This window comes from Apteryx mantelli, chromosome 4, assembly GCF_036417845.1.
Source record: "Apteryx mantelli isolate bAptMan1 chromosome 4, bAptMan1.hap1, whole genome shotgun sequence".
In the NCBI taxonomy this organism is placed as follows: domain Eukaryota; kingdom Metazoa; phylum Chordata; class Aves; order Apterygiformes; family Apterygidae; genus Apteryx; species Apteryx mantelli.
In genome coordinates, this window is record NC_089981.1 from 44374417 (window position 1) to 44446505 (window position 72089).

Here is a 72089-nt window from a genome sequence, read left to right on the forward strand (position 1 = left end):
GGGGAAATACAGACCTCACCAAGCACTGATCTATTGTATGTTCCAAAATAAGATAATACAGTCATAGCCTTCTGTGCTGTCTGTGACATAAAGGAAAAAGACACCTCCATCTGAAATCCCACCAATACAGTACTCTGGAAAGCTATCCAGTCACAAGGGCATCCCAGGTGGCATCAGCTGAACACTGAATGCTTGAGGAAAGATTTGTCAAGAAATAGAGAAAGTGCATGGCAGCAGAAATGTGAGGCTAATCCAGGTATATGAAGCAGCATGAATGACAATATGAAGACAAGAGATGCTATAGATCACAGCGACAACCACAGCACAGCACTGGGAGATGCCCAGAGGCTAAAGTGACTGTTCAGGCTACAAAAAAAAGTTTGCTTCCTGCTTGGATTCCCATTGGCTGGTCAAGTTTTTCAGCCCTAGTAGAGCAGGCTCTGCTGGTATATTTAGCGACAGTGCTCCTGGACTAGCAGAGACAACGACAAGCACTGATCCTCTGTCAGAACTAGAGAATGGATCTGAAGACATTCCTAGTCTTCACTGCAGTTCTGCTACACACTACCCTGGGCTTCCCTATTCAGGTGAGAGAAGTTTCATGTAACCATGCTCTTTCCTCTAGCTGATCTGTCCTTCCTGGAGTGTAACTGTGGGGTTCCATTTTAATTTGAATTTCCTACAAGACAAATATTTGCAATATAATGCCATATATCATAATACCAGTCTAATAATTTAGTGCCTCCCTTTGGCCTGATTTTGCTGATATTGCTTCTGCATTTAAGAGCTATGGAAAATAATACCTTATACCTATTGATTTTGCAGGAGAACTATGGGAATAGCACAACAAGTAAGTAGCATTAATACTGTATTTTAAAAACAACTAGCAATTGCTGACTGTGTATCAAATTAATTATGTAGCAGGAATCTTGGAGCCTGGTGATTATCTGAGGCAAGTACTGTAACTCCAGTGATGTTTTCAACAATACAATTCTTACCAGCTGAAAGTGCAACTATAGATAATTCATTGCCAGGAATAAATATGCCATGAAATTGCACATATTGGGGGCTTAGTGAAATTATGGCTTTCTGCTTGCATTTCTAACACACCAGCTACTTACTGAGACATTTATTTTCTAGAGTTTTATTCTTATTAAGTGCCCAATTTCCAAAAGTCTGTACTGAACAAATATATCATCTGAAGGAAGGAAAAATTAAGAGGTGTTTGAAGCACTGCTTCAGTTTTCAGCTGAGGACAGAAAAACTTTAGGTTGCCGGGATTGATCCTAGCAGGGGTGCCCAGAAGGAAGGAAGGGACTGTCTGAGGGAATACACTGCGAATAGCAGCAGCAGAATAAAAGATGTTAAGAAAGAAACTCTCTGTTACTCATACTTAGTAAGGAGCAGAGAAATAGAGGTGATGTTATCTACTGTGGAGGGATTCCCATGTTCTGTAAAGAGTGCAGTGTGGTAGCTCCTGAAATGAATGAAGAGCTGGTGAGTGGCGTGGCATTGCATTCAACATGTGGTCACACACAATTGTACTGCTGTGAGCTGTATAACTGATACATGGGGCTGGGAAAGAGACTGCAGGAAAGAGGACTGAAAGCAGACTGCAGCAGTTAAAGCAGCTGCATGTAATCAGTGGTATATGCTTTGTGATAGACAAAATTTTTGACAGGCCAATTTAAGTGATGGTAGAGATAGATGAGAGATCTGAGTCAAAGAAGACTAAGAGCTGTGTATTTAAGGATGCATCCTTCTGTAACGCTGGGATGTAGAATGTTGAAAAGAAGCTTTGACTTCACTCTGTCACGATAGGTAGAAAAATGGAAAAATTGTCAGAAGGCGATGAAAGATATACAGAATTGAATTTCATCAGTGGATGGTAAATATAGACCACGATGCCAATGTGTGAGTGACTTGGCTTTAGAGCATGTGAAGGCACTGACTCTCAGGCTTTTTGAAGGAGGCCATGTTTCCTGACTGTTATTGGACTGAGTGTAGATGTGCTTCATACCTTTTGGCCATGGTTTGTCAGATTTAGATGTGCTTGCACAGACTTAAAAATCAAATTTTATTATGACATTTTGACTTCCACTAAACTGTGGATGTTACCAAAGGACTTTGCTACTCGTTTGCTCCCTTGTTCCACCTTGATACAGCCATAACTGAAAGGGATGTCTGGTATCAGAGAAAGCTTTGCGATGTGCTGAGATAGAAAACTAATAGTACAGGCAGAAACAGTAACAGAACAATTTTTTCAAATCACAAAACAGAAGGAGGTGTCATTGGAGATCTCTAGAGAAGGTCAATGGAAATAAATCTGTAGGTAGACCTTAACTACAGCAAGAAACTGTCAGGTCAGGGGTAAGGTATTGTGAAAGGAAAAGGCATTAGAAGGTTTGGTTGACATTTTCAGAACAAGCAAGGGGCTAATGAAAACTGACCAGTTCTTCTTTTGTGCTGTCTTTTATGACAAGGAAGCAAAGGGAGGCTGTGAAATTACTGCTCAGTACATTTAGAGCCAGCAGAGAGACATGCTTTCTTGAGTTCAGAGTTGTGGTTGCTGGAACTCAAATTTGCAGGATTACTGAGACAAACACATATAATGAATTTTAATTTACCTTTTTTTACCATTTTTCATGCCTTTTAAGACATCTTTCAGTATTTACAGTGCAAGGAAAACTTGATCTGTGTTTTGAAAAATGCCAGATGCTCACATAATTAGGCACATGGCTGATGCTTTCTGTGATGTCTCACGAGCTTTAAAAAGGTGTCGGGGGCTCTGTGTTTCTAGAAATCTGGAGCCTAATTTTCACTGACTTGACCAATCAATAATCTAGTGCCTCTTGTGTGCATGGATTCTGAATTCAGACAAGCCATTTCAAAAATGTGCTTCCCTGCAGAATTTTTTAGATGACATGGACCTCTCTGATGCAGCTGCTGGGAATAGACTTAACTTTTCTATAATAAACTGTCATTACAATGGAGTTTCATTACCATGTAACTGAAGTAATAGTCTGGAAAGGCAGATCTGAAGCCTCTTTGGCTCAGTAAAAGCAATTTTATTGCAGGTTCTTGATAATTTCTGAATATGAGTAAGTCCCATCAGTATGTTTAGGCAATAACCACTCGGGTCAATGGAAGCTGTAAAAAGGGAAAGGTGCTACAAGCTGTGACAACGCTTGGCAGCCTCCACATCTATTGAAAACACATGAACAAAAAGACGAGGAACATGGATAGCCTTAGAAATATCAGAACTATTTTGCATAAGTGTTCTCTGTGTTAGATAGAAAAAGTAATAAAGGGTTTAAATTTTAACACGGAAGATTGCACTTATTGACAAACTGGAACAGACTGCCAGAAAGGCTTGCGGCATCTCCATCATACTTAAGAACAGGTTAAACACACTGTGATCAGGAATAACATAGATAAAACTGTTTCTGCCTTAGGGAAAGGAGACAAACTGGATGACCGCCTGAGGTCCTTTCCAAGCCTATACTTTTATGATGCTATAACAGTGAAGTTAGGAACCAAAACATGAAAATATTCACAAAATCTTTAAGTCTACACCGATGTGTCATGTGAACAAATGCCTTCTTCCTCCAAATGTTCTGATACCTTTCACAAAACATTCAGTTCATTAAAAAATGGAATTTTTATGTTATTAGATTTCTGCTTGGAAATGTATATATAAGATTAGATTTTCACTTCTATGTTAGTAACACAGAACAGACATTTGCCAGAAACCAGAAGATGCCACACTAGCAAGACATTCTTATGATTCAGAATTGTTCAAAGCTACTGAGAGGTACTGAGTGAATTTGAGATTTTTTGTCTCATGCTAAATTACAGCCTTCATCCCATTTTTAACTTTACTCTTTGGCACTGTGAAACCAGAGAGGATTGTTGAGCTGGTTAGCCTGCATGTGTGCCAGTGAAATCTAGGAACGAGGCATATTTTTGTCCCTAGCTTCCTTTGACGCTTTCCACACTGAACCTGATAAAATGCTTTGCTGATTCTTAGAGAGTAAACAACCAGGATTCTGTCCCTGAACACAAACTACTAGAAATTCTGATAGCTGTTTGTCTAAGTATGAATTCGATTTCTGTACCTAGTTAGTATGCCCTGCTCCCTCTCCAAGCAAGGGGACCTACCAAAGGCATCCCCATGGCTGAGAAGGCCTGAGTTGTTGAACACTGTGAAGCTGCATTTCAGAATCTAATTTGCCCCTTTTGCTTGTCTTTTTCTTCCTTGCTTTTTGCAGCAACAGAACCTACTCAGGTAAGGACAGCTCAAGTCAGCTCTTTTGTTCACTTGGGGTCCAGCATTGTGAAAAGTGAGGTCGGGGCCCATCTACTCCACCCTTATCTCCATCTCTGGAGGAAAGTCTTCTAAGACCAAAGGTGTAACAGAGTGTGTGGTTTCCATTCTTATTTCATTTATTGCCCCACGTTGTGCAGTCAATGCCCTGGGAAGATTTTGCCTTCTTTGGAGTCACACAGAAAATTTTAAACTGCTTTTGCTTGATGAAAGGCAAGAGCAGCATGGCAATCTGTTTTGTTACAGGCATGACCCCCACAAATGGGTATCCCCCTAACCCCCAGTTCCCTATATGGTGGTACATGCCACAGACCTTCACAGTTGTATCGTGAGGTGATACTGGGAGGATTTCATTAGCTATTTCAGCAACCTTGCATTCATACTAGCAGGGACATAAATACAGCTGGAAGATTGAAACCTAGAGCATGCTTCAAATTGCATTTCCTGAGTCTTCTATACTGACTGCCTTTAGAATATCCCTATTTGCCAACAGTTTTCAAAGAAAAGTATCCACCACACCACAATACTTCCACATGGTACAGTAAACAAGAGCTCAGGACTGCAATGATTAAAGATACTTACCATGGTAGCCTGGACACTTATGATCCTATGATACACTCTTTGCATGTTATCTTATTTGATATTTATATTATAACACAAATTACTATAATAATGCATCCTCCTTACAGGTTACTATACAAGAGGATATCTATGGTATGTATTATTCCAAGTAAATTTAAGTATTTGATAAGATATACCAACTTTTATCTGCCCACTTGCTCCAGAAAATAACACATGCTAAATATAAATTAATCTCAGGGAAGAAATTTTAAATAAATACAACTGCTCTAACATTTCATGAAAAGCGGTTGTCTCTTTTGGTCTTGGCCAAGTGCTTGGCCTTGCTAAAAATCTCAGCTGCTTTTTTTGCTAACAACAGCTCCACTTAGATAATGCCCTTATTTAAGTCACCTCTGAAGGTTACAGTAAGTGCAAAGGCCAAGTGCACATGCATTTTTTGATGTCAGGACTCATGGCATGATGCTCAGATTCAGCTGAGTTCTACTTAGTGTAAGGCCTCAGAGACCCTGATGCTAGGATTAGCTGGGGACCAGTCTGGCTCATGGAATAGGACTGCAGCTCTGATTTCATTGGTTTCAAGGGTTTTCAAGAGGTCAGGGTGTCCAGCAGTAAGCACCAGGACAACTCTCCATCTGTTTTTGCTCCAGGTGTCTTATGTTGGGGGTTCAAGTGTGAAGTGTGCATGGAGAAGGGAATCTATGTTGTCCGAGGGCACAGGGGGAGCCCTGTAGACAAGAGGAACTGCCAGCTGGCTGCTTGAGCCAGACAAACCAGACCTATAAGAGCCAAAGGTCCAGTCCTTAAAATGCAATGATAAAAAAAGAGAGAGGGTGAGGAAGAGAAAGGCTCTTGGAGCTGAATGCCAAAATGATCATAGCTGTTGGGAGGTTCACAAGACTGTCCCTGAGCAAACGTATACATGACTTAATGCCATGCCAACCCATAAATATGCTCTGCAAGTTTCATATGCACCACCGTAATCAAGACCAGATTTAAGGGGGCCCCTGGAAGCTCATATGGGTTAAAAAATCAGGATTTCTATTTTCTTTGGAATGAGAAAGTGACACTCTTGCATCTCTGTGCAGAATCTCATCCGCCTACAGAGACAGACTACGAGGAGGAAGTTATTTTTAACAGAATTCTGAAAGTTAACAAAGGTAACATCACCAAAGCCCTGCTTATACTGGCCCTATCTATTGTGCCTTCTTGGGGGGATGACCAATGTCTTACCACAGTCTATGAAAATATTCTTCCTATCTGTTATTCATCTACATATAAGACCCACTCAGAGACAGGCCACAGGAACTACTTCGTCTAGGTTGTTTACTGAAGCCCCAGGCCATCTCAGATCTATTGTGTTAATACTGAAGATGATCCTGGATGTGGAGGCAACTGAACTATGCAGGCAGCTTCTTCAGCTTTAATTTCAGGGGTCTTTGTCCTTCTTTGGATACAAAAAGAGACCCTGTGATGTTTGAATATTTTATTAGTTAATTGCCTTTTTCTTGAATGCAAGTAACACTGGAGCAGTCATATGGCTTTGTAATATGGACTCCTAAATAAGCTATGGTTAGTACCACGCTTCCCATTTCAGACCTCTCCTTGATTCTTCCAAATATTTTGGCCCCTTTCTGTCAACTTGTCTTTGTCACCACTTCCCTTCAGCAGTCACAGAAGAAGCTTTACTCCTGTCTGTAGAAACAGACACCGAACATTCCTACAGTTTCCTATAGGCAGTGCTCAACCTCCTTTTAATTCTGTCCCTCTGCACTCTTGCCTCCTGATTTGCCTTACTGGCATCTCCCACTTTTGCTCAACACCCTTCCTGAGCAGATATTCAATGGCATTCACTCAGTGTTGCACGACGAGTGAAGCAGCTCAACTAATACACTGCAACTGCTTTCAGCTCTTCCCCGTCTTGCCTAAACACTACCCAACAGAGGTGGAGCTTCCTACCTCTTCTCTGAGCTAAGGACGCAGCAGCGAAGAAGGTAGGGGAGCAGACAATGTCCATTTAACCCAATAGACTGTTTCTGACTGGCCAGCAGCAGATGCTTAGGGAAAAATATAAAAGCAGAACAAGTAGAGGGTGACAGTTTTCCAAGTGTGCCTAGCAGCCTCCAGCAATCCATGGCTCAGATATTTCTGCCCTTTCTTTCTCACATAGACAGCTCTCAGCTCTTGCAGGAAGGTGACATAGTTCCCCAAAGGAGCCGCAGTGCCATCAACTGTCGAAATCGCCATTGCAATTGGCCCCAGTCCAGTGACGGGATTGTCCGTGTTCCCTATGTTTTGGATCCTACTTATGGTAGGTATATATTTTGATAATTCTTTTTTTTTTGTAAAGGATTTTTCCAATAACCTTCAGGTGGAAACCTACTTCCAGTAGCTGCACAAACAGTTGATGAAATCTGTTCTAAGGATTTATTTGTATTGTGCAAGCACAGATGAATTGTAAATTACAAAGGTCTGAATAGAAAAAAAAAAGATCAAATTTCCTTGAGGTTTGCATCCATAATATTTTGGGTCTGGTTTCTTGGAGACAACAACGATCATTCCCTCTAATGGTATCTGCTAGAATATCTGCCTTTATGAGGTTCATGCCTATTGCATGTGGTTTGAATGGACTATTTTTCATAAGCAAAAGAGCTTCCCATAGCTGTCACCAAGTGGACAATCTGCAGATACATCAACAACCACTGCTATAATTTAAGACAAGTAGTTCAGAAAACAGAATCCCATCTGAATCTGTCCTGGACAAAGTCTTGGATAAAGAGAGCCTTGTGCCAGGCTATTTATATTGCAAATGAAATTCACTACTGAGCAAAGAGCCATAAAAAGACTAGGCTAATGTTTCTGTTCCTCCTTTACACTGTTTTTGAGCATACATGAGATTTTAATGGCACAAGTCATTGTTCTTGTGTGACCCCCAAATTATCCCCCTTCCTTCTCCAGAGGAAAACCACATAAAAGTGATTCAAGATGCTATGGCAGAATTTGAAACATTGACTTGTATTAATTTTGTGAAGCGCAGGACAGAACGCGACTATCTCAGCATTAAATCTGCCGATGGGTGAGTTGAATAAGTGAATATGTTATTTCTATATTGCTTTTCATGCCTTCACTACTCTCATCTTGTGTGATCCTAGAGAGGACTGGATTTAGAGAAGTAACTTCATGCTTTATCAGGGTGCAAAGTATCCTGCTAAAGATCCAGCATTTACATCAGGGACTCACCAAAGACACTGAAGTGACTCACAGATCATGGGAAACCAGCAGTAAGGCAGAAAGAATATCCTTAGCTCATGTTTGCTGTGTGATGCAATTCACACTTAGCACAACATGTAACAGGCTGTTGTGGTTTTAATTTGCACAGGAGGCATCAATTTCAACTTAGGAAAGAGCAGTTCTCTGAATCAAACACAGCATTGGCTGTCAAGGTCAGAATTAGAGCCTTTGATAGAATTGTTCAGTATCCCTTAGCTTAAAAGTGCCATTCAGGTTAGCTCTATCTCTGATACAGGATTCAGTCATTTGAGAAAAATGGTTAATTCTAAGGAGTTAACATCACTGTGTACAGAAAGCTAGCATGCAGGAACCTCCATGCTATTGAAGGGCTTCTAGGAGGCTTTAGTGATGCACATATTGTTTGCTGACTTTCTGCACCATGGTCAGTTTTGTCTTTCTGTTGGCTCTGATCACAACAGACTGTAAGGAATCTCTTCCATTCCCACAACAGACATGTACAGTAAGGTTCTCCATACTGTCCCCATACCTGTCTGACAACACAAATCCATGTGTCTTCTCTTGTTGATGTTCCGTGTCTTTCCCAGCTGCTGGTCCAACTATGGAAAAGTAGGAGGTGGCCAGACTGTCTCTGTGATGAAAGGAGGCTGCATGTGGAAAGGAATAATTCAACACGAACTGGACCATGCCCTGGGGTTTTTGCATGAACATTCTCGAAGTGACAGGGATAAATATGTAAAGATCATGTGGGAGTACATCAGTCTGGGTAAGTACCTTTTAACTCCTCAATGTAGACAGTACAGTAGGTATGTCCTACTGTTCCCAGCTCTTCCTTCTTCTCTGAGAGGAAGTGGTAAGAAACATGCTTTAAATATGATATCATATATTACAGCTGACAGAGCAGACTTCAGGAAATTTGAAAATTCCAATAACCTGGGTCTTCCATATGACTATTCCTCAGTAATGCACTATGGCCCGTAAGTAACAGCATGGCACTGCCTCTGTGGAATTGAAATCTTGCATTAGAATTAGCTTCCATAGTAACTCTCTTCTAACTATCATCTTCCCCATTTCCCTCTCTGAGAAAAACACTGAGAGTCAGTTCAAACAAGGCATTCCCCAAGATTACTTTATTATTCTTAGCTTTCCATTAAGGAGTCATTCCCAGCTGAGCTGGGATGGGGGAAGGAGCATGTCTACTGGACATCTTGATCAAACCTAATTAAACAGCACTGTTAAGTTATGCCAACAACCAAAATCCCAAGGAAGCAGCTTCAAAGTAGAGCTCCTCCCAAGGAACTCCCAAGTCAAGAAGATTTTCAACCATAGATAGTTGTGTGAGGGCAAGCTGCTTTTTTTCTTCTGTTTCTCTGTCACCTAATATAATGGGACCCTGGGCTAGAACTAGTTTTCCAAAGTAGAATTACACTACAAAATAACTACAGCATGATAATTAGTGTTATGCATGTACTCTTGTCAGTCTAAGATCACAGACAGGTGAATCCATGCACAAAAAGAAATAAATTGATATACAGGTGATCAAAGGCTTTTCTATTAGAAGTGTTCTACAAAATGGACTCACCCCTTCAGTAATTTCTGCAGCCCTTTCCAGGGCTTAATCATCACCTTAAACATCTCCATAACTGCTGTGACAACAAGGCTATTACTCCCCAACCACCTTCGAGCATGAGAAGGGCTTGGAGGGTTGCTTGGCTTTTCTTTAAGGTTGAGTTTTGGTTCTGTCTTTAATAAATTCTCAAGAAGAACAGCAAACGACTGAAGAACCATATCATAAACTTAGCACTCCAAACAGCATGGTTTGGAGGCATTCTTGTATCATGGGGCAGCAAGCAGACAGTTTGCTTTGAAGCTTCTATTCCTCTTGCACAAGAGACTTTGCATTCTCATCTGCTGGAATATGCATTAAGAACTGGCCAGAAGAACAACCCAGCTGTCAGACAAAATTTAAACAACTTACGTGCAATTGCTCTGCTCTCTGTAAAGCATGTAGATTATGCCATTAAGACTTGGAAAAAGTCATTTTCCTTAAAGGACTACAAATTTTCCGTGTTTTTGCAGACACACATTCACTAACACCACTGGGAAAGCAACTATTGTACCAATTCCTGATGAATCAGTACATATTGGACAGAGGCAGGGATTGAGTAACTTGGATGTGGCCAAAATCAACAAGCTCTACAATTGCAGTAAGTGCTTCAAAGCCATCCCTTCATCTTCTATTCAGATCTTCCATGAAGGTGTTTAGGCAGCTCTGCAGAGGCAGAGGTTTCTCACAGATTGTGAGTCTACTCTTCTAAATCCGTGGTACCCATTAGGGTCACTTCGGGAGGTAACGCAAAGGTGAAGCTGGAGGCACACTGTGATTAGTAAGAAAATGCTTTCTGCGTCCAGATTAAAACAAATATATTCACTGTTGGTGTAAGTGGGTGCAATTCCACTGGCCTGACTGGTTACTGTGTTGTACGCTTCACTGGAGTTGTTGGGCTTCTTAAAGCTTAAGAGGCAACTATAAAACCCACAAAGAGTCAGACATCTCGGTCCCTCATTGCAGTTTATATTTAAGGACTGAGCCAAACCAAAATAGCTATAGGTTCCTCTGAACTGGAACAGTTTCAAGATGCCTTGTCCAGTTCTAGCCTAATAGTTTTCAAATGTTTAAGCTATTATTCTAAATGTGTATAAATTTTCCACTCCTTAAACTTCTGCTAGAAGAAATTCTCCCATATAAACAAAGAAATTTGTTCAGTCAAAGGGAAAAAACATGGTAAATTATTTTCCCTTGCACAGAGGAGAGACCAAGTCCTCTTCCTAAACTCAGAATTTAACTATTGCAGAGAGATATTTTTGCTTGACTCTTCTAGCATAACTTGATTTCCCTATCCCAGTGGAAAATTGTATGTCTACTGACCAGTGGCAGCAAAGTAAAACTTCTCACACTCTTTTTAGATTGAAAAGGTAGAGTAGAAAGAGTACTTCATCCTGAAATCCCTTGCTGTACTGTGGAATTATCAATAAAAGCTAATGCTTTTTCCATGTGCTACTTTACTTTCCATTTTGATGCAGATGCTTACAATTATGTGAAAATTAGGACATGCTTCTTCATTTTAACCAAGATGTACAAGTACCCTGAAATGAATGCTGGAAGATCAGAAAATCAAGACCATTACGTTCTGAAGAGAGTGTAGTTGTAGATGAGTAGAAGTAGTTGTAGATGAGTAGAAGTATCTTTTAAGTTTGGTGCTGAGGCAAACATTGTTTTTCTCTCAGGTCGCTGCAGCACTATTCTCGATACAGCATCTGGGTCACTGAAATCTGCCAATCATCCAAGAAATTACTCAGATAACACCAACTGTGTCTGGCTCATCCGAACCCGATCCAGAAAGGTAATCACAGGTTAATAATGGTCTTGGACTATGGCTGAACTGATGTCTTTCTGTGTTAAGTGATTTGCACTGTATCTGCACACCAGTTACCAGATCTTTTTCATGAGAGAAATTTTAGACTAGCATCTATTTCTTCTTCATGTCCTTAAGCCAGGTATGGGCAAAGACAACTGCACAGTTGCAATTTTGAAAAATCTCCATACATTGAGCTTCAGGTTTGCAAAATCAAGACAAAGCAGTCTGAGCATGGGAGCATTCAGTCACAGGCCCATTATATCTGAACCCTGCAAATTCAGGGGATGAGAGGCAAGGCTGGGTAAGCAGTTCCAATTCTGACTTAGTTACAGCTTGGATTCTGTCTGTTTTAAAGGACACTCCATGAAAGAAGTCATTTATGTGTATATTGAAGGCTTGTTTCCTCTTCCCTTACAGATTTCCCTGCACTTTCAGGCCTTTGACCTGCAGACAACCAGAGGCTGTCAGGGTGATTACGTTAAAGTTTATGATGGAGCCAGCAAATCTTCTGCAGTTCTAATGGACAAAACCTGTGGATCAAAGATACCCAATGACATAGTTGCTTCCAGCAATCTTATGCTCATAGAGTTTGTCACGGATGGTGTTGATACAGCTTCTGGTTTCCAAGCCACCTTTACTTCCGGTAGGTCTGAGAAAAAGGAGAACGTCAGAGAAAGAAAAACAATCTATATCAAATCAACATGTGTTCTACCTTCCTCTTTGCATGTGATTTAGGAAAAACATTGTTTGAGGAGGTGACCTTTGATATAACGGGTCAGTCTTGCATTGATACCATTTATTCCTTCCAGAAGATGAGGCCATGCTCATCCCAAATAGTGTCAGCAGGTGATTCCCAGATTCCACAGTTTGCCTTGCCTCTCAGATGTATGCCATTCCAAAACATGTGCAATCAAGGGTGTGATCAATTTAATGTTATTGCTAGTGTTAGTAGCGCAGTAAATTAGACATTCTTGTATTATGAAAGAGAATAAATCATAATGTAACATTTAAATATACTATTCCTCTGTAAAAGATGCATTTTTAAAATCAGACAGTTCAGAGGGCAAGAGAGATTTATAGTGAAGCAGGTCACCTAGCCACATGACAAGAAGAGAGGCAGTATGTCCATTGTCAGAATCCTTGGAATTTATCCACCTAAAACACATTTTCCTCAATTCCATTCATTAATAACTAAGGCTACAACCACACAGTTAAGTTACTGCAGGCTGCCAAGATAGCATGTATCAGCTGAACTACAAAAATGTCTGTGTGTAAATCTGAAGTCTAAAGGAAGTGTGCAGTTATTCAGCTTGGCTTAGTTGGTATGAAAGAAAGCTCAGCTAAGTCACATTACCTTCTATTTGCCATGGGCTAAGAACACGCACGTGGGGAATTTGTGCAGATCCATTGAAATGCAGTAACTTAATGGTATATCCAAACCATAACAGCGATATTGCATTGTGTCAATGTAATACCTATTTCTGTAAATAGTAGCTATAAAGGAAAGAAAAATAAGAAAACTCCCCATGCCACTGATTTGTCATCTACTGCAAAATGATCCTAGTTGTCAGCTAAAGTGTGATTTAGTGTTTACATACTTCAGAGATGACACTGTTTGTTCAGAGAGCACTGCAAGCTAAATATTCTCTTATTTTTCTTACAGTAAGGGCCCAAAGAAAACCTAGTACCCACAACTGACTTAATGGAGAAGAGCCTATTCTGTGAATATTGAAATTATGCTTTTCCTACTTTGCTCCTTTCCTGGCTTGGATTGGTATGAAATTCAAATCTATTTTGAATCAAAGTCTTCAACTTACAGAGAAAGTTTACTCCCCAAGCCATATAAATGTATGAATTCTGTACATCCTGTGTGCCCCCCTTTCATCTGCACAGTTAAGTTATTACCTCTTTCTATTTAACAATTTAATAAAAGCTTCATATAAAAAAAGTGTTTCCATTTCTCTTTTCCAATAGTCCCTTCCAGCCACACACATTATGTCATCTTACTTTTTAGCCCCCTTCATTCAGTCATAAGAGTATCTCTTAAGCATATCACATATCTTTGTCATAGGTTTAGTTATTTGGCTGAAGAGACCAGCTCCAAACCTCACAAATTCATTTTACATTCTTCACAGTCCTGAGCATGAAAAGGAGGTCTTAGATACTGCCTCCCTTCCCAGCCTAACTTTTAAGCTTCCAGAACTGACATCTCCCTTAATGATCCTATTATATCCATAAATCACAAGAAAGATGGACATGACAAAAGTATTGCCATAAAGGACTGGTACTTCCTACTGTACTACATGGTACTTTCCATGTACTAGGTAGGGGCCAGCTAAGGGTGCTTTTTTATCCATAAGACATTTTTTAGTCCACAGGTATGGTTAAATCTTTCACATGACAAGAGGTGGACTAGAGACTGCTGCAAGAGTTCATGTTCATCTTCAGCTCTTCAGGGAAGAAACTTTTTGCCAGGCCAGAAGCTAAACACTCCTCTTCTGATCTCATAAGGAGGACAAAGTTGGGAGAGTGGCTGAGGTCCCAGGAAGTTCATTTCATAGCTTTCGCATGCAATTACGCTTTTAAAATAGCACCCTTTTGGTCACAAGCCTATTATTTCTAATAGATTTGAGAGCAAAATAGGCTGATATTTTATTTTTGTTAGCATAAATCAACAGTTAACCATACTATGATTAGCACTACTAACTCTAGTATTTAATGCTTGTACGCTGAGATCTGAAAAATGCAAATGCTTTCCCTGGTTTTGCTCTGTAATACTCGGAACCTTGGAACCTTTCTCACAGAAATACATTTCTAGAAGAGAGCTGTGGGAAATGAATTTAAACCTCAGAGTAAAATTGATATAGTAAACAACAAATTATTAGTCACCTTCCTTTTGTTAAAAGAGACACCAAAAAGTAAGGCTAAACTTGCAAGCATTTGCTCAAAGCTGTCTCTATATCTAAGTACACTACCGGGGTAAACTATTACCATTACATACCTAGAGTACACCATACCAACAGAGTCATATGCTTATTTCTAATCACATCTTCCAGATGAGATTTTTTTTAAACAAATAAACACTTAAAATTGCCTTTTCCCAAGTATGAAGAATCAGTCACTTACTTGCAGATAGAGAAACTTTAATTCCATTGTAGATTGCTTCTTCATCGCACAGTGATAAATGGCTGTACAAATGCCTCTGAAGAAAGCAATTTTGAGTCTACTTTATAACTGACATTTCTTCAGTTCTTCAGATACTGCAGGTAACACTCAGGTGTTGCTATCCACACATCATATGAAGCGTTGTCCTTCTGAAACTGTTAAAAATGTAGTTCTAGAGAAACAGCTGAAATTCCTGAACCCCTCCAGAACAGAATGCAGGAGAGAATACTGCAAACCCCCAATATACTGGTGGGTTGGGAAGGGCTAATTTCTTATTAATTTTGATCTAACTAATGAGGACTGCCCCCCTGAAGAGCTTAGAAAACTCCTTATGGAAATACAAAATGGAAAAAAATATTGATCTTTATGAAGCTCTTAAGATACGCAATTTTTATTTCACATTTATTTCAGTTAGGAGGTTAGCATTTTAAAACAGTTTAAAAATGTAAGTCTTTTATTTCTCTATCAAAATGTTTTTCAGATTTGATTTAGGTACCTTTTTGGTTCTGAGTTTCTCTCCAGGGGTTTTTACATAGGCTTCCATAATGCTTTTTTCACAGTGATATCCCCCAGATACCTTTACAAATGGCTTTACAGAAATCCTTTGTGGCTTGAACAGGGTCTGGCACCAAACTCCTGAGAAATGGATGCCAGAAAAAAACAGCTGCTGCTTAAATAAACCCTATATATATATGAAGAAATTTGGAGAGCTTCCAAAGAAACATGCTTGTTTATTGGCTCATCAGCTTTTGTGCAAGCTTCATGGAGCAAAGATTTCTCTCTCCTGTCAGAAATGACCTCAGACTTTACCTAGCATGGGCATCTGTGACTTGAAAGCAGGTAGTATGTTACTTACCCCTCAAGATTTCAGAGTGGTAGAGATGAAATGGCATGTAAAGAGATCTCGCTTGCTAGCAGAGGTGTTCACAAGGAGGCAAAGATAGGTTCATATGGCCTACACTGAAGCTCCAGAGCACAAGAAAATGCTCCCCAAATCTCGTTCGACAAATTAAAATCTTTCCAAGTTGACATTTGTTGAAGAGGTTCACAAGTAAATAACTGCTTGTTGTTTGCCTTCCCACTGGAACCAAGTGGTAGTATAATGTCTACGTTAAGAATTCAGAGCTATAGTAGGCAACCACATTTCTTTGAAAATCTGGCCAAAAGCCTATTTGCCTCTCTTCAGGAGCCTAAAATCAACAGTTTGATTTTTATGATTAAAATTCAGGGTTTCTTTCCTTAACTTGGGTTCACATTTGTGCACGTGCACCACTGCAATAGTAGGTATCAGTGTCTTCAGGTTCCAAGTTGTTTATTTGCAAATACAATGTATTTATTGCATTGTCCCCAGAGATGGAGAAATAGTTTTGTACTGAGCTAGAAGAATACTTGGTGCTATCAAGAAGCTCATGCTGGATACCCAATACAATCTTCTGCTTGGAGACACTCGATGTCAGCTCATCCAGTAGTCACTGAACTTGAAACCAGCGCATTTCACAGGTGAGGCTAAGTGACACATCAGGCTTTTTCACATCTCCTCCAGACTCCAAAAATTCAGCCTTTGACTGGACACCTGGAATAAGCAATAAGCCTGTAAGGAATCATAATAAATATAACCTACCATACCCTTGGGTATGTGTAGCAATGTGGTGTGAAACGCAGTTACCAGCCAGGGTCTTTATAAAGAAATTAATATCTCACCACAGTATCATAGCCACATTGATGGAGGAAGTTCACAATGCACAGCTCCAAGATCTGAATGGGGGTTGTTCTTGGCTTTAAAAAGGAAATCAGCATGCATTTCCCCTTCTTAGTGTAGCAGTACACTAATCACTAGAAGCACAGATGCTTCAAACTATTCTCAGAAAAATCACTTGCATATAAACCTGCTAGAAATGGCTTTTCTCAAAACAGCATAGGAATTCAGTTCGTTCTGCTGAATTGTACAGCCTGAAGGGTTGGTGGTTTACCTAGCCTATATTAATGGATTTGTGAAGAGCCCTTAAAGCACATTGTATTTCACCGGGCTACACCTGGTGGAATTCCTATATTCAATCCTGTCCTCAGAGAATGTGATATCAAATTCTCATAAAATTAGAGAAGGGGTGCCCCAGGAGATCAGCTCAACAGTTTTGCCTTCATAAAAGTGATAATTAAGCTACACAGTGTTTGCAATTTTCTGAAGGCTAGCAACAACCATCTCCCCCCCTTCCCTGCCTTAAAAGGCAGCAACTAGCTGTTGTTTGAACTTGCCATACATGAGATGCTGTGTGGAGCAATGCAGTAACATGACCATTGTGTTCAGGTGGTCCATTTGCAAACAGTGTCTTATGGGAATTGTTTCTGGGAATGGTAAATTGTCCTCTGGCAAAGGTGGTGCACTCTTCAGTATCTCCCACCCAATAGCTAATAGTCACAACCCATTCCAGCCCATTCTTGGGAGTCTATCACAGCCATCTTAATCAATGGTTTCCTAAGATAAATACAGATACTTTTCAAGAAGTGTGGTGTTAATCTCCAAATTAAAAAAGAAAAAAACCACCCTTTGCCTTGAGCTGAATGCCTGGTGAAGAAAGAAGGAAAATAATTTGTGTAACTCTGAGCTTATGACCTAAGTCTCCAAAATAGTAGCTGAATTGCCCCTAAAAGCTGCCACAAGGAGAATGATTCTCTGAGAGGACATCCCAGTTCTTGCTTTCGAGAGGAATTTCTGGTGAGAAGGTATTAAATGCAGCAAACCCAGGAGCTGCAGCTTCTCCCTGTGAATAGTGCAGAGATATGGCTGGTTTTAAACATGACATTGAAGCTTCCTGTTTTCCTTGCTCATACAGGATACATCTACACTGTTTACACAGTTGTAAACTTGGGCTGCCCACTGTGAGCTGGCCGAATGCAAGCTGTCAATCAACAACTACCTGGCTCCACTTGGGACTCAAACTCCATTTGCTTGGGACAACCACAGAGCACTAATCACATAACTGCTTGGCTTCAAGTGTGGGAAGAACCTGTTTGCTCCTGTGTGCTGAAGATGACTTAGATGTGTCCATGGGGTGATGAAATGACAGCTCCAGGTGATTTAGGTTAACATTTGAAGCAAGGAGACACAGTGATTTCATAAAACCATTTTGGGGAAAAAAAAAATCTCTGAAATCCTATTGGCAGTGACTGAGAATTTATTGAAGCTGCAAGTGTCTTTAAATTGATAAAACAATAAAATTAAGGGGGTTGGTTTTGAGGGAAATTAGTGATCGGTGTTAAGGGAAGCAAAAGCCAGTGGACTTTAAGACCCTGGGGTTCCCCCTTCTCATTTCACAGAATGAGAGGCCACTTCCCTGTCAAGGGGCAGCCAGCAGAGTCCAGGTCCGTGTGGGGCTGGTCTGACTCCTGTTGCATAGGGCAGAGCCAAAGCTGTTCCCAAAGACTGAGTCAAGATTCAACCCGAATATGCGGCCACTCGCTTCCCACAGGGCGACTCTCTGCAAATCCCAACAGCACAGCTGCTTGGGATGTTGTGAGCAAGCCCAGGACAGCCACTGATTCCAGCTGGCATGGGTTCCCAGCCATAGGTTGGTGGGTAAAGGGAGAGCACAACTAGGCAGCTTGTCTGTCTGCCTGGGAACACCTTCTAGCCTAGGGAGTTTCACATCCCCCTGCTCTGACCATGCTCTTCCCCCATGCCAATTCCAGCCTGAGGGCAGAAGCTACCCTGTTCAGAAGGACTCTGATTTTATCTACATCTAATGCCATATAGTACAACCATAACCGTTCTCTTATGCAGATGGGGATTTCTCTCCAGCTCCTGGAACACATGCTAGGCTGAACACAAGGCAGCAGCACTCTAGGTGAGTGTCTTGGCCTAGGAATGACTTCTGCTATTATTCATGAGGCTCTCACCAAGTAGGTCCAGCTGCAGCTCCAAACACTCATCTCCAGACTCCTCTCGTGGTGTCCTCGGTGTGTCTGTGTCCTATTCCTCATCCTTGATCAACTCCAGAAGAAACATCAGACAATACAGCAACATCATCTTCAGAGAGACCATCTTTCTGGAGAGAAGTCCCTGCTGGGCAAGGAAGTACTTCAGCAGGGAGAGCAGCCTCACAAGTCACAACTGGGATTTTCCAAGACCCACATCCAAGTGTGTGCACTCTACCGTGGGACAGCCGCAAGGTGTCTCTCTTGAGCAGCCCCAGCCTAGAGGCCATCTCAACAGGACAGAGCACCAGACAGGCTGTGGGGCTCCCCTGGAGGTTTCTATTTCAGAGGTGCTGCCTCGCAGGATGAAACTGGTGCTTCTGCTTCCGGTACTGACCCTGGATCAAAGCTACTTTGGGCATACAGAAACCTTCACATACACAAAGCGCCCCAGGGATGGGGCAGGGCATCTCCTTTAGGATACCAGCTCTCTTCCCCAAACTACATCCACAGCAATCCAGCCTCGCCAGTCCTTGTGGAGAGATTCTTAACAGAAATACAGAGATTGGTAGGAATGCAGCAGGAATGGATATGTGTGCATGTGAGAGACCTGGAAGAAGCAGTAGAACAAGAACAGCCTGTACTGATAACAAAGGACACCATTCCCATGACACGGCTCCCATGAGGAACATGGAAGACTGCATTGTTTATGGTTTATGGCATGACCACAGGGCCTGCACTCTGCTCAGGCCACAGCACAGATGACTCGTCAGTGGGAGATTCTGCACCCTCATTCCAGCAAGTTCACCGCATACCACGTGCGCTACCCCAACAGGGAAGCAGACACATCCCTCCAAGCAATGACAGACAGACCTTTCTGAACATGAGGGACTCTTCTATGGGGAGGCACAGGACTGTACTTCCCATGCTTGTTTCAATGGTGTTTTCCCATGCTGGTCTGAATTCTTCTTCACTAGGCACTGTGCAAACATGGGATAATTATACTGTCACCCTGAACCCTAGACCCTCCCTTTGGGGTCTTTGTGTTCAGCATGCTGGGACATACGCACACTGTGTTGGCTATATAGCATCCTGTCACGCTGCCCCTGCCAGCAGTGATCAGTCAGGGAGCGTGGGATCCCATATCTATGTCCTCTGATCCTTTCTGTCCAGCAGCTCTTTGCCCACCCCATCACCTGTCCTCACTCTGCCCCCCTGCCCCAGACCTCTGTGCCCCTGCTAAGCTCACAGTGGGGTCTCCATAGAGTGGGGGGGGATGCAACCAGATAGGTCGTGACTCCCTTGGGCTATGTGCAGGAAGCACAGCCACCATGCACAGTCAGGCAGGGGAGCTAGTGCCCCAAGGGAGCAGAAAGACATAGGTGGAGCTGGTCAAGATCAGGCTGGCAAGGATGACAGGCCTGATAGGAATAGCAAAGGCTTGCTTGAGCTCAGCTGGCCAAAGGGTCCAGAGCTGCATTCAGATCAGGCCTTGATCACAGGCAGGACTCCCCAAAGCAGATAGGCACCAGCTTCAACCAGATGCCCCCCTGCAAAAGGCAGAGCTGAGCCCTCTCTAAAATGGCAGCCAGAGTACATCAGCACAAATATTATTTGCAACTTTTCTTTCAATTTAGTTCTGTAAGTCGATGTCTTCACCAAACGAACATTTTTTTTTCAGACAACTAGTTTCTGTGGAAAGAGTTATTTTAGTGAAAACCAATCTTTCTTAACCAGCTGCCATTTAGGTTGACACTATGCTTGAAAGGGGAGACTGAGAAAAATTAATATTGCTTTGTGCAAATGAAGTGCACACAATGCTCTATACTTCAACATCAATATGCTATGCAATCAGTATCTATGCAAACAGACTACTTTATGGGGAAAAAAAATCAAGTTTTGTATTGTAGATCAAACTTTAACATTTCAATAAACCTTTTAAACTTAAGTGAACTAGAAAAGAACAAACAGCAACTATCCAACTTACATAACTCTGTGTTCCCTTGGTCAACAACTCTGGCAGGGAGTGCTAAACAAAAACAGAATTTGAACAATTTGGATTTCATAGCAAAAATGAAAACTAATTCTAAATACATAGATTATATATTCTTTTGAGGTTATACTCCACTTTCTCTGTGATCTTTTCCTTGATTATTTACTGTTGATACATACTGATGCATGTGTTGGTGATTTTTTTTTTGTTGGTGATTTTGTTTTTTTTTTTTAACTTGAAAATCTGGCTCTCTGGATATTAGAATACCAGTGGATAAAATGTGATTTTTTCTTCTGTTTTTTAGAGGGGTATGAAGAGATGACAATAGATAGAATATGGAGTAATGCATACATTAAAGATGTCATCTTAAAAATATAAAATTATATAAAGTGTCACTTATATACATACTTGCTTAAAAAGATCCAAATAAAAACTAATCAGCTATAGACATACAAATCAATAACTGAGTGAGATTTCTAGACTGTTGGACACTTTTGCATGTAAAAATGAAGAAGAAAACAGAACCCACTCAGCTAGGTTTTAGGATAGACCTAAAGATAGTCATCATCATTATTATTTTTTTCATTTACACCAGACTGATGATACATTGGATCCCACTCATCCCCCACAGATTTCTGCTCTCTACAAGTGATATACTTTCCTTCGTAGCAGTCTGATTTTTCAGATTGACACCCTTCCACCTAGGTAGAAAACAGCTCCTTCTTCCCTCCACATGTAACAGTTACAAGTTAAAATCTAACTTGAGATCAACGTAATTTCAATTCTGACTGAGCGTTTCATTCATATTTGTTATAATGTCAACGGTAAGAGCAAACACTTTTAACCCCTTATCTGAATAAGTCATTTCAGAAGTTACATAACTTTACAAAAATATCAGTGATAAATTGATATGCTGTAAGCAGATTTAAATTCTTTTTTTCCCGAAGGATAATTCCACCTCATAAGGCTGCTGACAACTCTTGCATCACAGCCCCGCGTCGCTCTCCGGCCGCTGAGGGAGCTTCGGGTCTCAGTGAACCCACCTTCACTCGCTGCCCTCATATCACTCTTCCCCCATCAACCCTAAACCAAAAATCTTCCAGTCCCTTTCACGCTCTCGTTTACACTCTCCTTTTTCCTTCTCTCCTTGTATCCCTCACTCTAACCGCGCCGGACTTCTTCATACCAGCCCTCCTTCCCACAGGTGCCCGCCAGTTAAAGCGAAGAGGGGAGGAAGGGACCCACTCAGCTGCGTTTTAGGACAGACCTGCAGCCGTTGTCCCGCCGCCGTCTCCTCCCGCACCGGCACGCTGCGAGGCGGCCAGTCCCTCATACGCACAGCCGCTGGCTGCTGCCCGCCCGCTGCCGCCTCAGACAGCGCCGCCTGGCCCGCTCAAACACCCAAACCGCCGAGGCCAAGCCACGGTAGGCAGCAGCTGGCGCAAACGGCGTTTGCTGCCGCCCTCCGCGGTTTGGGAACTGCCTGACGCCAAGCGCGGCCGCCCCCAACCACCCCCTCACCCCGCCCCCCGGCGACCGTTAACCACGAGGACCGGCCGCCCCCAACCCCACCCCCCGCGCCGGCGACCGTTACCCGCGAGGACCTCACCGCACGCCGTCGGTGGTCGCTGGCTGTTAAATTCTCCACCTCTGCCGGCGCCAAGTTGTCAGGAGGGGCAAACGGCAAGCTCCTGGGAGCAGGAGGGAGGGCGGGAGCAGCTCTTCCAAGTTCGGGGAGCGAAAGTATCAAGGTAAAACGAACTAAGAATTTCAGCGAGAGCTTCCGTTTTACAGCCAGGTTCCTGTCTGGTCGTTAAACCTTCCTTAGGTCGATTTCCTAGTGTGTACTCTAGGTCTTCAAGTGAAGGGGCCACACTTCAGAGAAACCTCATCTTCAAATTGCTACTCCCACTTCTTAATAATTTTTACCACCATTTACAGGATTCAGACTTTGAAATACAAATGTGTGTTGCCTTGATAGCTGTAACTGGAGCCAGCTGCTTTGGCTGATTCATCTCTCCAATATGTCAGCACTGCACATGGCAGAGTTTTCATGCTCAAATAGTTAGAAAAAGCAGTATCAAGTGAGAACTTTTAAAGCTACTAACTCTCCTAGCTAAAAATATATATCCTGGTTAGTGCCCTAGAAACAATGTTCCTCTGCCTTGGAGAAAATGTTCAACTCCTCTATTGGAAAATTCTCTTGTGGCGCTTTGTCTTACCGAAGGTTATATGCTGTGAAGATAGCACAAGGAGGAACATATACTGGTAAGCTTTAACTCTAGACTTTCATATTTAACTACTAAATGCATTTACTTGAGGCTATAGATTCTGAGATGCTGCTTAAGGCTCATTTTTCCTCCACTTGTTTTTGTTACTAACTATAATTTGTAGATTACTTAAGGTCCTGACGCTCCGTCTATGCAGAGAAGTGTTTACACTGGATCAGCTATCCGAGCTGGCTGCAGAGGCAGCAGGGGGCAGTGCTATGCTGCTGAAAGGGAGAGATGGGTGTCAGGGAGCAGCAAGGACTGCCTGCTCCCTAAAGGACAGGGAGACAGCAGTGATAACAAAGCTGGTAGGGCAGTGGCCTCACCACCCAGGCCCCAGCCCCACAGTACCTGAGCAAGGCAAACAGAGCAGACCTGGGGATAGTCAGGCTCAACAGAGAGCCTGATCATCAGAGATCATCAGGCATGATGATCATCATGATGATGAGGGAGGTCCACGGTCAAGCCAGGGATGCAAATCAGAAAACCAAGACAGGTACAGTGGCCATAACCAGGGTCAAACCCAGTCCAGCAATCACCAGGCAAGTCCACAATAATGAAGCAGGTCCCAGGTCAAGCTGGGAAGTCAACCCACAGGTCAGGATAAACAGGGTTGTAGCAAAGCACAGGCATAGCTATGATAGCACTAGAAACAAGTATATCTACCATGTAGCTTAAACGGAGAGTGAAGGCCCACTTAGAGCTTAAATAGGGCTTCTGGGCCTATCAGCAGAGAGCTTGGGTGTGGGCCCCAAGTGATGCTGGTCAGGGTAACTAAAGCCTCAGGGCCCTGAGAACAGGGAACAAATGGTCCTGGGGATGTTGCTGCCCCTTGGGCAGTAAGGTGGCTTAGGATGGCTCTGCAGCTGGGTCACAAGGTAACCAGGCAACAAGCAATGCAGTTACTAGCGGGGAACTGCAAAATCATCTGCAAATGACTTCAGAGAGTCCTATTACAATTTAGGAGAGTGCTTAGGTAACAGTAGGAATAACTGTAATTCCATTTCTCTTGAACCTCAGTGTGAAGCACAGGCCAGCACTTTTACATTTGCTTTAGGCAGAAAAGGAGATAGTTAATTTTTAAGACTGCTAAACCATGTACCCTGTCTTGAGACTTAACATGTGAGCTCCACCAGGCTCTGCCTGCTTCAGTCCCCTAAAGCACTGGGAATGCAGGAGTAACTCCTGAGGCAGGGAATGGCAGCCCTATACTGCCCTCCAAATACCTGTGAAGAAAAACAGTCTTGCTAGCAGCAAATGGTGGTTGTGGAGTCACCAGCTAGCTACATGTATCTCAGCAGCCTGTGATGAAGGGATTATGTTTAGCTCAATAAATAGTTAGTAGTCTGTCAAAGGGAACACAAACTACGAGGAGCAGTCCTCAGAGCAAAGGCATTTTAGTCTTTTGTCATACAGTGGCTGCACTCCACCTGTTCACAGCCATTCTTCTCAGCAGCAAATACAGTGCATGGTTTGCTTTAAAGGTAGCCTCTTGTATAGAAGCAGAGGTGGCCACTGAGCATGCTCACAACAGTTTCCCCACCCTTCCCCATAGATTTTTCTGATTGTTATTTTTACGTGTATTTTTCTACAACCCATTCTGTTTCTTCCTCATTGTTTCTTCCTCTTTCTTTCTCTCCTGGAAACAAAACACAACTAAAAACCTTAAATTAAAAGTTAATTATTGTCGTTGCAGATTTAACATTTGTATTATATTGGACTGATGTTCTGTGTGGTCGCGGATGCAAGGAAATTGCTATCTAAGCACACACAAAATGTAAGGGTGTCTGATAGCAGGGAGGGTTATGCTGCAAGTAGTTGTTCCTGCTTGTAATTACTCTCATATTCCTTTCCATACTATAAATCCTCTTTTCCTGTCTTGGAATTATAGTCATTAACCAGAAAACTCTTTTAGCAACATCTCTTGATTTTCTCATGACTCTTTTTCTTTCCTTTCTTTTCATCTTACTGTATTCCCTCAATGTGAGGGCAGTATAACTAGGCTCTTTCTCGCTCCAGTAATAGGTGTGTGTATGTCAGTTTACACCTTCTGACTTTGCTGAAGACCCAATGGCCTTGGAGGGGCAGTGTAGCATGAGTAACCATTCAGTAATGTTCCCTCTTCCTAAAACCAAATAGGTGCTTTATTAAATTATTTGCAAGGATGATGCAGCTGCATTTGACCCATCTTCACACATGCTTTGTGGCTTCTGTTCCAGACCCTTTCTTCTTGTGACTCATGCTTCCCACTCTACATTTAATGTAAACTGACATCATTCTGTATTTTTTTGTGTCCTTTCTTCAAATCTTTGGTGTGCTGGATTCAGGAGTTACTAATACATATATCACTCTTGAAGCAGTTCTTTAGATAGGCTGATATTTTGGAACCAATTTCCCATTTGTATAGTTGCTGTTAATCGGGATTTGCTTCCGTGGTTTTGCTGCCTTCTTGTCCTGCTAGCGTTTTGTGCTATCAGCCTTATTTCTTTTGACTCTCCTATGTCAAGCCAGTTGATGGCAGAAGCTTTTGCTTTTCTTTCTATTCCTTTGCCTTGATCTGTCTGTGCATGCTGTATCCTTCTATTATACAGCTGTCTTCCAGAGTTTAGTCTATCCTACTGTTCTTAATCTGTAGCTATTTCATATGACCTGTATTCCATTGCAGCCTGGATTATTGTTCTATACCCTAGTGTTATGGGTTTTTAATGATTGAATCTGAACATATTCACCTGTGCACAGTCTTTTAGGTTGCAATCAGGGAGAGAAAATGTGTACAGGGAGATTCATGTTTGTAATTATTTTCTGTTGACTTTTAAGTTTCCATTTGCAATATATTTAATTGTTCTTGTATACAGCAGTTTTGCAGAGGCTTATATCATGGATTTAGCCAAAAGGAGTTATGAATCTTATGCATTTTAGGAAGATGCATTAACATTTTATTATGGAAATTCAGAAATAATTTTCTAGTAGAAAATAGTGCAAAATGCTTCAAACCCCTCAGCTTCTAAATTTCACAAAACTGGTTCTTCATTGCCTTATATAATACTTGACTACCTTGGATAGATCCACTAGTGAAATGTATGTATGAATGTTGGTAATTAGATTTCCTGACATATTTAGGTGTACTTTTAGCATGGCTGCGAATTACGACTTAAGATAAAAAGTAATGAGGACATAGGCCAATGGAGTGAAAGTATTAAACTGGGGATAACTGGCGGGCTTGATCTGTAGAAACCCAAATTCAACACTGCATTTTGACAGGAAACTCAGGATTGTATTATGTAATAGGAATAAAAGGAGAAAGCTGTTTACATGAATGAGCAAAGCTGTATGGGACCCCCAGACTTGAATAAGGTAAGGTTTTGAAAGTTAGGATTGAGATATATTATTAGATTATGTAATATGACTAAAATAACCATTCTGCAATAAATAGGGATAGAAGAAACAGAGGAGCATTGGCAAGCAAGAAAGGAGAGATCAGAACTTTGCTAGCAGAAAGGCAGCAGTTGAGGTCTGAAGCACTGTGGCAGATATACACAAGGAAGAGTACTGGAGTAGCACAGTTGCAAGGGGCTTCAGGAGCTTAGGATAGAAAGAGCGGAGGTTACTTCAGGTTTGTTTTAAGATTCATTAACAGAAAGGATAATGTCAAATGTCCCAAAGTGAGAAAGAATGGATGCTACAGTTTACATTTAAGCCTTTAAATATAATCTTTTTAAACACTCACAACTAAAAAAACTGCTGGTTAGAATGCAGAAGTACAATGGAGCTTAAAATATTCCTTTCTGTATGATACCCAGTTTCAGTTTTCACCAGCAGTAAAATTATCGATATATTTTATTTTAAAACCAAAATAAGTAGCTCATTAAGTTCAATCTGTTTTTAATCCTCCCTCTTTTCACAGTAAAGCAATGGGCAAGATAATTTGACAGATGTGACACTAATCACATTTGAAATAGTAAGATTCAGGCTGCTCTTTGACTTGATTCCAGAAGAAGACATGTGGAAGCAGCTTTTCTTCAGTATTACTATTTTTAGCCAAAACATTTGCAATCTTTAACACAAATCTGGAATTCTTTTTTTCCCCTAAGCAACACACAAATCTTAGGTGATAGGCAACACTCCAGTCCAAAGTGTTCCAGAGATTGTAACTTCTAGTAACATTTCTTTCCTGTGTCTATGTGTGTTGGATGTGTGCATGATACACTAAATATACTTGGGAAATGAGTATACATCATTCTGTTTGTTTTTTGTGAGATGTGTTTGTAAAATGTAATGTAAATGAAAAAAGAGTAATAATAAGCCTGTCGAAACGCACCAATATTGCCCCATAATCTTTTATTTTATACTCTTAATATTAAAATATAATTACCAGTAAGTACCTTTACAAAACCAAAAGTACTCTTAGTTTGCTTAGATATGAAGTCTGTACCTGATTCTGTTGCTAACAGTCTCTTTTAGGCTGTCCTACACCTAGATTTCACCCAATAAAGAATTTTACCTCGACCATATTGTGAGAAAATCTGTTTTAATTGTCATAATAGTGTCCAAGTACTTTTCAAAACAGAAGAAAACAGTACCTCCCTCACAGGATATGCAGTTCTTCTGTCCCTAGAATAGTATTTTTGTCTGTGCTGTCCCAATATAGTAGTAGTGGGTGCTAGTCAAGTGTATAAAATGAGATAGACTTACATTTTATAGCAATTTTTAGTTCAGCTAAAGTTTCCGTTTAAATCAGCCATACAAGTGAGCTGTTGATACTTAATTCCATGATGCTTTTTGTGAGAATTTGGTTGTTACTCTTGCTAATCTAGTTAGTAATCACAAAATGTGAGGCTATTTCTGATGGCTAACGTATTCAGTACCTTCTTTTCTTTCTTCTGTTCGCAAGTGCTGAGAAAATTGTCACATTGATTTATTGTACGAAGTTCTTAATTTATTTGGAAAATGTTTTCACCCTATGAATCTCTTGTGAACAATTTGCTGTGGATATTCATTATTCAAACTTTAATATTAATTCAGTGTTGGTTAGGCACTTATGTGGTACAGTTTCTGTATCCTAATTGAATGACTTGTGCAGCTTACCAACACATTTCCCATTTAGAATATTAAGTGTGAATAATCAAGTTCAAATATATATTTTGGGAACTATTTAAGCTTTCATATTTGAATTCATTTTTGCAAGTGAAAGTCAAGCTTGATTGTTTTTGAATTCAAATGAGTATTAGTGGAATTTTTTACATTGCTCACTCAGCTCTAGTAATCGCATTTTGCTGACCTAGATTCTCCCTGCAGTTTCAACAGTTTCAGTTGAGTACAGCCTGTTTCTTCACTTCATTTTTCTAGACTATTGTGAAAAATTCCTGTGGGCTAGGAAGCAATTGTCACAATAGACCACAGAGATGTCTTCATTCCAGTGAAGTCTATTTATTCAGTGAAGCCATTTGGGATCCTTTGATGGAAAGATGCCCTTGAGATGTAAGATTGTTTTTGTATTCTTTCTAATGATAACAATCAACCACTATTAAACCTAAGAATGTATTGTGTTAAGTTGGGCATTTATGTATGTATTTATATGGTTTCTAATAATAGTTTCGTTTTTTAGTAGCTTCATTTTTTAGAACTGTAGATCATCTTCTGGTTCCAAAGTCGGTGACAGATAAATAAATACTTAACACTTACTAAAATAAATATATATTCAAATTGCAATATATTGCTAAGATACCATGGTTGCAACACAAAAAAGTAATACAACTCAAATTTCCTTGTTAATAACTTGTGCAGTGTGCATAGTAATGATGGCATGTAGAAAAAGCAATGGACATACTACATGTACAGCAAGTTTGGTCACATGGTGGAGCAGAGCGGGGCCACAGGCACGAGCTCGGAGGCCCATCTTGGTGGAAAAATTGGTCATCAGTGATGTAGGTTAATAAAGAGCTGCTGTATGTTCATTTTGTTTTTGCTGTGGATGTGGCTGATGGAATTGGCTTGAGTTTTGCTGAAAAAAATACAGGTTTTATCAGACACCAGTATCTGAATGTTAGCGTCTGTGTACTGGAAACTATCCCAAGTTCATTTATCTAGCCCTATGACATAACCGTTTAAATTTACTGAAAAGCGTGCTTGTTTTTGTTGACTGGAAAGTGGTAAATGATTTCAGAGCTGGAACCGCTTTTCAGCTGCAGACATTGTTATTTGCATTTGAAAGTAATGTTGTAAATAACCAATACATGATACTATTTTACCAGTTGAAGAGCTGGGAAATCTACCTAACATGATGAAGCAACTATTCCTGCTTGAAATAGATTGTTCTTTCCAGCTCCGGAGACTGGAGAGAGTTTTATTTTTCCCTGGACAGCTTGTACAAAACTACATGGATAGTAAAAATATGACTGTTAGATTTTTAAAAGAAAATGATCACTAAATAGTCTGAAGTCTTGAAAAATAGAACTAAGGTTCCCCAAACGTGTGGATTCTCTGACCTGACTTGTATTGTGTTCCTGTTGATTCTGGTAAAAACTTTAATGCCAAGCATAGAACAATTGTCTTTAGTTAAACAAAACACTTAACACTTTGAGATTCTCCTGACTGCTGACTTGTAAAATGGATGGTGCTTTAATTGTATTACAGATATTAAATAACACAATGAAAGGCTTGAGCAGATTCTGCAGATGAAGAATGAGATACCTAACCCTGAACTTTATATTCGCAAACTTGTCTAATAGAAGGTGTGTAAAGGGTTGAACAAAGAGCTCTTGTTAATTTATATAGGAAGTAGAAAATATGGAGTCAAGTGGAGGGCAGTGGTGCAGCAGACAGAGCATAGAAGAATGAGGGGTCTGGGAAACAGGACATGGGTAGAGGAGCAAATTGAGTATCCTTGGACTAGACGTGCAGTCAGTTGTTAATTGTCTATGGATGATTTATCTGGGTTGCAATTAACCACGCTGTGGATGCAGAGACACCAGAACAGACTCCATGAAGAGCCAGCTTAGGCCTACAGGGTTTATTAGCCTAGATACAGTGCCATGCAAACACAGCTATGGCCACCTCAGCAGTGCAGGCACTTTTAGGCTAAGCTGAAAAGCCCAGATACAGCTCAGCTAGCAATAGAACTCAGCTAGCTCTGTGTAAATCCACTCAGGTAGCCTTACAACATGTTCATTAGTATATCCTGTAGTACCTAGAATACCCAGGGCGTCCTAAATATTTGCTACTGTGGCTAGTGAAGATCTGATTGTGTACTCATTCAATTAATTTTGTTATTTGTAAGTCACTATCTTGGAGCAAAAATGTCTCCCAAGCATAAAGAAGTTAACCATCCCTGTTTTAAGTAACTGGTGAGTACTGCTTGGTAACTTTTTGGCAAGAACTGGGTTTAAATCCATTTCTCCGGAGTAATGTTTAACTATCCAGATCTTTAAGACTATCTTTTCCTTCAACCTCCTATTTCCATCACTGTCTGCTTTCCATTTTCTCTAACAAGTGAGGTACGCTGTTCCACATATAGTTATCCTCCACTGCATAACCCTGTATCATCTCAAGAGCAGAAGGACCTGTGGAGAAAAAGAATATGAGCATAAATTTATTTCATATGTCTTTTATAATGTCACAATTATAATGCAATTTATAAAGTCTGTAAACTATGTATATTTTATATATAGTTAAACTGAACTTTTTAACGTGGACTTAGTGTAACTTTCTATAGTTTAGTTCTTGGAAGAGGCTGATCTTGATTGGCTGAAATTTGGAATCAGGATCTATGTTTACAGTGTTTGTATTTTAAGCCTGGCCTCAAAAATACCTAAAAAATGGCATATGTTCTAGACATTGTCAATGGTGGTAAACTGCTGAAAATATTCCTCTGCCACAATATCAGCTGAAGCAATGAGACCTTTCAGTTCCTTCCAACTCCTTTTAACAGTATGTTTAGGAACAACTCATTAAGCAGCAAGTAACTATGTGGGGCTATGACAAGGAATAAAAGAAAACTTATCATGAGATAGTGGTGGATAAGCCTGCTGCATTCCAGCTGGCAGTTGTTTTTCCAAGCTTGTGGGGAAGTCAGTGACAACTGCAGTAGCAGCAGCAGTTTAAATCAGCAGATAGGCAGAAATAGAGCCTGATTTCAATATAAATCTGCTCTAGCAATATTATTGGCAAGTCTGTTTTGTGAACTTCCCAAGAGAAAGAATATTATAGAAATCAGTTATATTTTTATATGGTTGTCTATAAATTCAGGTGGTTCTATACTGTACATTCATGAATCTCTATTGAGTCTGTAGAAAAGGCCAGCCCAAGTAACAGAGAAAGGTTGTTGCTGATGTTAATTGCCACAGAACCCAATACAGAGAGGTCTCTCCCTCTTCACAGGTTCCTGATGACTGTTATAACCCAATGGAAACACTGAGTTTCTTTGAATTTCCCAGTTGTCGTAGTTCAGATGTATTCAGGGCTCTGGACACCAACAGATGCAACAGCAGTACTCCTGGACATCTCACTTTTGATTGGCTTCCCCAGACTCTTTAATCCCAGGATTCGCAGGCTTTGCTGCTGCTTCATCTCCATGTGGTTGTACTGGACCACATACTGGAGGGCTGTGGTGTCTGATAGCCATTCCAGATGATCTGCTGTGTATGCCAGTCATCTCTTGTCCAGGCTGAATGAAAGAGCAATTAAATGGCACTTCAGTTACGATGATGAAAACTCTGCAAAACCTTATTTGTTTTAAAGTACGGCCTAGAAAAGCTTGCTTGTATTTACTGCTTTTTCCTTACAGTTATATTAAGGGAAGCAAAGCTTTTTGTATGTTCTTATTAATATCCTGTATTGCTTCAAAAAAAAAAAAACACCTGGGAAGGCCCTGAATTTGACTAATTATTCATATCAAGTAGCAAGAACACTTTGATTCCTAAAGCCCTATTAAAATATCTAATAATTTTCCAAGGTTCACAGTAGGTGATGTGTACTGCAAAAAAAAGAAGTTGGCAAAACTCACAGAAAAAGCAGAAGTTAGGATATAGAACCAGGCACGGTTAGGAACAATGGGCTCTCATGCTACTCAGAAAGTGGCAGGGAATTTGAGGAGTCAAAAGCCATGTATGAGCATGATACAGAGAGGACCAAGATTTCTCTCTTTCTTTGCTTCTAGCGTTCTGCTCCAGTCATTGTTTCCTAGTGGACACAGTGATTTCTTAGAGATTTCCAATGATTGAATAAGAGTATGATCCCAAGGTCGCAATAGCATGAAAAAAGTCTTTGCTAACATAGAGTTCTGGCTCTGTATGTCAGAATGTATTAGTTAGCTAAGAACAAAAGTCTTGCAGGTCAGTCTAGGTTATAAAACCAAACTAAACTGCAGAGTTGCTCTGGAGAGGGTAAAAATAGAATCTTTAGAGACAATCTTACCACCAAGAGAGGAATGGCAGCTACTCAAACCAAGGTATATGTGGCAAACTGCAAACAGCAACATTCTCTCACAGCTCTTTCCTGGTCTCTGTTTTTTTCTAACTTCTCCATCCCATTATCTATATTTAAACAGCACAGATGTTGATGTCATGGAAACGTATAAGGTAAGGTAGTCAATAGAGGACTAGCAAGTGGAACTAGTCCCTGACTTTCACAGCTCTTCTTATTCCAAGATCTCCAGAGCAACAAAAAGTTTTTTCTCCTTCTGTAGTAGTACTAGCATAAGTAAGTACTTAAGTTTTGAATAAACCTCTGAGTATTGCTTTAGATGCTCTGATAAGGACCATTTATACCCTCAAATAAAGACAAAATCAATGTACAGCTTTTGTGTAGAGGGCACTATCTGCTGGAAGTAGGAGACCATACATCTAGATGAGATGTAAAACTGTGGTATGAATTCTTGGCCAAGAATTACTAATGATTTCCTTTTGTTTTATATAACCAGTAAGGCAGTTTCTGTGATTTGTCTCTCCATTTTCCAGAAATGTCATTTGACTGAAGAATGATTCTTTGTCATTTGTACCAGTATGTACCATTTCTCAACATTCCCATGTTCCATCTGAGAAATGGAAGTTGTATTTCAGCTGTATTTTAGTGGTGGTTTTTATTCTCACTTGGGAATTAACTTCACCTGTCTTTATGCAGTGGGGGCTGAGTATATAAGCTGACTGCAGGATCAACACAAATACTCTCGCTCTATATATACATGTGTATGTGTATACACCCTTTTTTTCAGATACTTCTTCTGGTGTTCTGAGTACAATTTCAGCATATCCACTTTTGCCTGCAAATTCAGGAAGTAGGTGTCTGAACAAACACAGCTGTAAGCAGAAAAATGTTTTCACCAATGCTGTGCTCACTTTTAACTAGTAGAGAAAAACTGGCCCACCAGTACTACTTTGGACACAAGTAACAGTTTATGGAGAACTTGTGCATTCTTAGGGATGAGGGCACAATGACACTGTTAGACTTAATTCAGTCATTTGGGAGCCCTACTGCCCATATTCCCAGTAAAGTGAGAAGGATTCTGAAGTTTGTTATGATTCAAATTTTTGTTCAGCGGGTTAAAGGCTGCTGTGTCTAATGATTTTATCACAAAAAATAAAGCTGGAAGTTATATTTCAACACTGGTTGCTAATGCTTTTTAGCTTCAAATACTTTTATAGCTAAAGTTTGTCACAATTGCAAGCTGCTGTTAATAAAATTAAGCTTTCTGAGAAGCAAAACACAGTTACCAAATAAATCAAATCCGAAGGTTAGAATTGCTTCCTAACCATACCTTCAGTTCATACAAAGAAAAATCATTTTCTGCCTATTAAATATATAAATATTTAATTATCTCATTTGTGAAAGTGATCTTGCACTGAAGGTAGGATAGAGAAAGAACCCTGTCAGAAATATTGCTAAGAGACAGAAATTGACCTGAAACTGAACTCTTCCAGTCAGAAGCAAATCAATCTGTTAGATGCCAAAGATAAGTCAGAACCTAGGTGGAGTCAGTAGTTTATCTATTTTTCTTCAGTGCTGTTGTTCAAGCTAGGAAAAATGGGACCTCAGCATCCAGTACTTTCACATGAAAAGAAGGCTAGAAGTTTTCTTAGTCTCTGCAAAAGCAGGACTGTATTTGTTCCATCTCTTTTATTTCACCTTTAGAACTCAGGCATAGTGGGATTATATCTGAAACTCATATCAGTCCTGATATTTGATCTCACTATTTTTCATTCAATAATAAATCCCTGGAACATCTCTGAAACAAATTGTACAGAGCTTTGTAATCCCAGAGCATGAAGGACTTTATGACTCTTCATCTAGTGTCTTTAGCTCACAATGTTACATTTTATATTCCTGAATTGTGGCTACTGAGTTTGATCAGGTCAAATTGCCTCTGTTTGTGTCAGAAAAACAGTTTTTCATCTAATATCCTAAGGGTTTACATCTAACCCCATGATTAATTTATACATAATTCCAGCACCAAATATTCCACTCCCCTTTTTTCCCCCATCAACTGCCCTGCCGCTCAGTCCCATACGTCATTCTAGCTTTATCCATTTCTGTCCAGTTCCTCACCTTTACCTTTGTCTTCACATGATCACAGCCCTAACTCCTCAGCCAACATACCCCATTGCTTTTGGTGCAAACAGTCTAGGTTGCACCTAGTTCCTTACACCACCAGTAACAGCTGAGCCCACGTTAGCTCCTTTAGCCTACGTATCTCCACCAAATACTAAGTTGTCTATTCCAGGTAATTTTTGTCTCTTCCCTAACCTGGATTCTTCCTTTATTCATTATTACCTAATGTACTTTCTTTAAAATATACGAGTGGGATACAAGTTCATGAGCACATAGAGGACTAGCATCAAGCTGGGGACAGGATTGTTCCTTGTTAAGAGGCACTCACACCTCTCCTTATGGAGAAGAAGTTCAAATAAATTCATTTTTTGATCAGATTTACAAAGCTTTCACAATGGGCTAATAGCAGTCTATTTTGTAGTACTAGAAATAAGCTCACAGAAAGGACATAAACTAAAAAATGGCATTTGTAATGAAATTGCCAAGTATACACACAGTATCCCCTTGACTTGTTTGAAGTTTCACCTTGGATGCATTTGGCCTTTTTGGGTCCAAGTCAGGGTGACGTGAACAGTAGAGCAATCGTGATGGAATCTGACATAACTGGTCACAGGGTGCTGCTGGATGGGCAAGTTTCCAGAGATTATTTAGTTTGCCACAAGCTCACCAATAAAGTGTGAAAATGCCATCAAAATAAACCCCTGCAGATGGCAGTAGTGCTTTAAATTTCAGCACCACAGCACACTACTTGGTGTAAACTAAGCCAGAATCCCATACTGAAGATACTGTTTTTCTTTCAAAGAAATAAACTATTTATTTATTTATAGTATTTGTATAATAATACAATATATTATACAATAATATATTATTTATAATACAATATTGTAATACAATCATAATACAATAGTTATAATTATAATACAATAATATACAGATAATATATTTATTATATTTATTTATTGTATTTATTTATTTCAAAGACTTTTACAGTGGTGTGTTTTGTTAGTAGTCAGCATGTTACTGATGAGGATTTTTTTCAGTTTTAAGAGGGAAGTTTTAATACTTGTCCTGTAGCAGAAGGATGTTTTGCAGCCTTGTGGAATCCCTCCCAGGTCCCAGTGTAGCCAGCTGCTACCCAGTCTGTTCCCAATACTGCAGGTGGGGGTTTTTTTCAAAACATTTTACATCCTTCAGGCTTGCAGCAGGGATTTGACCTAGGTAGCTTCGAGTAACATAGCACAGTAATACTTCCTTAGTAGCTAGTTCAGCTGTAGCAAAATTTAAGTGACTTAAAAAAAATCCTTCTGACAGCAGATACCTAGTTCTAAAGACACCACATCAGAGACGGAATAATTAAATGGGACCAAATATCAGACAGGATATCCCTGCTTATCTATTTTGATATGAAATACTATTTTCCTTCCTTTACTAGCTCTGTGGACATAACATGATTTCTTGAGCCTGTCATGTCATGTTGCCTGGGCTCTTTCTTCCTTGTTCTTAAGCCTTTCTCTCCTTTTTCTCTTTTTAATTTCACTAATGCTAATTCATTTGTAGTTTGTATTTCCCATCTTTACCTCTTCACCATCTCTCTGCAGTTGCCAACACTCAATTTTACTAAGATACAAACAATCCAGAAGAATAATGATCAAATAGAACCTTATGCAGGTAAACCTATCTTTGTAGTTACCTTCTTTTGTGGTAGTTCCTTTACATTTAAGGCAGAGTTTAGTACCCAATTATGTCCATGCTGTACTTAAAGATTTTGGCTGTAAACTTTGTTACTCTTCTATCTTTAAGTATCAAACTACTGTTTTACTAGCATTGCTTTATCTATATGCTTATAATTTATTTAGGGCAGATACTGCCTTCTTACTTTATGTACAAAGTTTCTGCATATAATGCTTGATGAAATGACTGATCATTAGTGAATCGTTGTCTATTTCAACACAGTTTCCTAACTGGAATCATCAAGAAGACACGAGAAAAAACAAACACAATAGGAGATAGTTTACTGGCAGCCGAAGTAAAACATGAATTATGAAGCTTGAACCTGCTTTTGATTCCAAAGCGTAGATGTCTCTAGGGCAACTTTGAAGCACAGGGATAGGACAGTCCTGTTGGGCTGTTCAGAAGATTTGTTTCTCCAAGGCTGTAAATTTTTGCCCACTGCTAAAATCTGCTCAAAATATAAATAAATACCTTCTAGCTTAGTTTGGACATGGCACTTTTTTAGTGTTCCATTCCTGTCCTGTACTAATATATAATGTTACTGGATGCTTTTAAAGATTATTGTGCTCAACAGTAGGTGAAATGATTTCTGTAAAGCATTTGAGATCCAACAAGATGAAAGGTGCTGTGTAAATGATTACCAGTTTTACTATTTAATACACTGTGAACTGATGAAGGAGAGCAAGGGAATGGCAATTACCTCCCAACATAATATAAAGTTTGCTTTTGGTGGGAACATTGTGTTTACTGAACCCTTCATTCACTCCCAGTGGAAAATCAGTGATGACATTTGCTGTTTTCATAACAACCCAAAGAGGATGCTGTGTCTTTGACAGGCTGGCTACCCCCTAACTGCTAAATAGCAAAGGAGAAGTAATGTGGGAAAAAACTCTACTGGAAATAACTCCAGCCATCATCACTGAAGTGCACGGATTCATTCCTGCTACAGGTCTGTTTCACCTTCAGCAAATCCCTTTGATTCACCTCCCACAGTGGTAGATTGCTGCTCTCTCTTCAGTATTTCACATTTTACTTTTTGTACTGTGTAAAAAACAGAAGAGTACAGGAGAAAGAGGGAGGGAAGAGCTGTCCAAAGCAACCTGCCATTATGGGATTGAACTACTGACTAAATGGGTTATTAATTGAAAAAAATGGAGCCAAGATGCCTAAAATACTGGACTGCAGGGATTCAGAGATTCAGAAAATTATTTCCAGTTTGGTGAGAGACAGAAAGAAACAGAGGGGAAGAGAGAGGGAGAGAAAGGGAGAGAAAAAAAAGACCACTTGTGTGAATATTCTACCACTTAAAAATGTTCAACACATATCCCAGGAGTTGACAGTATCCCATCTGTTCTGATTTCATGTGAGAGACTTCTGATTGGAAGTAACTGGAAGGTTTTGTGAATTTTTTTTTCAGGACTGTACCCCATTTACCTCACTCCACAAGAGAATTTTCCATTTAATTATCAGTCTTGGGTTTTGTCATGTTTCTACTAGATTTCCTAAAGAGCATAGCAGGCTGCAGTAATAGCTGTTGGAGAAACAGCGGAAGAGGTACACTATGTTATTCTTTGCCCAGGAGCTAGTTCAAAGCATATCACTGAAACACATACAGTCCTGTTACAGTATTGTTTCAGATCTTATTATTCTAGGAGCTGTAGAGAGAACAGATCACAAAAGAGAAAGAACAAGCTGGGGAAGGAGCCTGATCTTCCCTACCTTACATTCAAAGAGAAAGAGGAGCACTGTAAAACAGGCCATTCTGTACCATAGGAAACCTTACTGAGGAGCCACGCAAGATACAGGGGCAGCCAGAAGAAAAGAGAGAAAATCTCTAGAACTAGTGTCCTCCAGAACATGAAGAATGAAAATCTCTGTCCATTCTCTAGGTGATATCCTCAGATAGATCTTTGTGGAGCTCTTCTGTCCCTAGGGTTTCTTTTCAGTAAAAACTACAGTCTTTACCTTACAAACCAGGGAAAAGAGAGACCTATTTAATTGTCTAGTTCTGCCCCTCTCCACCCCCTGTCCCCCACCCCACCCTGTTAGTGAAGGATTATTCCCTACCATCATTTTCACCATTTTTGTCTAGCTATACATTCCAAATGGTTCCAAAAGTCCTCTCTCTCTGTCAGGGAATGTTCCATTTTGATTAATTAAACTATGAAGACATTTCTCCAACAAATTTGCCTGCTATTAATTTTATCTCAATACCTTTCAGTATTCAGAAACAGACAAAATCTAGAACATAAGACCCTCTAATAATTGCAGAATTCAGTGCTAAATTTTGTAGACTCACATGTTTCTGAAGACAGTTCAAGTAAATTTAAGGGCAGAACTGTATACTCAAACAATTGAGTGAACAATCCAATAAATTCAGTATTCCTTAAATTAGCATGGATAACAAATGCAATACATCTTGAGTGTTTCTCATTTTTTACATTGTGCTGCAAAATCTCCAGTCCACAACACAAATTAGCCCTATAGAAATCGTAAGTTTAATGCTGGAATATTCACTGTTGAGCAGGAAACATTTCCCACTGCCAGATAAGCGATGGGCTGAAGTATAAGTAACCTACCTATTGCTCAGGCTTTGGCATGGGGAGAGCCTTTGGCTTTTTTTTTTGCCATTGGCATACAAAAGGGCGGAAATAATATTTCTGTGGCAGCATAAAATCTTGAGCTGTTCATTAATGTCTGATCTGTACACAACTGCTGAGCTATGTGGCAGTATAAATTTGACCATGATTAGGCCAGAGAACACAACAGTGCTTGTGCCAACTCTATACCTTATGATGGCTTTATGTTGTTAGAGTGCTACATCACCTGATCTGGCATATACCTACTGGAATAAAGTAATCCCCATAAATGATATGACCAAATCTAAATCAGCAGAGTGAGATGCAGGCTTAACTGCAATGAACCAAGGCTGGAGTCAAGGCTACTTCAGCCTGCTGCTGCTTGCAGCTCCCTTTCCCCATGCTGCAGGAGACTACCGTCCCTTCAGATTTGCCACCAAAGCCACACGTGTATTTTCTCCTTAATCTAGTTCAACTGTAGGGATTCATGTTAAACATGTTTATGCTAGCCTGGATCATCTTGACAGAAGTAGGTCAGGGAAGTGGTAATACAGGCAGATCTCAAAGGATGATAGACTAAACAAGAATATATGTAAAACAGTGCAATATTTATTTTTAACTGAGACCTAATTAGATGTCATGCAAAAAAGTGAGTGTTGCAAAAGAGTAAGAAGGAATAGGAATTGAAGAAATCACTGTGTAATTTTGCAGTGCCTCAGTAAATTGTGCTGTGCAGTATTAGAGTGAGACTTACTTAGACTATTTAACTGCAATCTACTTCATTTTTAAAGTTGATAAATTCTTTGCATCTTAGCTATGGAGTTCCTAGGATAAAACAGAAATATAAATTCACTACTATAAGAAGGTTACAGATGACAGAAAAAGATTGTGACATACTGAGTTATAGGGGCAGGAGAATTGTACAGTTGTCTGGATCTGCTGCTATAGAGCTCCTCTTGAACTCAAGAGTTTAATATAGCAGAACAGGAGACTAACTATGGGAGCCAAGAATGCAGAATATACTACTAGAACAAGGAGCACTATTTTGGAAAGTGGTGACTGACAGGATTCAGAGTTATACAACATAACCCACATGAGGCAAAAATTCATTGTGGAAAGTGTAAACAGTGGAATATACAACGTAAGTGTTGTTACTATCACAGAGTGACAAAAGAGAGTGAATGCATTATAGGTGACTTGCCTGGGCTGTATAAATATGATATCTTAGGATAAGAGGGCTCTTCAATCTACCAGGCAAAGCTATAACTGTGGCAGAAATTAGACTCAGAATATTAGTAGAGAGGTTTGTTAACTGTTGGAACAACATCTTTATGAATATGGTGAATTCATCTTGCTTTGAAGTCTTTAAATCGAGACAAAAATCTCATCATAGGAGATATACCCTCACTCTACTAGAAACTATAGGTTTTACAGAGGAATCACTTGATGAAATTCAGTGGTCCATGCTAGGCGAAGTCTGATAAGATTACTACAAGAGTCTTCTGGCCTGAAAAAACTACATCAGTTCTTGGAGGATTTTAAATGCAGAGCCACTGGACATCCATATTTGTGTGAAGAATTCTGATTGACAGCTATGGGGATTTGGTTTACTATGATGCCTGCACATGAGACAGACCAATTACTGACACTTGTCTCTGAAACAGAACTAAATGTGCTGATTGAATTGGTGTTTACACTATGCCTACTTTAAAGTAGTAAGTCAGTCAAGAAAATACCTGCCTTCATTGCAGTGTGACCTCCAATGCACATTACTCAGGTGAGTTATGTGAGGTAGTATTAAAAGTATTTTAGCACTGGAGGATGTTATCTCAAGATTTGTACATGAAGGCTTTTTTCTTAAACTTAGTTCAGCAATATGTTGGATATAGCTATCACATTATGACAGTAAATTAAGCTTATGCAGAAAGTAATTCTTAATGTGGCCTCATCATTCAGTTTTGGCAGAAGATTCAGGTATTTGCTTCTATATGCATGTGCATTTTACTACAGCAGAAACAACTTGTATCTCAAAGGTGAAAAACAAAGATTAAACTTCTGATAAAGTAAATTTGAAACAAATAGAACTCCTCTTTTTGCTATTTAACTTCAAGGCAATGAAGATAGTAATGAAAAATAATGGAACACAATTCATATGTAAACAGAGAAAGGCTGTTTAAATAAAATGTAGCAGCATTTGACAAAAATCTGTTGCGTACTATATTGTATTCAGTAGTGTAAAAGTGAACTGTTAGGAGTGAAAATACCATGTCCGTTTTCATGTTTCATATTAGAAAAACAGCAAAACAGCTCCTGAAATTTGGATTTGTACATTCATTTGAACACGTCATGATCCTTTCTACTCTTGAATTACCCAAGCATTGTTAGAAAATGCTTACAATATCAGTGGAGGAATAAGGAGGAGGATACAGAATCCTTAGAATCTACTCCTTCAACCACTGCTAATAAGTAGGTTTAATAGGAAATTGTTTTCTTTGGTATTTATTCATACAAACAGATACCCTCATAATCAAAAAAGCAACTAAATGGCTCGAAGAACTAAAAATTTTGTAGGCTTTTATCTCTAGGTCAGTGATTTCAACCTATCAGATGAACAGCAACATAAATCTTTACATATTACATTGACTTCTTGGTGGTTTACAACAAAAAGACTTTTTTGTAACATGAGTGATTACATTGTTAGGTGTGTAATTATGCAAGTGATTGACATGCATTCTACATTCTTTGTATAGACAAGTAAAACAGAACACATGGGGCTTGCACATGAAGCAATGGTAAGCAGGTACTCCTTGCCTTCTACAGGCACACATGTGAACAAGCTCCTTTTCCCAATTCATTTTGGATAGAAAATGCTAAGTCATTGTGTTCTCTGCTATGCAACTTCCCTTCTTTCCCTTCTCTTGAAAGATCCTCTAGGCTTAATTATCCATTTTTACTCTTTGTAAAGTGTTAAAACTATCCATTCACAATCAGATATTAGCATGAGACAGGCCTTCTTCAAGCAAAGCAACCAAGAACCAAATGGGCACAAAGCTAACATTTCTTCCTATCACAGCTGCAGCCTAAGTCTATTTTGGTGCAAGACAGCCTGTCAGGGAGCAGAAGGAGCAGGCTGCTACACAAGTGAAGGCAAACTAAGAGTGACAGCAGAGCAGTGCTCTCACCAACAAGAGTACAGGCCCACCATACCCAAGCAAGAAGAGCACAGCCCAGTAATGCTAACCAGGGTCAGCTAACAGCCCAGTACTCTCCACACAAGGCCATAGACACAAGGGAGGCCCACATTCACAGCTAGGATAGCAGACACAACATAGCTCAAACACCAAGGCTAAGGCCTGACTTAATGACAGCTGATGTTGACTGTTAGAAAGTGGATTGGCCTTTGACAGCCTCTCTTCGTCTGAGCATATGATGACTTGGATTGCAGCAAGGCAAAGGCTGGTTTCTAACTGACAATTCAGAATGCTTGCTGAGAAGCCTGAAATGCCTCTGTGTAAGCAATGAAAGAAGCAGTTCCTTGGCTCTGTCTTTGAAGGGAGTTATATACAGGACACAGAATCTTGAAATGCTGTTTTTCGCATTTAATAGGCAGGCAAGCATTCACGGCAAGAATTTTCCCAATGAACTGAGCACAATGCGAGGAAGGATGTAGGAAAGGCTTGCACAGACAGTAGGTTCTTGTTTGTTTTAAAACATTTATATAGCAATAGCTCAAAGACACCTCAGTTAAGAATAGAATGCCATCCTTATAGATATTCATGCTTGCTCCCAAAATGTATGGTCTAAATTAGAGATTTCAAATGCTTAGATTCATAGGTTGAACTGTTTAAATAGCCCACATGGTATATTCAGAAAGTGTTTGTTCACTAAGAGGGAAATGTTTAGCCCTGGTCATTGAAAGGGTAACATTTTAGGTGTAAACACATTGGGAAGTGACACAGTATTCTCCTCCCAAAGCTGCAAACTGTATCAAAGAGTGACTGAAAACTGAATCTCTTGCTCATTATTTTGATGACTGGGTCATATCTATGTATATGCATATATGCATGTCCATCCAACTATATGACTCTTAAGTATTAATTAAAAACAAAACATGTTAAAATAACCTTATGGTTTCAAAGTCAAGCCCTCAAATGTTAGGAAACTTTACAGTTCAAGTTAAATATGAAAGCTTGATTTAGCAAGAATGCATATACATTATGATATAGATTTCATAATATATGCTGTCAAGCATAGATTTCAGTAAGATAATCTTGTGATTCCCTCTCCCTCCCTCCCCCCCCCCCCCCCAGGCTCTTGTCTCCTTTAAGTGATGGAAAGTAGGGGAAATACAAGTAGAAAATAACTGAGAGCTAGATAAGAGGACTGAGGTGTGATGGTAGAAGAAGAAGCAACAGAGAAAGGAATATGTGGATGGAAAAGAAATAGAAAATAGTGTTGATCCTAAAGGTAACTTGTTTTTATACTGAATAATGCTGAGTAACAATATATTTACTATTGAAAAGTTTTATTGGTATAGGAAAGCTAGGATCATTCTTGCTTCTTCTTGATTTTCAGTGAGATGGGAGAACACAGCAATTTGTTACTGCAAATTGCAACATCCCTAATTAATATCAGGTAAAACAAACATTATGTTCTGGACTAAATCTGTGCCCTGAGAAAGAGAGAAATTCAGAAGAGATCCTTATCAAGAACCCATTAACTAAGTACCTCTGATCAGCTTTAGTTAACAGATTAGAGGTGTAACGGCCTATTTTCCCATCTGTAAGGAGACAGAATAGGCTCCCTCGGCCAGCATTAATATTAATCTCATATTAAATGAGGTTATAAATATGCTGACTAGCTGCCCCAATTTTACTTCTGTGTGTTATATCATATGACGTTCTTTGTTTGCAAAATTGTAACTCCTATTGATGTCAGCAATAGTAATATTTATATTTAAGCGCAAAAAGCTATCTTCTCTACTACTGTGGCAAGGGTGCACTACAGTATAATATGCTTATTGATAAAATAATAATAGATCTTCCAACAGATTAAGCCAAGCAAATGCCCCTTGACAAAAAGAATAGAAGGCTGTAGCAAGAAAAGGGAATAAACACTTTGGATGTAGGAGAAATGATCAGTCAAATACAATTTGATCAGACAGTTCTGTACATCTACATGGGAAACACAACTCCTAACCCATGCTCAAAGGAAATTGGGAGGGGAGGTCAGAGAGCAGAAGTTTTAAATTTACCAGGTAAAGCTGATGCCTACGCCTATCTGCTTCAGCCCTACTGTTATGGCCTCTGGCAATCCAAAGACATTTATGATAGTTAAGGAAAATCAACATTGCATTCACGCCCTAGTGTCTTTTGTGTGTGTGTGCGTGTGTGTGTGTGTGTGTGTGTGTGTGAGATTCATCAGTTTTACTTATTTCTGCTTATTCCATGCTTGATTTTTATTCAGTCTCCTCCATTTCTTCATCTTATTTGTTCCATGAGCATTTCCCCTACTCCTTATCCATTTGCTTCTCAGCCCTTGCTTCTTTTTCTAAGTGAAAAATAAATGCAATATAGCTTAATTTGATGGTCATCTTTAATTTCTACCCTTCATTTTATTTGTTTAGACCCAGGAATTATTGGAAAATTATCTGCCTATAGAAGGATGCCACTTAATTAATAAAGAAGTATAAAAAATTCCAAGTGTAATAGGAAAAGACAAGGAAAGGTGATAAAAGTGAAAAATAAAATAATCAGACACTACCAGGTGTTTCGCAAATCATGAAATGCCCTCTTGTGGTCGTATTACAATGACAGTAATAGTTTATTCTAATCAAATAGTACAGTGAGAGGCCACTGTACAATTAAAACTTAAATATTTTGTTTTGTAAGATTGGCTGACAGACACTCGAAATGTAAATTTGCTGACCAGAACCATGCTACAAGGAAAAGGGACATTAATAAAAAAAAAAAGTCAAATTTTCTATTTTAGATTTTGATTAATATACAAATACCAAATACAGAATGCTATATGCTCATTTTTAACTTACATAAATATTTGATGCTATTGCAGGGGTGTAAACTAAATATATCTGTGAGTTATATCTCCCCCACTACTGCATACTGGATTCCAGCTTCTTTGCAGCTATTTTCTCAAATGCTTTATTGCATATACTTCATGGATCCAGACTCCAAACATAATCTTTTTTGCAGAACACAAATACTTGATTGTATTAGTAAATTATTATATATATATAAAAATGCTTTTTTGCTCAAATTCTTGGATACTTTTAGCCTCGAGACAATTACCAACAGTAAGAAGTGCTGAAAATTTCTCAAGGAAATAGTACATACCTTAATGCTTATTTCATTCAAATACTGCATTGGATAAAGCCTAATGTACACTGATTGGGCAGCTGGTTGGCTTGAAAATTTGGCAAGATTTTAGCCAATATATTTTTATTGTCACTCAGTGATGGGGAAATATACCTATTTCAAGATAATTTTAGTCGCCCACATATTCCAAGATCTCTCAAGGGACCACCTGTGACCCTGTTAGTAGTACTGAATGAATTTAATTGTGCATGTACATTCTCCTAAAGCTTCATCTAGTGCAACGACTGTGTAGCGCAGCCAGCCTTAATAGTGTCTATGCCCACATAGAGTTTAGAGTGGCTGTAAATGCTCAAATATTTACCAAATTTCTCTTGGGGTTTTATAGCCTCCACTTAGATGTCTGATATCACGACTTGACTGTTACCAGTGCTCCATCTAGCTTGTTTAAGATTAAGTGGAGTATGTCTTTGCTCTACTCTAACATGACTGCAAGAAAATCTTCCCTAAGATCTTACGGTTCTGTTTATCCCTGTTTCCCTCTTGTCATATCTTATACTCAATATTATAATGGCATGAGCCTTACACCACCAAAGGAATTTCCTGTTATATTGAGAAAGGCTAGATCATGTAGCCTGATCAAGGAAAAATGATTTATTTACAAAAGCAGGAGTTTAAATTATAAAACAATCAAACATGACAAACTCTTAGAAATTAATTTTTCCCAGGCTGAGGACATGACTAACAAAATCAGCTTTGTGTTTTTGTCTCTTTTCATATTATGTCTCGTTCTTAGTATTGTTGAAGTGGTCAGATATCCTCGAAAAGTTATTGCAACAAATACTGGCTTTGCCAAAAGATTTTGAGAGTCAAGTTCAATGTTTTTTCAGAAGATTAAAGTCTGCCATCTAGTGACTGCCGTCTACAGCTCCATTGCACTTAAGCAGAGACTGTAGTCTTGGAAGATTACCACCAAGAACTGAGATTTGCAAGGATTTGGCATGGTTTCTGCTTGAGAAAAGTTTTATATATTAGTATGTCATGTCTCCTCCTGAAAGACTTTGGTGAATAATTAATCTGCTCTTTCAAGTTACTTTGAAGTCTGAAAATCTTGGGAAGCAGATAAGCAGAACTATAGCACATGCAGATCTTTTTTATCTAGGGCAGATCTGTACTTTAATATAGAACCTATGTCAGTCATGTAACTTCAGGAGTATATTCTCCCTTATAAGCTCACTTGAGAATATACTGTTGCTAATGCTGCTGTTCCTGAAGCTACATTGCACTTGCATGAGAAGATCTTAGCAGTTATGACTGCACGGTAGCCACTAGATGAGTAGCCTTGTCCAGTAGGCATCAATGGCACACTGCTCACAGAGGTCCTGTGCAGCCTCTGAACACCATGGTGATAATGAAAAAAAAAAAGCCATGGAGGAGAATTTATTTTTAATATTCAGCTGATATTAGTCTAGATTTTCCATTTCTAGTTTATTTGATAATGACTTTTTTCTGTATATATTATACCAATTCTTCTATATTTTTATTAATGCGTATAAATAAATGCATCTTTTGCTTTGAAATCCAGTTAAAAAAAATGTTGAGTAGGATAAAAAATACAAACCAGTTCTCCCTTGAAACATACTGCATTAAAACATCAGAGGAATGCATGTCCTACTCTGAAAAGCTATAAACATGCTGTCTGGCAATAGCGACGACTAAAGTTGTATTAATCTTTCTTGTTTCAAATGCCATCCTGAAGAAAAAAAAGTCACCCAAATCAAAAGTAAATAAATATGCATCATTCCAGCTTGAGTAAAGTGTTCTGTAAAAAAATGAAAGATATATTATTTTGAAGTAGAAAGTTGTTCTGAACTGGAATAGGAAAAATGTTCATTTAGAAAATAAGTTTTTCAATTTTCTGAATTTTAATGTTCTTTTTTTCATTTTCCCAAAACAAGTAGCCAAAAATAAGTAATAAAAAGGACTCTCAACCTTCATCTTTTTTACAGCAAAACAAAACAGGGATCCAAAATCCTACTAAAATATTTTTCATTGCTTGGATTGTAACAAAGCAATTTGCAAAAAGACAGTTCTTCCTTTCCTGAAAAAAGATTCAGCACCTCTGAAGGCAACTGTGACAACTAAAGGTAGGCAGGGATGTCTTTCTGTCTGTATGCCCTTAGGACCCTAGAGAAACATTCTGCACACAGATATACTCAGGATAAACTCCATTTCCAGTCCCCTCTGCCCCTCCATTGGAAGTTGCTGCCAACTACAGCAGAGCAAGAGGATCTGTTCATGCATGTGCCTTCTAACACACTTCAGTCAAAATGATATAGATTAACTGCAGTTTTCCAGTTGGTTTTGGCTGGAACAAATTAGAGTGCTCAAAGGGACAGCTGCTGCTGGAGATCTGAGGGGAGATGTGACCTCCACAATGGGCAGTGGGCTAGAAACAGTAACCTCTTCTATTGTCAGAGATGGACCTGAAAGAGGATGTTTTTCTATAGCCTAACTGTTGTGTGGAGAATTTGACACAACCTTAGGAAAAAGAAACACGTCCTGCTCTGGAGGAATGTACATATTATAATTATTGCTCTTGCTCTTGTCAATAGATAAAAATGAGGTATTTACTTATTTTACTAGATATTTTAGCAACATTTGATTCCACATCCACAAAATGCTCCTGAAGAGGTGTGGATTTCAGCTGGGATAGATAGTTGTGTTGTATTTCTCTTAGCTGTATGAAAACGCAGAGAATTACATTCCATTAGTCTGTTATTCATCTACTATGACTTTTTAGATAAGGTTACCATAATAATTCATTTTGTTACTCTTACTGTTCTCTTTTTGCATGAATGGAAGGTCTTCTGCAAGACATATGTGATGGAATTATTCTTATGACTGTGTAGCCAAACAGCCACGCTGAGCTAATTGCCAACTGAGACAATGGTTTGGGAAAACAGGCAGAAAAAGAGGTCAAGTTAGTTTTGGTCTGTACAGCAGAGAAAATTTTCCCCTTTTTCATTTCAAATTCCATAATCTGAAGATCTTATTAAATACATCCCTGATGAGGAATATGCTTTTCATCTGCATTTGGCTAGATGCATAGCAAGACCCAAGGCCTTTGGCACTTCCATACTTAGTACTACAGTTCACTTGAAGGAGCTTACCGTTCAGCACAACTGCCCGAAGACAGCATATGACACCTGTGCTCCAAGATCTGCACTTACTTCCTGCAGTCCCTCCAGAAATGACCCCACTTTTCCTCCTGCTGCATAAATGTTCTGATAGTATGCCTGAAACTGCAGCCCAAATCGCAGCGGGCCTCTATCAAGCACCCTTGTTCTTCTTGGCTATATTTTGTGGACCTTCTGACAACTAGTGTGGTCTAAATCCCTTTCAGCTTCCAGTACTTATAGTTACTTCACCAAACACCACAAATCCTTCCTAGTTCTTCCTGTAGCAGACTTCCAACTCTCGCCCTTAGCTGCAGCTTCCATCTCACTTTCATTCAAGATACTTTTGCGCTCCCACCATTAAAGCTGTGCTCTGATATATTGTCTGAGCCACTTCTGAGATACAGCTTGCTGCTTGGAGCCCAGTATATCAGTTGCTGTCCCTTTTTCCACACCAGAATTCATTCTCTCTACCAGACCTAATGACAGAACTGCTGCTACTAGTTAGAACATAAATCAGTTTATCAAAATGATCCAGATAAGTGTAATACCCTCATAATAGTGTGCAGGGGGTGGGTTTAATGTTGCTTTTTAGTCAAGATCATTTTTACAGACTAGACTAAGCAAGGGAGAAACAAGTGCAGATGTGTCAACAGATCTGAAGGAACTGTCTCCTCTGGCAGGGAGACAGCAATGAGTTGTTGAAGTTGGTAGCCTCTGAACACAGCTTAACTGCACTCAGAACAGCATATCTGACTGCAACCTGATTCCCAGTTGATCCTCGTCACGCACTACTTTTCACTTCACTTTGGAAACCTCCTCATACGTGTGATCCCTGCCCCAGCCACTAAGCCTTTATATTATCTATCCCTGACAAAGAGCCTAGATACAGCTGCCACCTAAACCCAGCTTGACTAATAACATGACATTTGCACAGAGTCGTCTAATGCACATATAAAGCTGGGCTAAAAGTCTTGAGTAAAGTCCTTGTGAGATTTGTAGCACATCCTGTTTCTGGCTAAGTTTAATTTGGAGGGTCTAAAGAAACCCAGTGTTCAACAAAAGTCGAGATGTAAGGTCTTCTGCGTTCTCACGACAAGTGGTTACAGCCTGAACGTAACAGCTCTCAGAGTTTAAAATATCTGTGCTACAATTAATTACTTACTGTGCTGTTCACTTTTCATGAAACTCTTGTCTCAGTAATTGAACACATAACTGGGGGAGACAAAGATGTAATTTGCTGCTGCTGACTATATTTGGTTATTATGTCTAGTCTGTACAACTCAGCTCATCAGTCTCTTTGATCTGGTTTGATTTTTTCTGTGCAGAGCTTTTTCTATCATTTCTGCTCTTCTCAGTATGGCTGTCCCAGGTTCTGTACCCTGTGTTTTTAATTCAAAAGCTTTGTTCTTGTTCAGCAGTTTCATTGCCTTTCTAAAGAATTCTGTTACCAGGATCCAGAGAGAGATTTCTGAGGATTTAACCAATCTGGGGTCTAATCTGCTGTTTATGTTTAGACTGTGACTCATATTACATCAATAATGAAAAGGAATTTACATTTGCACAGCACTTTTCATACCAAAGGATCTCTTTTCATGTTAGTAAATATTGGCTATTGGCTTGATCCAAGGAAAGAATTATGTTATCAAGGACAAGTTTCTTGCAAAAAAACCCCATCCTGATCATCAGGATACAGCACAGTGCTCAACCTTGTACTCTTTTTTGACTGCATAAACCTCAGATTATTATTATTTGTAGCATCACAGCTTCAACAGGTGTAGTAGAGAGGGCTCCTGCCCAGCATGGCTGTTGGCAAACACTCTTACTTCTGCTTGAAAACTGAATCTCCCACTACCTGGGCAAGTGCTTTAACTACATGGATATTACATAGAAGGCGGGCATGACCTACTTAATTTGTATTTTAAAAGGAAGAAGTTACTGCTATGATTTGAGTTCCAGTCTGTTGGTATGCTCTGAAACTGCTACCATACAATGACCCTGAAGGATGGAGGAATAACATAGGTTTGACCAAACACTGAGCTGCTCTTACTGGGGTACTCTGGGACACATGTAAAAGCATAATTCTAAGTGCTTAGGAAATTTTAAGGTTAAACAAGGAGATAGCTGGTAAATTTAGATGCCTCCAAACTTGAACAGCAGCTGTCTGTGGGTTTTTTTAGATTGTAACTTCAGATTTAGGAGCCTCACTTCTTCCCAAGTCTTGCCTCAGGCAGCTAAGACCTTGGTTGGAGCTAGCCCCAGAACCTCAGCTGGTACACATCAGCTGAGATCAGTTATACTCAGAAGCACCATAGCACGTGATCCCACTTGCTGCAGGCTGAAATAATTTCACTTGCCATTGAAATGAGCTACTGTAGAACAAGCTGCCTAACAGTACAAAGTAATATTATGGTGACATTTAGATCTGGAATTTCTCTTAAACTGCACTAACAAAGATGAAATTTGCAACAACATGATGGTTGTTTCATTTCTTTGATATTTGGAGTTAATCTTGTCAGAGTCACTAAGAGCTGTTATGGGTTCCAAGATTAACAAAATATTTCTCCCCATAGCATGTGTCTTGCTAGTGCTTCTCCCTTTGGCTCTTTATAGTTACTTATGTATCCTATGTTTGTGGGAAGTTCAATGCAAAACCCCTAAGCATGTGTTGGCAGCAGCTGCAGCAAAGTGTCAGAATGAATCAAAAGCAATGAAGTAGCAGGATGAGTAGAGGTTCTTCGGGCCTCTTAAACTTCCTATTCCTCCTGGAAGAAGACAACATAAGGCAAGTGTACACAGCCTGTGATGCACTTGATGTGAGGGTTTAATTCTCCTGGGCTGGCCACTGGGCACCTTCACCAGCAGGCATGTCTGTCTGGTAATTAAAATGATCTGAGTTCAGTTTTATTTCTCTTTAAGGAATAATCAAGTGACTTCATACCTTACAGAGTTAATCCAAACTTGTTAGTCTTTTAAGAAGTACTTCCTTGGATGCCAGCCCAGGATAGTACTATTTTCCTGGGCCAAGAAATAAAACTTGAATAATTTACAGTGTGAAAGAGAAAAAAGAAACTAACATTCACATATTGCACCATAAATACAAAAAATATAGTCAGGCTTTCAGCCAGCTGCCATGGTAGGCTAAAATGCTTATGTCCCATATGCATAATAATTCTTGTTAATGCTAAATGGAACTGTTGTTACTGATCATTTTTTGTTTAGAAGAGATTAGCAGTGAGTAACTGTGTTCTAAAAATGCCAAGAGCTTGGTCTTAGGATTCTTTTATTTATTTGCAGTTAGAATGGCAGTTAAAGCTTATCAAGTGGGATTTTTTTTGTGAAAAAATTTTTTTCACTGAAAATGCAGCTTTGTTAAAAAAGTCAATTTCCTTTTATCAAATTCTCCTCTTAGAACTCTTCTGGTTTATATACACAGTTAAATATTCTTTAGTTCAGGGTAACTTTATAGCCTGCTGCTAGAAACCACTGGTTAGGTTAATTACATGGAAGATGAAGGCCACAGGTTCAATCTTTTGTAGTAATTGATGTAACTCTTATTCCATGCAGGTGCCATAACCACTGGATTTTCTGGATACACTGAAACATTCCAGTACACTATTTTTTGTAACACTGAAACCTTGTTTTTCTTCCTGCCTCCCCAAAGTGGAATTCTTTTTCTGACGTTCTGATAGTAGTGAGTCTTTCTGTCAAGAGGAAATTCTTCTGAACCCTTATCCTCTAGTATTGCAGTGCCAATTTCTGATCTTGGGTTGTAAGCGATAGGTATTCTGTCCCTAGTGGAATGGAATAGGGATGCTGTTCCTTTTGAGATGTTGTATTTGGCCTTGCAGAGGTGAGCAAAGAAGAGGCTGTAATGAACTTCCATCACAAGGTCATCTAGTTGTAGTCTATGGGACTCCTATGGAGTACCATGAGCTCATTTTGACTATATTTGATTTAGTTTTCCGATCTTTGTGTAATGATGACTGATTTCAGGGACCATGTAAACAAAGCTCTTTCTCTGCCCAACATGCTGGTATCTCTTCCAGACATTGATTTTCATGAGTGTTTCTACTGACCTTCTCTCCTGAATGGATCTGGGCATTCCATCAACTTTAAATCTTCATGATTTTTCTGTAAAGGTTTGATGTTGTCAATTACAGGGTTTTTCTCCTGCACTGCTTAAAGCATGGCCTCGTCTTTCAGGCCACACTCTCCGCCACATTTTCACTCTTCAGTCTCAATAGTGTCAGGTTGTCACAATGAATAAGAGCTTTTTAATACCTCACTAAAGAGGTGTTGTCTGCCTTTTTTTTTTTTTTTTTTTTTTTTTTAAGTTTGGGGAAGGTTAAATCAGGTAACAGCTACAATAGGAGAACTACTTAACAAAGTGTTAACTGTTTTCCAGCATGCCTGCAAGATGTCAGTTGGCTCCACACTGTCCTTTTAATTGATCTCAGTATACGCAGCCACCCACTGGGCAGCTGAGAAAGATACTATACTTTGCTTATTTTCTATGATTTTTTGGCCTTTAAATAGTGCCATTAGGACTACAAAGGCACCTAAGATCTTTTCTGAAGCATTTATATTCTTTTTATTTAAGAAATGTTTAGCTGAGAGTGGAGGTTAGAGTCTCATTAAATTAAGCTCTGGCTCTTCAAATATTTCTTTTTTCAAAAGGTTATGAAATCCATTCCATCATCCTCAACTTATGCCAGTTGGACGGTGTATCTGGTAAAAATAGGCTCATTCAACAGTGTAGGTTTTCCTTTCATTTTCACCTCATCTTAATTAGATCCTAGATCTAATTTGTGGATTTTCTGATCATTGTTTCTTTTATCAAATTGGCTTATGTAACTGATTTCAAAACCAGAGTCCAGTGGAAGCAGCTTTTACCTGCCTTATTCTGAACTATCAGATATCACCTTCTCCCTCTGGACTATCTAACCCGCTCCTGTGTCTCAGTGTTCTCCAACAGTTATTGAAGTGGTATGGAATTAGGATGCAAGGCTGGATCCCCTTACGATCCCCGTTATGTGGCTCTGCCTATTCCAGGTTTTCCCCTGAGCAGAGGCGTCTCCTGATTCCTGAAGCATGAAACCTACTTGGAAAAGCCTAGTAGGAGGACACAGATCAAAGCCAAGGATTGCATATTTCAGCATTGCTTCTGTCCCTGGTTGTTATTTCACCCAGCTCTCCAGATGATTGTAGCCACCATTCCTTCAGTTCTCTGGGTTCTTCATCTGCCTCTCTCACTGGATATGCTTAAGTCAGTCACTCCAGAAGAACTGGCACATAAATCACAGGTCTGGAAGCAAAGGCTTTTAGGTGTCAAGATAAAGGTTGTATGGCTACACAGTAGCAAACATTGTGTTTATATTTCAAAAGGTGAAAAAAAAGTTATTTGTGCAACTACAGGCTAGCTAGTGTACCTCAATAGTGTTCAAAATTAAAAAAAAAAGAATTGCCTGATAGAAATGGCACTTGGATATTGCCCACGAATGAGATATCACAGCTATGGTTCTACTCTTTCCTCACCTCATGTCTGGCTTGGGCCACCTTCCAGCAATTCATAAGAAGACAAGAGAAGTAAAATTGGCTTAAAAAAAGATGTGCCACAGGAGACAGAAATATTGAAAATGACAAAATACAATTCATGCATTACAGTTTGCTGTGTAGTGGGCTATAGTATGTACATGAACATCTTTGATAGCTGATGGTACTAATCAGACTAAAACTCCAACAGAGACTCTGTATTTGCAGTTCTGAAAAAAAAAGAAGAAAAAAATCCCCTGTGCACATAAGAATTCTAACTGTCATGGGCTAATAAGCAAAGCTGGCCTTGTCTCACTGCTAATATACACACCAAGACCCACCCAAATTGACTTGTGGAATGACCCACCTTCTAAAATAAGCTTCCAAATGGGTTTGTATGTGTGTTAGCCCTGGAAAATTTATTCTCAGGACCGATGGGCACTTCTGATGCATTCCCTGTGGCCCACTGATCCTTAGGAGTCCATTTAACAACCTTAGCAAACTTCTCTGTTGAGTACACTCCATAGACAATTCTCAAAGGCTCTCAGCTTCTCAAATGCTCAAATCAAAGTAATTTGAGTTCATTCTCTGTGCCTCAGCAATGATTATTTCCATGCCATATTGCAACTCTGACCTACTACTTTTAGGCACAGAACTTTTTTTCAGTGAGAAAAAAGTGCATTTGTATTTACTTATTTTCTTATTTTATTTACTTATTTTCTCACTTAAATACCTGCACATTTTGTTTACAGTTAGAAAAAATAATTTCTAAAGTAAGTTTGGGCAGAAATTCCCAGGAATCAGTGCTCCAGACACAGTTAGTCAAACAGTTTTATCAGTTGTACCTGGCATGTGAGATTCTGGAGTGGGAGAGAAACCATTGTTCTGGGAATCCATGAGTTACCAGCACTGTGATTAGAGTGCATGAGACAGGGTCAAATGAGAGAGTCCAACAGTCAACGCATGGGACTTGACAGGTCTCTGCGACACAAGAGCGATCACAGGAAATCCAAAGAACTTACAGTGGTATATGCCAAGAGTGAGATCTGATTAGCTTTGAAGCATTGGTTTAGATAGCATTTTTAGTTCATATTGGCTGGTTTTAGATTGTAATATCTTGGCTCACCCTTTATTTGAAGAGGGCTGACCCTTCCCGAGGACACTCTTTTCTAACACAGAAGAAAAATCAACCTTAATGGGAAGTATCATTGGACAGAAAAATAAATATGTAAAAATACTAAACTAAGTTTTCTTGGATAAATCCCAGTGATACCCTTCCTATTGTTTATTTTATGTTATTTACAAAATTTGTTTCCAGACATGATAGAAAATACATTCATTTCCATCCTAAGCGATATATAAAATTTGCTGCTGTAACTCACATTACCAGACACTTTAACTGTAGAAAATAGAGGGTAATTGGTACTTCAGGCAGGCCACAAATCTTTCCTGGCAGCAGTGTATCACTCACAGTATGCTGATTGCAAAAATTAGTTAATTTAAGATGAATATTATATTCCTTGAGTCGTGGCATAAATCTTTCCAAATTCTGTACGCATTACTACCATTAAGTTAAAAGATAGATTTCTATCAGCCTACTTGACTATGTGTGCTCCTTATTTAGATACTAGACATTCTAACACCTCTTCTAAAATGGATATATATTGCCTATTAAGTCTGCCAGAAGAGACTTTAAATAGCAAGATTCAATAATATTGGGCTCATCTTTTGCTTTATTTACCAGTCGTCTTCTTAGGGTCATAAATCCTCAACTAGATGGTGTTTCCTTCTTCTTTATGAATGAAAACTAATGAGAATGCAGTGTTTATGCATTGGGGAGAATCTCTCTTTCTGTACATTTAGGATGCTCTTCATTGTTAGCACTGAAGAAGTGAGCTTAGAAACTTCTCTAACAAACATAAGAAGGGATTTTCTAAATGTTCACTGCATGAGAAAGTACATCTGGATTTGATATAAAAATTGCTCATTGCAGCCTACTTGTGCTTATAAGCTTCTACCAAATTGTTGTACTTCAACTTTGTAAGTTTCCATCATTCTTCTGACATTCCTGAGCTTCAGGTCAAAGACAGTACAAGATGCACAAGTATTTGCAGATCCAGTTAAAATTTCTTCTTTATTCTCTTCTGCTATGGGACATCAGTTTAAGATATTGATCATAACATCCCTGCACTTCTTTGCTGCTTGGGGAAGGTCTGCCTGTGCCTTGTGGGGTTGAATATTTTAATATTCGGTGTGCTTATGGTAATGATTTGCAGTAGTAATTATTTTCCATTCTTCTGTAGTAGCATAATTCAGTCACTTGTAACTGATAGGAGACGTTTTGCTCCAATGAAGCACAAACGCTAAGTGAATCTGTGCTTGCTATGCTGGTTCATATTAAGCAATTGTGTGGCTTTGTCTTTAGTCTTTGTCTTAATAGTGCCCTGCTAAGTCTGCTCACTGACAATGTCCTCTGAGTACACTCTCAACTAGCATCTAGGTGCAAAGGACAGTGGGAAGTTGCATTCTGCAGAAGTGGCCTGGCCAGTGGTATTTTCAAGCTTGCCCTGTATTTTAGAGGGCCTAAAGGAAAGGACAGTTTGTGTTCCTGGCCCAGTAAAAAACGTTTTAGCTGGAATTCCTGAGATCTAGTTGCAAAATTTCTGAGGTATCTGCAAAGAGGTTGTGGAACATTGCCTCTGCAAAGCCTAGGATGAGGAGCTTTCAGTAAAACTGTTGTTATGGCATGCCTCTGTGTGGAACTTGGGTCTGCCTAAGTCACTGGGAACTCTGCCACTTCCTGGGGACCAGGATTTACCCTCATGGTAATACTTGCAGATGAAATGCAGGCAGTTACATGAGCATTTTTGGTCCACAACTCTGAGCACAAGCAAATAGGTAAAGCCTGTTTGGGGGGTCAGGCTAAATTGAGTTAATAGAACATCTGCAGGAGGGAAGAAGGTTTTCTGGCACTCTGACAAGCTTGGCTTACTTTGATCTAGCGGCTGCTGCAACCTGCTATAAGAGGAGCCTGTTCATCAGGGAAGACAAAGGAGTGATTGCCTTGTGAAAGCTGACTGATCTGTTCTGCTGCTAGTTAAAAGGCGAACAAATCTGTGAGTTAAGTGGTATCACTGGTCTGATGGGTGTAGCCATCAGGGGTATTTTCCAAGGTTCTTAGTTTAAGGAAATGAATGTGCCAGAGATGACAGGTGGATTTAAGTAATGGTTGATGTCCTGATTTTTTTTTTATGATACCACAGTGCTCTGTAACAGCCTTGCTTTTCTTTAATGCAGAAAGAAATCACACTCAGCCCCTTAAAAGGTTCCATCTAGGAAGACACGGCTAGGAACATGAAAGGTAGAAATAAGAAAGTCAGCATCCTCCTGAAGAACTTGTATTCAAAGGAAATTGCAGGAAGATTCATGAGATAGTTCTTTGCTATCCTTTTTTTTTGCAGTGGATAACAGTGAGGGAGCTGTGGGAGTTATAACTTAGTGAAAAGAGGTTCTTGCATGAGTCATTTGAATGGACTGTTTGTAGAGGTTCATTTTAAGCAATGTAAACACATTGATACAGCTTAGACAATGAGTGAAGTGGATATTGTCGAATTCTTGGCTCTGGAGTGATTGCTGATTAAGAAAATTCTCTGCACAAAAGAAAAGAGGAGCTAAAATCACCACCATACCTAAACCCACAAAACACATGGAGAATAACTGGAAAAGGATTAAACCATGCTTTATTCTTGCAAAAAATAAATGGACAGTCAGACTACAGTTTTGATAACAGCTATTTTGGAAGTGCCTGCTGTTTCCAGTAGATTTCCATTAATTCCAGTAGAATATACATTATGAAACTGTATTATTGAAGTGCAAGGAGTACTGCATGCAATGTAAAAGTGTACAGGTGGTATGTATGGGAGAATACAAAAAAAGATGAAAACATAGAAGAATATGCAAATTATTAAAGCTGGTTAGCCATTCAGGTCTTTTAAGAGAGCTAACTGAGGCACAGATCAGATATGGAATTACAAGACCTTAGCCTAAGAGGCAAAGAAAAACTGAAGACGCTATACAGAAATCAGCACAGGGAACTGTGTTCCTTGTGGCAAATGCCACAAGCTGAAGAAGTGCCTGGTTCTGGGAAAAGTGAGGCAAATGCAGTAACAGCTCATAGTGTCATGTGATGATTTATGCCTACAGCATGAACAAAGAGAATGACAACAGTATCACTGCAGTTAGAGAAATTCGGAGAAGTAATGGACAGTTTTGGACAAAGTTAGAGACCAGTGCTCAAGTAGCTGGATCTCCTATTTGAAGCATTGGACAGAAGTACAGAAGAGCAAAGTTCTGAGCTAGATGGTAGAGTTATCAATCTGACTTTAAAAGAACTCTATCCTGTCTGGGACAAAATGTGAAATGAGATTGCCAACACTAATGCTGAGAATGGAGAGCCTGCTAGATATAACTGAAATTATTGGTAGTGTGAGACTCAGAACACATTCTGGGCTTCCTTTACTTGTGTAGGGGCAAGGATTAGGGTATTATCACTAAAATGCTACACAAAAACATTGAAAAGGATACACAAAGATCATCTGATGATCAAAAAAATGAATGGCTTTAAAACTGAGTAATCCTGAACACCATGCAGGTCTCTGTAGCAGTAACAAATGTAAACAAAATTGAATGTTTTTCCTCTACTATTTATCTTCCTTAACAAAAGCATTCCTATATGCTGACACTTGCAAGGACTGAGATTCAGTTTACACATTTAAAAAATCTGAAAGACTGAGGAGCTAGTTTATGTGCCTATAATGTAAACTTTTAGAATAGACTTGGAACAGGGAAGGATGGAGAAGAACATTATTTAATACAGAGAATTTATCAGATAGTAAGGCTGTTAATCATAGAAAGTGTAGACTGAAAGGCCTCTTAATTCACAGGGTCTGTCTATGCAGGGACAAGTGAATTTTTGTCTGACAGGCTTATTGTGTTCCAGGTTCAATTTTTACTGGTTTGCGTGAGCTAATCTTTGAGGTGCTCTTCCATTCAATTAATTGCACCACTTGAAATGATTTGCTGATATCTAGCCTAAATTCCAGCTGCTTAACCCCAGTTTCATCATTGTGCACTACCCTAACACTCAGTTTCTTGAAGTCTGGCAGATGTACTTCCACCTCCTCCTTCCTGTAATTTGCTTAGATAATATTAATACCATGCACAGATCCTGCATGAAATAGCAGCCTCTGTGCTTCCCTAGACAGACATTGTTTGTGCTTTAGATTCCTCACGGCAGTGGAGGAATGGCAGATTGCAATTGCATTGGCAGATGCCTTTCTCTCTCTGCTTCAAGGCTTGTCCTGCTTTGTGGCTGTGGCTCAGCAAAGTGAGAGGAATACTTTCTCCAACATGCAGTTTTCCAGTGGCTCAGATGAAGCCAGTGAGCAAACATGCACTTTGGGGTAAATAGTGTCTTCACAAATATATATCAGGTTTTATTCTCTTTCATGGGCAGAAACCAAAGCTGAAATGACAGATTGGCTAGACATTCAAAATGTGCTGATTTTCTCTGCAAGTTGAAACAGCAGAGCCAAGCAACAGGAAGACTGCAATCAGTTATAACAGGAATACACCACAGAGCTATTGCATAGCATGTTTATTCGTACACCCCTCCATAATGTAGTGCATCATAAAATACATTTAACCTTTTAAGTTGTTTATTTCTGTAAGGGTCAGAAAGTATTTTGTATTTAAGAGCTACTTAAACAAACTGAAAGGCAACCTTCTCTGGGGTGGAAAATGGCTGTTTAGGGCAGGTAGGAAAGAAATTTTTGTACCTAGATGAAGTTGAAGGGTTCTTCAGGACTTACAGACTTCTGTACATGTATTCATATGCAGTAGAAAAATATTTTAACAGAAGACATTTTAGTGTTAAAGCAAATTTTTGTCAAGGGCAAGAAGAAATAATTAGGGGGTTTATAAAGTGTTATTGGAAAGACCCTTTGTAGCAGATTGTTCTATGGAGCTTTCCTTGGTGTTGGGTGGAAACCAACCTGGTTTCCACCCACCTGTTACAATCAAGGTTAGGAGAGGCACACCTCATTAACCTGAACAAATGAATAAGCAGCAGCAGAAAGGAAACAGCTCCAAGGCTAGTTTTCCTTCAACTATTGCAGCTTTCCTGCTAAGAGTAAAATTAGAAAGACAAAAACGCAATTAATGGAAACCCACAATGGAAAGTTGAACTACTTCCTTTGAATTTTTCAATTAACATAGTAATACTGTTTATACCAAGTTAAATTAAACCTATAGACCCTACTTATTCCCTAACTGAAGACTAACAAATCTTGTATCATCCTGATTTTCGGCTTCCTGTCATTTTCTATCACACTTCCTGTCTTTGTGGCCAGCGGTGATGAACAAGACATAATAAGGTGGGAGTGATAGAGGGTTAGGCAATATGGTGACAGCAATGGAGGAGCCAGGTCTGTGTTTTTATACAGACAGAGCAGGAGTGCTCACGTTGGAACAACCCTCAAGTTCAGCTCTAGTATGAAAGTATTTCAGTAGTTGTTACAAAGCGTGGTGAAAAAGTTTTTGGTTTTGGGGAACAGGATTATGTTTGAAACATATTTGCAGTCTGATGAGTTAGTCTCTTGAGGCTTTCTCCTCTACCTGCTATAAATGAGAAGACCTAGCTCCTCTTGATTTTTTAAAGTGTGCTGTTTCCTGAGCTTTGTTTCTGACTATTTGTTTGTCCCATAAAAGGATAGATAATAAGTTTGTCATGGCAGGAGTTTATGCTGAGGTTGGAGACAACTGGTTAGGAGGCTGGAGTGACATAATTTGGGGCCAGAGAAATTTCACTATTGTGAGTAGGTTGAAACTATGATCTCCTATGTTGTTTAAACTACCGAGTGTGTGGATTAGACCATGTGTGTTTTAAATTGATTAATGCCTAAATAATGCTTGATCTTTAGAAATGTGGTAGTGCTCACAACCCACCTATTATCCCACCTCTCCACCCTCTTTTATTTTTGTCATCATGAAAACAAATGTTTAAAGAGGAGAATCATTTATCATTATTTGTTTTGTTATTTTTGAAGTAAGCTAGTTTTAACACTAGTAGTAAATATTTTGCACCAAGACCAAGTACCTTTTTTTTTTCTGCAAAAAAGCTCTCAAACAGTTATGAACACAGCTCTATTTCGGAATTTACTTGGAACATTTCCAGTACGATGCTGAACGCAGCGTCACTGCTTTTGGTGTTACGTGAACTTACAAAACAAGGTAGAATGTTATGATTACTGCTCCTGACCTTGCATAGCCTGTTTAGTATAAGCTATCAAGGCTGAACCTTGAAAAGCAAAATGACACTTTGTCAATGAATGGCATTACAGAGATTTATCACAGTGTGACAGGTTGGCATTGTACTGCAATGTTGGCATCATGGTGTTTCATAACGAAAGCATGGTATGCTAACCTTGTTCATCTACACCACACTGCTACCAGACTTCACCATGTGACTTTTTAAATTCATAGCTTTTTGTTTCCTATTCTACCCTTTGTTTCCCTATCCAAACATATGTACTTATTCTACTTTTGCTACTTTGCACGTAGTGCAGGAATTTCGTGAATATTGCTCTGCTGAAAGTAGCAGACTCAGTTAGATCATTGCAAGATCTTCTTGAAAGCGGTGAGTGCATGTTGCTATCCTATACCCTACTCTGAAGGTAAACATAAATTTAAATATACTGATGGCTAAGGTTCATTAAAAGATGGCATTTTGTCATGTCTTTTTCTTCCCCTTCTCATCTTTTAATACAACCTTCTGCTACCTAGCTATATGAATGAAAATTCAGCTAATGTGTGCCAATGATGTTAGCCTTAATTATTAGCCATGTCTAACCTTTTTTTAGTGTGGAATCTCTGGTATTTTGTCTTGTTTATGTAAATGTGTTCATATATCCTAAGCTAGATTGTATTCAGATGAAATATATAATACCTGTTAGAAAATACATTCTTAGGAGCATGAAATGTCAGGCCAACCAATTAATACAGTATTTTGTCTGAAGGGTCAATATACATGTGAGTACAAACAACAGCATGGAGTTATTGAATTATTAACAGAATAATACTTATGGGTCGAGAGATGATTGAAAGCAAGTAGTAAATGATTTGCCATTAACTGATTCCAGAGAACCTTTTAACATGACATTTTCTCGATCTTGTTCCTCCAGAACCCAGTGCTGGGATCTGTGGAGGCATGCCATATGAATTTGTACAGTACATGTGACTTATGTGAAGTAAGGAGAGTGGTCAGCGCAGCAGCCTGAACACTATTTCAGCACTCTTTTCAGGAAATCTTCTGATTTCCCCCTGCTCTGGCTGTGAAACACTTTGCTTCCAAGGGCAAACGAATTTGGGACACATACAGAGAATGTTGAGAGGGAGGTGCAGAAGTATGAAGTGCAAAACAAAGGTTTAGAAAAACTTTAGCTGAATAATCCCAGAACTGGAAATGACAATGATTCTTTGAATTGTTAAGCTCAGGTTCCTGAAAGTACTCAAACAGTCCCCTTAATAAACCACCAAATTAAGAGTTATCAGTTGTGTAGTTTAGTTGAAAAAAATTAGGGAAATCATTACAAGCATTATAAAAACAAAGTCCTCTTGCATATTGTTTTCTTATGGGTACTCTGTTACATTAATCTTGCATGGGTATTTGATAACTGTAATATCACAGCAACAGAAGTAGGAAAATACTAAAAATTTTATTCCTATTTTATATTGTCTAGTGTATCATCTAGTACTTTCTTAAATAATCCTAGCGATTAGCTGACCTCTTTTCTCTGGGTAGATTACTTCAGGTGCTGCAAATCATATTTGCCTTCCCAAATTCTGTTTGCAGTACAAAGGGAGCACATGGATGAAATGGCTTAATTAGTCAAAGTTATTTGAGGTAAAGCCTGTACGAAGGATCTAACTGTGCTCTGTTGGAGGAAAAAGAAAAAGGAGAAAATGAAAGCTGTTATCTTCCCTGCTGATATTGGACTTAATTTATTTTGTCTTTGCTGCCCTATCACACTCTGCCCAGCTGCTTAAGTTCTGTTTCAGTCATTGCTAAGGTGAATGAAATGACATTTTTTAGCATTTGACATAAGAACATCATTCAGGCAGTGCCTCACATAACTGCACAGATCTCAAGATACCTGATGTACCAACTAAGAATTTGTCATGAAAAATGCATATGTTTTTAATTTGAAGCAGACAAAATTAACTCTGTGCCAGGTCCACAGAGCTACTTCAAATAACTCTGTGAAACCTGTTAGTATGAAGAAGACAGTGGGAGTGATTCTGCCATGGGCAGCTGAAAACCACTGCTGTAATATTCCTTACTGTTTATTGTACACAGTACAGAATGTGATATGTCATGTGCTGCACAGCCAATTTTGGTGATATAATTTAAACCAAGAAAGATGATGTCTGCTATTTTCTAATCCTTTATTTAAAAGAAAATTTCTGGTCAGTACCTCTCAATTTGCTCTGCAGCCATACACTCTGGTTCTGGTAGTCTAGTGTATGACAAAGTTAGAACCACATGGGACTGTGAAATGGAGAAAATTTCCACATTGTGACTTGAACGCTACAAATGGTGTGGTCAAGGGGTTTCACAATGAATGAGTGCTTGAGAACTCTGATCTCCTTGTATTGTTTTTATGGTGCTACCAGTGTTTCTGACCTTTTGAGAAACCTGAACTGAGTATTGAGTGAACCTGAGATATATTGCCTTATAGTATTAAGAATCACATGAAATTAATTTTGAGTTGTTGACCTTAATAAGTCTTAAATCATGTAGTACTGTAAGACTTACGTCCATGACTTAAGTTTTCCACCCCTTACCATGTGAAAACATTTTTCAAGAATCTCTGGGGACACAAAATTTGGATTGATTTAGAGTTAGCAGATGCCTTCTCCTGGGTGAGGCATTACCCGTGAGGGCCCTTTGACCTAAGTTTGCTTCCCCCTCCTTATAGCTATTGGAAATACATTACCAGGTCATTTTCAACAGCTGTGTGTTGACAAGACTCTCCAGAGAGCTGAGGAAATGGACCTATGAGTTGAACAGAAGGGTAGGGAACAGGTGATCTGTTACATCTCATAACAATTTTTTGATTTTTAATTTTGTTAAGCTGCAGAGTGATGTCTCCATGGGTATGAGAATTTAACTATTGCCAGTATCTTGCATGAAAGCTGTACAAATAAATATACTTAATTAGCAAGGAGCAGTGCTCTCTGTCTGTCTCACACACGGACGCATACCCCTGTATAATGTGTGTCCATCACCAGGAGAGATTATGTCACAAAGGACACAATAGCAATAAGATCTACATTTTTAAAAGAGGAATAATTTTGCCTATCTAATTGAAGGCAATGGTGACCCATAAAGAGAAGAATGGGATCTGAATACATCCATATATGTCAGACATAACATGGTAGGTTATTAATTTTGACAGATTTTCTCTAATCAAGAGGGTGAATGATGTTGCAAGAATATTTAGGCGAGAGACCTTTATGCCCATCCATCCAGCAGTTTATATATTCCTCGTGGTGCTTTAAAAAATCAGGTATACTGCGAACTAGAGGGATAGAGTTCTGCTGTAGTTCAGCAGTCCCTTTCAATATTTAGAACTGTCATTCATTTTTCCATACTAATACCTTCTGGATTTCTCCTGATAAACTTCTCCAGTGCCTATATATCACTCTCATTAATGTTTTGTATGGTCTGACAAATGCTGATTGTCTCCAAAGGTTGCTTTGGTTGCTTTCCTCTCTTCTGTCTTGCACACCCGTGATTTACAAGATTATAAAAAACTGAAGGCTAAAGAGCAACTAGTGAATATTGTTCTGAAGCTCAGGTGCTTGCTAGAACTTTTTTTTTCATATTTAATGCAAATTTTACTTTTCTTGTCTATTTCTACTTGGAAACGGACATCAAAAGCATGTTGCAAATTCCATTCAGAAGAAGCCTAAGGACTCGGGATTTTGGATTGAGTGGAAAGGGCTAGAGTGCCTTTGGGCATTCTCAGCTGTACCAGATTTCTGTTCCGATGTGTTAGGAATAAGTAACAGGTGTGATGTGCTAAGCCTGATAAACTAATCTATATAAAACAGCATGGCTTTTGCAATTAACTAAATACGGTTGCAAAGCAAATGATCTTTAGTGGTTGCTCACTGACAATTGCTGGTGACAAGTAGTGACTTAATGACAGTTGGTGTCAGTAATTAGTAATGAATAAGCAATTAATTTCTGGTGACAATTAATGATGATTCATCCATGACTGATTGCTGTAGTGTAGCTTGAAACTGATTCACAAGTGGTCAAGTTTGTGGGAATGTGTTTCAGTAATAGATGGTCATTGCCCTGCACTGACTAATTGCCAGTGGATGTCATTGTACCAGTGCCAGGACTTATTAGTGACTGTTGTGGACTTTTAGAGATAGACTATGCAAAATACCTGTAATAAGCATAAGTAAAGTAAACAATTGGGTAGAAAACTGAACTAGAAAAGTGCAGCAAAGCAGCCATGGTCCCACTGTCAACTTTGTGAATGTTTATGTCAAGCAATTCCAGGCTTGCTTCTGATAGTAGGTGTAGGAGGCAGGATGGATGGGGAGGCATTAACTGCTGGGAGAGCAGAGGGGAAGCACCTATCTACAAAAAGCAAAAACTGCTAGCCCTAACCATTCTATTTTCTGCTGGCAACAAGAAAAGCAAGTCCCCTCTTGTTCAGTGCTGTTTCTGCCTCTTTTTTCTGCCCTTTCCATGGCAGGTGCTCCTCATTTCGAAGTGACAGATTTCAAATTTTCCTGCACCACAAAGTATTGAGCTGGGTCTGTGTGATATCCTTTGGTCAATTATAAGTGGGGGGTTAACTGGGGTTAATTACCATTGAGGACATCACTGATTGTTTGTCCATTTTTTGGCAGGATCCAACTAGACTTAGATTTTGGGGGAAAGCTCACAAAAAACGTGGGGCCAATCTAAAGGATTTAGGCCTCTCCTATTGAGGTGCCATCATACCTTGTGACGGACAGGCATCCTACCTTTGCTCTTTGTGGCTGCTGCATTTCTTGCTGACCTAAAGTTGGAATACGTTACATGGGTTTCTCTTGAGCATTTGGCATAACTTTGCTAATTTTGTGGATTTCACTAGGAGCTGAGCTTCCTGGTATTTTTACTATGGCTGCTCTGGGAAGTCAGAAAACTTAAAATTGTAGAACTGGGGAACTTTCAGTTCTAAAAAGTAGATATCTAATGAATATGCTTGTCTGGAGAATTAGACAGAATTAGACATGTTCAACAAGGTTTTTGAGGGGCCTAACTTTAGATTTAGGCACCTGAAATCCATCTCAGTTTAAGTATGGTCCTTCTTTGGATTTGGGCTGAAGACAGGCAAGACACTTAAGTCTTGCTGAAGTTGAGACAGGTTCACATGTGTGAAGGTTTATTTGCAGGCTCCAGAGCTGATGACATACATCAATCCTAATGGTGAAAGTTACTTTTGTGGGGAAAATAAAACAAAAAGGGAGAGAAGGAAAAACTCCCCCGTGACCAGTGGGGAAGAGAAGTGACAGGGGTCTGCAGACAAGCATCTCCCATGGCATTTTCTCTGGTTCAGTATGTTGTTCCCCCCAGGATCTTTTTCCCAAGTATTCCCATAATACATTTTTCATAAGGACCTGCTCAAACTCCGTATGGGTTGTTCTGACTTATACTATTAGCACTGCTTGGAGCATGCTTTGTTCAGGGGTAGGTGCTGCCTGCTGACTAGATGTTAAGCTTTGTGCATGCATATTACTGGGTCCCCTAATGTAGATCAAAAGCTATAACCAAAAAGTAGGAACTGGTCGAGAGAGAGAAGAGGTGATTCTCATGGCAGGGGCAATCACTTCCCATGAGAGCCTGCCATGACATCGGTGTCAGGGCTTGCAGGTGCAAGGCCAAGAGAATATCAGCAGGAGAACAATGGGGAGTACACTGCCACAGAGGCTCTGGTATAAAACTGTCACAGCAGCTTCGGTGAAAGGTTTCAGAGCTGCAAGTGAAAGGCAGGCTGCAGAACTGCAAGTAGATGGCCCTTGGCATTATAAAGGCTAAGACACCTTATGCACTGTGCAAGAAAGTTTTAGGCCCTAAGGCTAATATCTTCATTGTGAATGCTTATTATCTCAATCTGAGCAGCCAAAATACACTTGACTGACTGACATCTGAGGACAAGGTGCCATTTGAGTTACTGTTTCTGCCCATGTTTGCCTGAGTGCATATCTCATAGTTCTTTGGTCTGAAATTTTTGAGGGCTTTTTTCCCAGCTGTTTAAACTGGTCTTTCAGCAGGGGAAAACTTTGGAAAGGGATTGAAAGTATATCATAATTTCAAGGGTATTTTACCTGCTCCTTTACTCCAGAGCAGGTAGATAATACTGAAGTTAAATATAAATGACAAAGACCCAATCTTAAATCCTTGTACATATCTGACAAGCCATCTAGAGATTAAAGTACTTGAATATTGGGGTGGCTTGGACTAAAATCCAGTAAGAGTTGAAAATAAGATCAGCAGAAAAGATAAACCTTAAGACACTTCTTAAATGTATGTATTAAATATAATGTAACGATGTAATAAATGCAATGTGTTAAGATATCAAAGGGCTGGACTCAAACAGAATTTAGATAGGATTTAGGCATCTAAGTCCAAGCATCTGAATCCACAGACCCTGACTAATGGCTTAAGTGCCTGAGATTTTGTTGGTTTCTCAGTTTTCTCTGGTAAAGTTGCTTTTTAGAATAGTTTGGTTTAAATACCAGATGTGGTGGCTCAGGGAGCCTATTTTCAATTTGTAATTGAGAACATTTTCTTTCTGTGCTTTCTTTTGAGGGCCAGGAACATAGAAGGGGCTGTAAATGGATTACCTTGACACTATTTAGTACAACATGTGATGAAAACCACAAGTACAGTAGCAGAACCAGAAGCTGAACACTGACTGCAGTAGTATGGTTTCAGTCACAAAAACAAGTTGAAGGTTTGATAATTCACAGCTCACAATCTGTTGCCCACAGATTTAGAAGAACAGAATGGGGCTGGCTGGCTTTTATAGATATTTTGCTTCTCGATGAATCCATCAGTGTTCAGACCACTAAAATGTAGACAATAGCATTCCTGTCATTCTGTTGTTTTGGAAGAAGTAATCAGTAGTGACAGGCTGTAGTTTGCAATTTGTGAATTTAGACCTTTTGAGATATAACTTCAAGCATCTTGCTCTCCACAGCTAGCATACTTAAGAGAATGAAGCTACATCACAATGTTGCATTTGTGTACAAACATTCATGGTTCTTGGTTCAAAGAAACCTCTTAGCAGGCTCCAGAAAAGTCTGAATTGCTGCATAATCCTGCCTATCAAAATGGTTGTACTACCTGTTTAGTAAAGGAAGACTCTTCCTGTTGAAGAGTTCTGAACTAGGAACTACACTTGTTTTGAGGGTTTCATTATCTGAATGTCTTGCCTGGAAAAATTCTCCTGAATGACAGGAGAGAATCGGATCTGGACAGGAATTGGGATTAAAAAATACTTTTGTAGAGGAAATACTGTTAGTATATCTATGGTTGATTTCAAGGAAGGTTCTAAGCAAAAGTTGCACTGCTAGACAGAGACAGACAGTAACTTAGAAGCAATCTAATATTTTTTATTTTTAAAGGTCTTATTTTTAGCTTTAGAATATAGCTTGTTTGGACATTCCTTACCATTGTCAACTGTCTCATCTCATTTTGTCATTTTCAGCCTAACAAACATGTTCTTACACTACATGTCTGCTCCTTTTATTCCAACTTGAAATGCATGTGGAAAGAGAACTGGATGAGGAGAGTTTATGGAAAGAAAACATGAGCAGGAAAATAAGTCCCAAAGTGAAGGATATAGATTTGTAGATAAAAGCTTTTATGGGAAATAGAGCAGGACCAAAGTACAGAGGGGTAAAAATTGTAAAACCCTGTGCAGGAGAGGAAAGGAAACAGCTCACTGTCAATATAGTTTCCCTTGGATGTTACCACTGGACTGAGAAGCAATCAAGGGCAGGACAGCAAGCAGAGTTTCTTGCCCTGTCTCCTTTAACTGAGTAGTTTCAGACCTTTGTTGGATCAAATTTCATTTCTGTTCAAGGGACTGTAATTATCTCCTTCCAGAGACTGAATCCCACAAGACCATGAAGTGTCAAATACTATTAAAAGGCAGTGGGAATTTTTCCTTTCTCTGGATCTTGAACTGCCTTAATACTAAGGCATCTAATTAGAATCTGGAATGCGAAAAATATCAAGAATATTGGCAGGTATTTTCATCTTTTATCAGCTATCTTCTTCTGCTTTTCCCCTCAGTCCCTCTAGCTTAATTTTAGCTATAATTTTGGAGCAAGTCATAGCTTCTGCTTCTAGTATAGCTGATGACTGTGTCTTTATTTATGTTAACCAAGATCCATTACACACATGGTAATGTCCAGAGGAACACAGGCAAAACAAAAACTTTGATTTTTTTTTCTTTCTTTACTTTAGCAACATACCCACTTAGAGGAGAAGACTCTGTTGTTTTGTGTCCTTCAGATGGAAGAAGCAGTGACCTAAAATGTCTCTGCATAGTTGCCATTTTAGTTGAACAATTTTTCCTTCCTTCATGCTCTATCTCCAAATAATTGTTATTCTTTCACAACTGATTTTTGTGAATTTTAGGTTTTACAACATCTGGAATTTATCACTGTCTTGGAAATGCTTTCACTCATTGTTGTGTTTTACTGAAAACTTTTTTTTCAGGACTGTTTTGCTGGTATTTCTTCTTCTCATTGGGGGCATCTTCTGCAACTGAATGCCTTTCCAATTAATTCAATGTCTGTTCAAAAATCTTTTTTTCTACACAATTTGCAAGTATCTTAAAATGTGTCAGCCAGAGCCTTTAAGCAATGCGCTACCAATTTTTTTTTTCATTTAAAATAGTCAAACCATAGGAAAATATTTCTGAGCATTTTGGTTTAATATAAACCTAGCAGGGCAACTTATAAAACAAAATCTCTGGAGGTGCACAGGCAAAACATTAATCATAACCACAGCAGGCTGCAAAACTCTAATACAAATATTTGTACTTCTGCCACAGCCGCTTATCTGATCCATGCCAAAAGCTGACAGATTTTAAAGACAATAACATTAAGTATTAATCAAGCTTGAAAGATGCAGCTGAGTAACAGCATACTAAGGAGACATCCATCTCCAAAGACAACTGCACAATCCAAACACTCAGACTCCTGAAAAAATGCTTAAAATCTGTTTCAATCCCATGCTGTTTCCTAGAATCTTTCCACTCTTTTTTCTGATTTATCTTCCCAAAGCTTCAAATACCTCACCCCCTGTGACAGGATTAAATATACGGAGCAAGGCTACTGTCTAAATGGTGTTGCTTAACTTAAGAAGAACAGTAGCAGGGTAAAACAGCTGAAAGTGTTTTATTTAAACATTTCTCTGCCCCTGTGTAGAACATTAATCACATTTCCACTTACACAGTCTCCTTTTGCCTTGATAGCATGCATCTTTTTTTTTTTTTCTCTTGTACTTCCATAGTGTCTCTCCTCCATTCAGAGCTTTGTGGGTTTTTTCCATAGCATCTGTTAGACTGGGGACAGCTTTATGTAAGCTCTGCTGCTACACAGGCTCTTCAGGTCCCTAGTAAACACTTTTCCATGAAGTCTCCCCACATGATTTCCAGTGATTTCACCCCAGCTCTTGTCATTTGTGTAGTATTGGCTGATTTGTATTTTCTCTAGGCCTCGTTTTGTTTCCCCAGCAATCAGCAGGTGCTACTTTATTTCATAACCAGCTTCATTTTTCTCAGTTACTGCATCTGTTCTGCACTCTCAGATTGTTACCAAAGTCTGCACTAGTGGCAGCCTTCTGTGCTACTCCCTCAGGCTCTGTCTGGGCCTGTATCCCACAAAGATCAGTTGCCAGTACCCACCCTGACAGATTTTGGCCTGCCTGAATGCCTTCAGGGAGCAGGATGGCTCTTCTCTGCAAATGCCAAGGCATGAGTGCACTTAGATGCCCTCTGTGCTCTTGCCATCATTTCCCCACAGCTGACTGAGCATCCAGATGCCATTCCCTCTGAGAGATCACAGTCACTGAAAGACATGGCACTGTCCGCTAGTTAGGTTTTTGTGTGTGTAGGTGGAAGAGAATTTAGTCAGGAGACAAAACGTATTATAAAGCTTGATCCTGGCAAGAGCTCAAATCTGCTGTTGTTGTAAGACACTTTTCCATAGTCTTAGATTCACGTAAGTCTGTTGGCAACGAACAAACCTTTTAGACAGCTTCCAAAGAATACTTTCTTGGCCACACAGGGCACAAGGCAGAGGCAGTTCAGTATTTTGATCCATCATGCAGTACTCTGAAACAACATGGCCACTGCAGACCCAGTCATTCACTAGCAGGGCTTTGAGACGGAAGAGAAAGCAGACAACATCAGGAGAGGCCTCTCTACCCACAGTCCTCTAGATTCTGCATGTGCCAATTTTATTTGGTTCTAAACTGTACCAAACCTGATCAAAAAAGAGAACTCCTCTAGCCTTCTGGACTGACCTCTAAATCCAGATTTGAGTGCTATCAGCACAAGCAACTCAATCACACGGAGGAGGGTGTGGACAGAGGTGCATTCTCAGAATATTCCAAGATGGTCTATTTCTGGTTTAGTCAGCTTTCTGGGAGATGAACTCCCTGTCCCAAGAAACCCTACTTGCTACAAAAGACTATGGCCTAGCTGATCAACCAAATCAAGGACAGAAGCAAGGCTTCTGAGAAATTATTGTGCCAGCCCTGAGTGATTTAGTCTGTTTTGATTTGTATCTGTGGGTGTGGATTTTGGCCGATCTCTGGCCTGAGAGTAAGACTTCCTCTATATGAGGCCATGCTCCATCTTGCCACTCAGCAAGGGGTTGACCTTGCAACTCTCATGGGATGAGAGGGCAGAGAGAGGAGTAGATGGACTAAGAATGAGTGGGATTGACCACTGTGTAGGAACAGCCTCATGGCTGGAGAAATGATTCATAGCCAAAGACCAGCTCCTGTTTTTATTTCTTTTCTACGTTTGTGCCTGTGTGTCTGTGCAGATCTTCTGATGGCAACACCGATGACTGTGCAAAAACATACATGAAAACATGCCCATAACAGCATGTCAGCAGAGCTGCAGAAC

At 39.4% G+C, this 72089-nt stretch overlaps 1 protein-coding gene and 1 long non-coding RNA gene across 2 annotated transcripts; one reads left to right on the forward strand and one right to left on the reverse strand.

Annotated features, from left to right (window-relative positions):
* The first annotated feature begins 518 nt into the window (after positions 1-518).
* On the forward strand, positions 519-12309 carry LOC106498186 (astacin-like metalloendopeptidase). The gene is made up of 12 exons (XM_013959333.2): positions 519-587; positions 826-850; positions 4272-4288; positions 5017-5041; positions 5995-6066; positions 7077-7217; positions 7865-7982; positions 8743-8921; positions 9048-9132; positions 10235-10362; positions 11444-11559; positions 11992-12309. The coding sequence occupies exons 1-12, from the start codon at positions 519-521 to the stop codon at positions 12307-12309; spliced, it is 1293 nt and encodes a 430-aa protein (XP_013814787.2).
* A 2405-nt stretch (positions 12310-14714) lies between these two features.
* LOC106498208 (uncharacterized) lies at positions 14715-22069 on the reverse strand. The gene is made up of 5 exons (XR_001294920.2): positions 21912-22069; positions 20639-20680; positions 18634-18796; positions 15596-16312; positions 14715-14894 (listed from the first exon to the last, which is right to left on the reverse strand). It is a non-coding gene; the product is annotated as an uncharacterized lncRNA (long non-coding RNA).
* Positions 22070-72089: the final 50020 nt, after the last annotated feature.

Bases quoted from the DNA above. Each gene is read 5' to 3' on its own strand.
- LOC106498186 (XM_013959333.2), top strand. From the start codon at position 519: ATGGATCTGAAGACATTCCTAGTCTTCACTGCAGTTCTGCTACACACT. The intron at 5,042-5,994 runs GTATGTATTATT...ATCTCTGTGCAG, and splicing joins TATACAAGAGGATATCTATG to AATCTCATCCGCCTACAGAG. The intron at 6,067-7,076 runs GTAACATCACCA...TTTCTCACATAG, and splicing joins AATTCTGAAAGTTAACAAAG to ACAGCTCTCAGCTCTTGCAG.